General features: G+C 44.2%; 1 protein-coding gene across 3 annotated transcripts; it reads left to right on the top strand.

Moving 5' to 3' along the window:
- The first annotated feature begins 16,796 nt into the window (after positions 1-16,796).
- Positions 16,797-51,438, top strand: ppargc1a (peroxisome proliferator-activated receptor gamma, coactivator 1 alpha). 3 transcript variants are annotated; one of them, XM_061669510.1, is made up of 13 exons: positions 16,797-17,066; positions 18,792-18,971; positions 31,146-31,337; positions 33,846-33,971; positions 35,415-35,760; positions 37,413-37,458; positions 37,674-37,747; positions 39,898-41,026; positions 42,200-42,292; positions 42,813-42,933; positions 44,831-44,952; positions 45,906-46,057; positions 48,940-51,438. In XM_061669510.1, the coding sequence occupies exons 1-13, from the start codon at positions 17,019-17,021 to the stop codon at positions 49,041-49,043; spliced, it is 2,733 nt and encodes a 910-aa protein (XP_061525494.1). In that variant the 5' UTR covers positions 16,797-17,018; the 3' UTR covers positions 49,044-51,438. The 3 variants fall into 3 exon arrangements, with proteins under 3 accessions (XP_061525494.1, XP_061525493.1, XP_061525492.1); XM_061669509.1 differs by having other exon boundaries at positions 31,143-31,337; XM_061669508.1 differs by having other exon boundaries at positions 31,143-31,337; positions 35,415-36,588.
- Positions 51,439-72,089: the final 20,651 nt, after the last annotated feature.

The following is a 72,089-nucleotide window of genomic DNA, read 5'->3' as shown; positions in this document are numbered from 1 at the left end:
TCTCAGCTGAAACCATTTTAATTTAACCGTTGAAGCAAACAAAAAGACTATTCGATAAAAGACCGCAAGGTTGGTGTCGTCCAACTTCCTCTCGGGATGCAAACTCATTGTGACCAGATGAGACTGTTTGATCTGTCTGCTTGCGGGAATAGGTCTCGGACGGGATGCGGAATAACTGCTCGGTATACTTCCAAACCTCGCCAGCACTCGGACATGGCCGGCTGCGGGACATGAAGTTTGGCTTCCACTTGATCCCTTCAGCTTTAACTGTGAGCTAGAAAATAGGCATCCTATCAGCGACTTAAACTAAGATTCATGCAGGGATTATGTGATTAAAAGGCAAAGAGGACAGCATCAATTAACAAAATCCAACCCCCGCCAAAATATTTTTGCCAATATTTTTCAGAGCTGTCTGCAACTTAAGCTCCTTTTCCCTGTAAGAATCAAGCCAGTAGATGTGAAAGAACACATGACTTGTTCATGTTCGAGACCTGACATGTTTCTCGCGGATTATACTGGCAACAAAACATTGTGTCACCAAACATGACAAAGCTATTATCCTATCAGCTCAGAAATCCGTCTGATGGTTTGTCACCTCAAGATGACCCTTCTGTGGCGAGACGTCAGACACACCTTTGTGTGTAGTGCGTTGTCGTCTTGTTAGCCCCCCTCTCCCACGCTAGCGAAGGTTCATTGTATCCTGCACCATTGTTCCTCTGCCACATCAACGCCCAGATAAACCTTCGACTTGTCACTTCCAGTCGCCTGAGCTCCCCAACACACAAGTAACAGCTGTCAATAAAAGACTGCATGCAAACAAGTGGCTGCTCATAAACACAGGCAGGGCATCCTTATACCTTTGTCTATTAAGCCTAATTAATGAGCCAGGTATGGAGGGGCGATAACTGCTCAACAGCTATTATCAGGCCAGCGTGACACTCACTACAGAGCCGCTCGCAATACAAAAGCCTTGTCTGTAGTCAATAGCCGGTGGCGGAAAGGAAGAGGGATCAATTACAATAAAGGAGTTAAAATGGAATGGGATTCCTGTCGCACAGGAATTCAGCAAAACATTTTTGGGGTACAGTTCCCACGCAAAATCTAATATAAGTGACAGTGGTGTAAATCAGCCTCTATCTCGCCATAAGTTTTCTTCGTAAACAAATGCAGTGCAGCTCAGCCTCTGGCTAGCAGACATCATAGCAATATGCTTTTGACAGTGCGTCAAAATTTGTCTTTACCACCAGATCAGCAGTAAATTATAAATGACTATATATTTCCAAAATATCTTGCCCCAGATAACTTACCATGGAATGTTCCAGGAAAATGTCCAGAAAAATACCAGAAACATGTCCGCCCCTTTGCAACCCTCGTCTTGATGCGCTGTTTATTAAAAAAAAGGAAATCCAAGGTTTGCGTCAAGTGTGCGTCCAGTCTTTTGTTTTTAATTGACCTCACACCAAGCTTCCGCGTGAACACTGCCATGTTTATGTATTTTTCAAATCACAGTAAAGACTGCAAATGCTGTAAATGAGCTTGACGATCTCAATAGATGAAGCTGTCGGCTCTGTGGAAGCTTTTGATCCAGGTGCCTGGTCAAGACATAATGGACCTTCCATCATGCTTGTGCTATGAGTCCACCAAAGTCTTGATTGAAAAAAAACTGATACGTACTATATATTCTTCTTAAAGGGAACAGCTCGATCAGTGATTCCTAACCACTGTGCCCTCAGCAGATCATCGGGGGTGTCAGAGGAAATTATCTAATTTCACCTAATTGGGTTAAGGTATGACAAATAATGTATCTTTGTTCATCTATCTTTGCCAGCAACCTATAGTGACAGGCAGAACAAATAAATGCTCTTCCACAAGGTGGCAGAGGTTATTATTATGTCCACCTTTTGCCATTCATGCAACAAAAATGATAGCTTTGTGTTTAACTAAACAGGCCCAGATTTCACACTGAACAAGTAAATTTGTGACTAAATTGACGAGATGATGAGAGTGCCTTGGCTTGATAAAGGTTGGGAAACACTGATGACTGGATGACATTTTCTGGTTACGGGTGGTTGGGTAGGGTTTGCATTTCCCTTGTCAAAAGGTATAAAGATTAGTATAATAACTACTCCTCGCTCTACTGCTTTTTGGCACCTCCATGCAAAAATGAGAATGGAATACGAAGATTCCAGTCCCTCATCTTTACTAGCAGTTTATTGGAGCGACACGGTAAAAACACAAAAGGTCCACTCCTTCAAATCATACCCTGAACTACACCGCCTGGACAACGAAGTTTGTATTTACAAGCTCACCCCACTCCCACACTGTCGGCGTGTGATCGGTGACTTCAGGCAAAGCCACTTTCCCGGGGCTTCATATCTATGAGCCCTGATGTGTGTGAGCTGGCATGCGAGGCGAGCACCGGAGGGAACGCACCGCAAAGTGCGCTCGACGCCGCTATCTCGTGTGGAAGGCGGGAGTAAATAAGTTTCCATCCTTGCCAAGACTCCTCGCCAAGGCCTCGCCTGGTTCACTGTTTTGACCGGTTTAAGAGTTGGCTGACTCAGTGCTGTCCCCCTCCCTCGCCGCCATTTGTAAATGTCAATTCCCACTACGTCCTAGTGCTACAGAGATGCTGCCCTTCAGCATGACTGAGTTCTCTCAGGAAAGACACAGGCAAATTCACCAGTATCAATATAAACATGGCCGTGTTATAACAATGTCGTTTCAGTCAAGAACAGGCTATAACTTAATCTTGGCAGAGATGGTGTTGGGGCCTGGGTAAAGGTAATTTGCAGGCCAGAATGGCGGCTTTTGTAGCGGACTTGAAACGAAGCTACTTGATATGGAACGAAAAGTTTGGTTTCCCAGCTATCTTAACTTCCCCACGCAAAGGGCCGCCATTGTAATACTTTATTTTGAGAATGTCATTTTCCTGCCTTGCCAGTAATTAACCCCGCTCACAATACAGTATTGGAAGCACCACAGACACAATTCCGGCACTGGGGTTTGTTTAAAAGACTCGGCCATGTGATAGGATGTGTGTAACAAGGGAACGGAGAAGGGAAAACTTTATCTTCGCACAAAGTCTTTTCTTATGCATTCTCCGCCGGGTTTTATTCAAAACTGCTGTTTCTTCACTTCTGCTGAATTGGGTTTTGTTCCCGGCTAATTCCAGCCCGTCTCAGTTGGCGGGCTCGTGGGAACTGCCGTGATCGCTTACAATCACTTCAGTCAAACACCTGGGAGATAATTGACTGGGCCTCGGTCAAACTTGTTTTTTTTTCTCTCTGCCTTGTGCTCTCGCTTTCTCTTTCCCTCTCTCACTCTCCTTCCACTCTGTCTTTCACCGGGTTTTCACAATGCAGACAAAGAGCGAAGGTACAAAAATAGAAGATCAGAATCGCCAAATCCATTCCTAGACAAGGCAGTGTATAGATGGCCCCAGAGCCAAATTGCCTTGCTCGAGTCTGGGCCAACTCAGAGTGGAAAATAGCTGTGAAACGCTGGGTTTGAGCTTGGCAGTCCCTAAGGAGATGTAGCCCACAACAGAGAAAAACAAGTGCTTGGTCTTTTTTTTTCTTCTTCTTCGTATATACCTCGACAAAATGCTTCCAGACCTCATTTCCGAGGAAAAGCCTGAAGTCTAATTGTAGGAAGAAGAATTGTTTCCTGCACCTGGCCAAGCTGGAGGAACATTTAAGCTTGCTCGACACCTGTGCGTCCAATAGAAGAGTTTATAGTGCCAACATATTGCATGCTAACAGCTAGCTAACTTACTTAGATTATGTATGGATTTTGGTTTGATTGTGATATGTATTATTTTATCTGTGCTCTGTTGTGAAATCTATTTTGTTTAGTTTGTTTTTTCAAGTCATTTAAAATTCAAGCTACATGTGAAAAACTGACTCATTCCGTGATCTGGGGTCACCGTGGCAACGCCATAGATGCTCTTTCTCTTCATTGCAAGCTAGTGTCTGCCTCACACAATGATTATTTTCAGCTCCGTTGCTACGGGATGGCGACGACGCCAGCTATTCTGTCCACGCCGCCGTCAAAGTCCGACAAGGGGTCTGCATGTGATGTGGCCACGTTGTAACCTACTCGGGTTGCAGTTGAAAGCATGCTTGAGTGGCTCTCATCGCTTTTCCTTGACCTCCCCAACCCGACTATAAGAAGACCTCACCGCACGTATGGGGAACATTCAGTAACATGTTAACCTTTGAGCCGTCATGCAAGGGTAGAAATAAGTTAACGACTGATAAAAGAATACAATAAAGCCGTTAAACACTAATAATAGCAAGTGAGCGGTTAACAGTCTAGCGCTAGCAGCCACTCAGTGTGCGACCTCCCAGCCTCTTTTCAGGCATTTTGTTAACAACTCAATGAGTCGTGCCAGAAATGTTCCAGGACTGATGTCACACAAGACAATGTAGGCCAGACAATCAAACAGCACTTCTACAAACAGATCATTGTGGTGTTTGCTTAGTTTATTCGACGAGAAGAGGTGAGAGTTGTAGCAGGACAAATAGGGGCTGCTTCACCATGACGACGCGCCTGGCCGGAGGATCTGAATGTTCCTCGCCGTGCTGGAGCAACCTCCCTACTAACACGCTAGCTCCGTATGATTTAATTTATTTTTGTATTTTTTTTATTTTTAATACTTCTTTCCCAAACCCAATTCTTTCCTTTCCCAATCCTTGAAGGGGTGGCAGTTTGGGACTATCATTTCAAGCCCATTGTAGCCTGGCATCACTCAGTTTAGCCCAGCCGGATGGGAATATTCCGTGTTACCACTTGGAATATCTATCCGACGCAGTCCAGTGAAAAAATGCACATTCACGGACATGCCCAGTGCCAAAAACGTCATACTGAACACGCCGCACGAGTAGTTTGGGTATTTTTCTACACAAGATCTCACCTGTTGTCAACACACACACACACACACACACACATACGCGTATGCACTCACTCAGCACTTATCGAAGCACAACAGGTTTTAGAGTGCAATCCTGATTTGCATTTGCATGTAAGAGAACACAGTCGATAACCCCAAACAGTCATTCCAAATTTATGCCAGGATCCTATTCGCTTTAATCTCTCCTGCTGTTGTTGCATGTGTATTTACGCTCTGTTTGAGTGTGTGTGTGTGTGTGTGTGTGTGTGTGTGTGTGTGTGTGAGAGAGAGAGAGAGAGAGAGAGAGTGTGGAGATTATTTTCCTCACTGTTTTCATTTGGAATTAAAGTCCGAAGTTGACACAGGGGTGGAAAAGAGAGACACCTTTCGCCCTTTTCCATCTCCATTCAAAGTCACTGCCAACAGTGGCGATCAGTTCTGCTGTCTTTGCGTTTCCGCTCCACAAAGCAATAGCGACTGTACTATTCTTTAATGGAAGATTAGCTTCAAATGCAAGCTTAAAAGATTATGCGCTTTCATATACGTCTTTGGCAGTCCAATTCTCTCCCTCGCGAAGGAAGTGCACCATTTTTTTTACAAACAAAAATTTAATTTTGTGGTTGCAGGTATCAGCTTCACTTCATTTGTACACCCTTTGCACCAAAGATCAAAATTCATGAATTATTTAGCTGTTGCATCTGAATTTTCCAATTTATGAAGACAATTTGTGGTAAAATTCTTTGACTAATAAAGCTTGGTTGGATGTTTTTGGTATGGAAGAATTTCCAAAATAATAGATTAACATTACATAAAAGTTATTATGAATAAATAGGTGAGCTAAACGGTTTCTAGGGATATTGGATGGGTCACTCCAGCTTTGCTTCAACCAAAAATGGCTGACTACTACGTGCACCTATTTTCTAATCCTCTAGAGGGTGCTCAGGAGCATGCTAATCTTGGTATCTTCTTCCATTTTCACTTCCTGGTGGTGTCTTTATCTTTAAGTAATCTCACGCAAAATGTGATACAGCCTCAGCACGCGATGCAGCCAATATGTCCGCCAACCGCCTGTATATGTAATTTATTACACCTCAATTGTCATTCGGGAATATTAATTTCTCCTGCCGCCGCCGTCGCCATCGTGCCACCCAACTTGCCGGCATTATGAATTATTCTGACTATTTGTAATGGTGTCCCGTGTAGGTATCGCCATTACGGGCGAGGAACTTAATTTCCCTATTGTTAATTAATTGCGCTGATCTTGGCGGGAGTAATAAAAACGCTATTAGGTGAAATACCTCTATCATTAAGCTAACTTTGTTAATATGGCCATCAGTGGGGCTCCATAAACAAAAGCCTCACACAGGGGTAATTAAAAATGCACGTCATTAATTATGCAGGATAGAAGATTATCCAACGTATCAGAGCCTTGTTGACAAATCTCTTCCCAAAAGTTTCCTCTCTGGGACTGTATGTGCTTTTATTTTTCCATTATGAACTTTCCATTTACACATGTGTAAATCATCGTCGGAGGTTTTGCAACCAGTAGTTCAATGAACGTTCTCCTTGTGCTGTGCCGAATACATGAAAGACGGGAGTGATGCAAGCCTCTATAAAAAGCCGTTTGGCCAGGACGCCATAAAGCAATTGTCAGGTTAAATATGTGTCGTGTCATCTTGAATAAACACATATTTTAACCACAGATAAAAACAGGTAATAATAGGGACCTTTTAGAATTCCATGGAAGATTCCAGGTACTTTTCCAACCATGTTCCATGGATGTGAAGCGGCTCATATTTAATCCATTAAGATTTTCTTGCTTAACTCTCAAACTGGGCTCCCAACCCCGAAGCATAGCACCCTCTTTTTTTCTTTTGAAACCTCAACCCAAAAACTGGACACCAACCCTGACAAAACACTCCTTGATCGAGCCTAACCCTAAAACCGTCCCCCTAACCCTAACAGACATCCTTTTGACTTCCCTAGCTCTTAAACCATAACCGCCTAACCTTAACCCCTCCAGTTTTACTGTCAGCACTCCAACATCGATCGATGATCGATAGCTGCCCCATTCCCAATTTCAATCAGTAGGTAGTGAAGGCTAGAAATTGATGTGACTGCAAAAACAACTGAGTATCGCAACGAAGCCCTAACTGTCATTCCTTCGGAATTCAAAACACCATGGCGCACCTTTTAATGACCTCGACAGTGTTCGGATTAATACGACAACGCGCCGATACCGAATGTCGCGGGGGATTCTCCGAGGTGACTGTGAAATAATGAGGCGGAGCATCATTTCGAAAGCTTGCCTCCAACAACGACGACGACGAAGACTGGGGGGAATACTGTACAAGGTGCAAGGGCAAGAGAAGCAAATGCTCCCTTTGGTTATACAGTATTCATCCCGACATCTCCCACAAGAGCCACGAAACGAGCCTCCGACTTATCCCGAAGCTTTACAAGGAGAGATAAGGCCTGTTCAGACCTATTGTTGCAGCCGCAAATGACCCGCAGCACGAAAGGGCATCTTGGCCATCTCCCATTGTGTGCAGGCAGCCACGGTGTATCGTGAGCTGCATGAACCCATCCTGTGTGCATGTGTGAAGCGAAAAAAATGGGTTGCCTCTTAATTAAGCAGTCACTTTGTAGGTCTAAATGAAATCTAATTGAGTAAGTTGCTGAATGGAAGTACCTGTAAGTAAATTAGCATGTAAATACGCAAACAAGTTGGTGGATGAGCGTTTTAAGTGCGTTAGCATGTAAATAAACACGTGAGGCAGTTTGACTGAAGACATTAAGGAAGCGAGCATGTCAGCGAAAGGAAGTTATCTCCCAGGACATGGCGTTCTGGTTCTGGCTTCCCGAATCGCGCGTGTCATATTTCCTCATGTAGATGACATGCTAATTACTCCTTAATTACACGCGTCATCTGGACCAAAGTGACCAATGCCAGCGCTGATTAATCCACTTTATTGTGGCGGTGGCAGCATTCCCCGTGGACACGGGATGCCGCAAAACCTGCAGCTGGAAAAAAAATTTTTTTTTGCTGGAAAGAGATTGTGACAACAGAAATCGCTTATTTTTCCCATCCGACAGCTTTGAGGCATGAAGCTCGTCTGGGAAAAGCAGCGTTTGTTTTCCGAAAAACATAAGACAGTTGCCCTCTCTCAGCACAATCTACAATGTGCTTACGCCAGCCAGCGCATTTACGGAAGGCTGCCAAGCCGTCCGAAGATCATGCATTTTACACAAATGTCCAAACTAATCATGCCACGGCGTCTTTGAAGCCGCCTCTGGTTACAACTCACCGTCTATCGCTAAAGAGGGAGCAGTCGGAATTTTGTTTCCCAAAGCGTGGTGCTCATTGTGGAGCGGCGAGGTCATGCTTATTGTTGCATTTCTTCGGCAATATCTGGTGGACTCTTCTTTGACGGCAACAGTTTTGCGGTCTCAATTCTCCTTTGATGTGCGTAGCTCGTAGTCTCCCTTGATAACCGTGCTCTGCCGTTGATTTCAACGGTTTTAGTTTGTCCGTGGTCAGAAATCTCCTTTGAGAGCAACCACAGTCGGCAGAAAGTGTGGTTATGGAACAGGTCTTTTTGGACCCTTTACAATGAAAACCGAAAAAGAGTACAATCCTTCAGTGTGCTCTAATTCCAAGTTCGCAAACCTTAAAAACATCATTACCAGGGGGATGTTTACGTTAAATATCTTTGGTAATTGCGAGAGCAAATTGTCCTTGCCTTTGTTTTTTTATGGTTTTTTTTTCTTTTTTTGGGGGGTTGGTCCAAAATTTGGCAAAGGTAAAGCCAGCTGGGAGTGCTTGTAAACATGTTCCACGCTCTCTCAAGCATGGTAAAATCTTGGAGCAAGATCATAATATGCGTGGCGGAAAGCATTTGATTACCCCCGAGATTGAGACCGGTGTGGTGGTTTATCGCTCCAGATAGGACATCTGTGGCCGCCTCCATCTTTTTCCAGTTGGTCCATATCTGCCTCGAATTCATCCTCCCGTCTTTGCGGCTCACTACCTCTTGCTTTTGTTCCCACCTGTCACATTCTTCCTTCTATCCATCCGCTAACCTTTTGTTACTTAACGTCTATTGACGATCGTCTATCATTGCTCATTCTCGAAGGTGTAAAAACGCAACATCTAAGGCTGGGGGGGGGGGGGAACAAAAAACGTGAGGAAACAATCCGTTTTATTGTGCTGTAAGGATTTCTTTTTTTTCAGCCTTGTTTGTTATACAGGTGGCTCACAATAATGAGGCCGGACTCACGGGTGTGAGTTTTTGGGAACATTTCTACCTGCCATTCCAGTTTGCCTCCCACCGATGCTTTTTGAACACGGCGTTCCACAGGGCGCACGCTGCACTCCGGCTGACCTAATTCCTCCCTGGCGCTCTTTCAAAGTGCTGAGCATCGCGAGCGCTGCTCTGTCAAGGTATCCAGCCCCGCCTCTCGCCATTAATTCTGGAAATCAAGCAACATCTGTTGTGCTTTGGGGCTCCTTGTGACTCACTGGAGACTTTTTATTTTCTTTCCTTTTGCAAAAAAAAAAAAAAAAAAAAGATGCGTTTGCCTGAAGCGAGTGATGAGATCTCAATGAATTTTTCACATGCCAGAATACATTTTGCTGGAATCGTCATCGCTCGCTCGAGCTATAGCCACTCAGTGTAAAAGATTGAGCTGGCAGTTTTTTGTTTTTTTTAGCAGCACCAGACATGTGTCTCAGAATTTGTCTCGTTTTAAGCACAAGTCTTGTTTATCTGCACAGCCACTCGCTCCATAAATTTTAATATTCCTTCGGAGTGCTATATCCAAGCAAAGTGCCGCACAATTCCCAGCCCCGCAGCGCCAGTTTAACGCAGTCTTTCCCGCCACTCTCTGCATGCATCATGCATGACTTTATGACTTTAAACAAGTTCAATAACATCCCAACAACATAGTAGTTGAGGTGACTATGATATTATTCGTCCACGGTGGTTGGCAGAGTGAAGTATGGAGGGAAGGCCTGTCCTCTGTTGCCCCCCACTCCCTCCAGGGCTCCCTGTGTGGGACAGATGCTATTTTCAGTTCCGTGGCTAACTGGCCCATTTGCCTCAATAATGTGGGCCGCAGTCTCCACAGGGAAAGTAGCCACCACCACCATCCTGAGAGGGGCTAAATGACACAGCAGAGTTCATTGATTCAAAGGATTTCTGTGCTGTGCTGTTAGAAAAGCCCCCCCGCCCCCCTTTTTTTTTTTTTTTTTTTTTTTATTTTTTTTTTTAAACACTGCGCAAAATGTGTGTAACCTATCACTTCCGATGTTGGACATACATATGCTTATTAATTAACAAAAGAAACATAGTCTGCTGTAGTATCCTGAGTCAACCACCATAGTCTCCTAAATCAGTACTCTCCTTTGACGATCAGAGTTTGTAATCTCCCCTGGAGGCTAGAGTCTGTAGTCTCCTAAAACCACTTTAGTCAGTGCTCTCCTTTGAATACCGTAGTTTCCAAAGACGACCGTAGTCTGCAGTATCCTGAGACAGCCGTAGTTGGTACTCTCCTTTGACGGCGGTAGTATTGAGTCTCCCCAGACGAGTGTAGTGTGGTACGAGTCAGGTCTTTTGGGATCCTTTACGATGAAAAGCTACTTATGCTGCCTTAAAGAACAGTTCCAAAATCATTGTGATGCTTGAATTACACCACCTGTTATATTACAGTTTGGGGACATGCTTATTTATAACATTGGTGGAGCAGCCAACTCATATTGTCAAGTAATTGTAAATATTCTTTCTTGTACTGTAGCTCTAACCCAACGGCCACCACACAGTTGACATCTGTGGAGCTCTTCGAGGCGAGAAATGCTAAGAAGAACCTCTCGCGCTGCCAGTCGGGCCATGTTGAATATTCAAACAAAGATAATTATCTGTGGATTAGCTCCATTTTGGCTGGGACCACTTCCACTTGTCAGTGGACTCCTGGGAGCGATTGTTTAATCATTAAGACCTTTCGCTCTCTGTGAACTGCCAGCAGCGCAATTTGGTACGAGTCGGGTCAAAAAGATATTTTATGTCCTGACTTGTGAGCCATTTAGCGATGAAGCGTTGGCCATAGTGAAGCCAATGAAAATCTGCGCCTTTAAAGGCTCCCTTTGAAGTGTATTTGTCAATGTGCGCCTGCGCCACGTGCAATATTTGACGCCTCGAGGGAGCGTCCGTCACATGTGCTCGCCTTCAGATGGGTGTGAACAACTTTTCACACTCCATCCTATGGACGCGGCTGCACTCCCAATATACACGTGTCCAGAAGAGTGGCTAAATGCACGGGCGGTGTGAACGCCGGTGCCACGGCCATTTTTGGAAGTTTGATTTGACAATTATATCAATGTTCATGGTAAGGACAAAAGGTATTTGTATTTTCTGAAAAATCAAACGGGAAATGTTTTCTTGTTATTTGGGATTAAAATAATGTTTCTTGTTTTTTAAGAAAAGCTTTGCAGGTACATTATCCACTTATCTGTCCTTTTCCTTTCAGAATCATCCCCATCAGCATCTAGCGAAAACAGTGCTTGCATGAATGTAATCAAAAGGCCACTCACGAGCGGGCAAACATCACAGTCGAACTATATTTAGTTTTGCCTTAATGGGCATGCAGAGTAGAGCAGATCAGCCCTTTGACAGCGACTCACCAAAAGCAAGAGGCTGTACCATCAAGTTCCCTTTTAGGTGTACATATGGCGCCGTTCTAGGGCCCGGGATGTTCTTTTGAAACGTTTGTTTTCATTATCAAAGGAGGACAAGTTGAGTCCCCGCTGCTTTCTCCTATAACGGCCCGTGTGGTATCGGTCCATCTGGGCTCAGTGAGGTCACTGCACACGCCACCTGCTCCGATCGGTCGGCGGCATGGCTCTTAGGTGGCATCTCTGCCCGGCGCGCAAGGGGGAGGCAAATGTAGAGATTTAGTGTTTCACAAGCACGCAAACGCAATGGTTAATCTGGTATGCTGACATTCTGTAACTTTTTTTTTAATGCGCTCTTGTTTTGTGGCTCTTATTAAAAAGCTACAGAATGTAAAAGTTGTTTGTCATTGGTTATGTATGTATTGGCAGGAATTAACTGGACAGGTTAGCCCATGACTAGCAACCTAAATGTAGCTTTTTGTAGCATAGTTTTGATCACAGAGGAATACAATGCATTTTGAATATACAGTCAAGTTCAATTCTTTTTGTTGACATGATTTGTCAGGGAAAATGTCATAAATAGCCAGTGGAATAAATAAAAAATGTTCCAGCCTGATCAAAAAAACATTAGCACCAATGCTAGTGTCCTGGCTCGTCCGCCATTACCTCTGCCCACTAAAGTAAGCGATTGCCAGATGTCCTGAGCAGCCCATGGAAAACAAAAACATAAATATTTCAATATAGTCAAAAACAATAGCAGCGATGCTAATGCTAACACAAGTGGTGTCCTGGCTGGTCCACCAGTACTTTAGCCCCCTAAGGTTGGTGATCTTCGGTCACCATGGCAACAACATATACACTTTTCTCAAGCCACCATCCCAAATGCTGTTATTTGAAGCTCAAATTACCACATAATGCTTCTTTAATAGGCTTATTAAAGAGGAAATAGGGGATAGCTTGACACAACTGGTTGCATTAGCTCAAGAAAAGCACATTTTTGTGTAAAAAGCCTCTGTTGAACATATCCACAAGGCTCCTGTTTTTATTTAAGCCCACTCTTGTTGCCTATACACATTGTGTTGACACTATATACACACTTGATACTGCCACCTGTCCTTTTACTGCCTCCGAATGGACTAAAGAAACTCTGAATTACTAAGCACGCCCATTTCAAGTGAGTCTGCGAGCAATCCGATCTGTCCAGAAATCCAAAACTCGCCAATTCCTTAAAGGAAACTTCAGACAAAGATTTCCGCCGTTTGCTAGTGGAGCAGTGCCAGAACTGGCATTTCATGGCGTTCCTTAGCTAGCACGATTATGATAAAGCCGTTTTATTTTTTGGTTTACGCCAGTGTGTTTTTATGTAAAAACTACAAGGCATGTTCTCTATACGTCGGTCACTGAAAAAAATCCGACTGTACAGAATGTTTTGTTTATTGGTTCGCAAGCGGGATTATGCTAAAACTATGAAGGAAATTTGAGTAACGCATACAGTATGGGTGAATGAACCCATTACATTTTGGACATGTTTTTTTTCGTTTAACAAATTATTTTGTTAAACATTCCATCAGTGTCTGACATGGGCTAATAAAGAAACTGTTACATTTTGGACCAAAACCAAAATGTTTTCTTCTCTGTTTTCATTGGCTAGCAGGAGCAAAAGCTATTAAACCAATTTCCACAACATTTTCTGTAGATGTGCTGATGGATAAAGCGTTACATTTTGGACATAAATGTAGCTACGTTTTAAGCTACGCTTCTCCCTCCTCACTCAGGTCGCGGCCGTGCTGGAGCCTATCCCAGCTATCATCAGGCAGGAGGCGGGGTACACCCTGAACTGGTTGCCAGCCAATCGCAGGGCACAAACAAACAAACAACCATTCGCACTCACACTCATACCTACGGGCAATTTAGAGTCTCCAATTAATGCATGTTTTTGGGATGTGGGAGGAAACCGGAGTGCCCAGAGAAATCCCACGCAGGCACGGGGAGAACATGAAAACTCCACACAGGCGGGGCCAGGGATTGAACCCGGGTCCTCAGAACTGTGAGGCTGACGCTCTAACCAGTCGCCCACCGTGCCGCCGGACACAAACCAATTTTTTTAAATTTTATTTTTCTTAACTATTGGATTACGCCATAAAATCTTAACCAATTTCTGAAATGTTCTGCAGTGGATTTAGCTCACAGGATTTCTCAAAATCTATTCAACCATTTTCTGTATTGCACATGGGTGAATGAGGAAACAATAACACTTTGGACGTGATAAGGAATGTTTTTCTTATTTGTTAGCTAGCAGGATTACACCAACGTATCAAGCCAATTTCTGCGACATTTGATGTAGGTTTAGCTAAGAGGATTGCGCAAAAACAGTTCTGTTAATTTCCACGACCGTGAATTATTTTTTGTTACGATGCGGAATGTTTATTTTGTGTTTTTGTGAGCCATAAAAACTATTAAGCCAATTTCTGAATTTTCTATATTTATTTCCATTGTTTTGTTAGTGAGCCGAATTACGCAAAAACTACAAAGACAATATTTCGTGATCCGTTCCGTAAGTGTCGGAAAATCTTTTATCTATTTGTTATTAAATGTTCAAATGCAGCGCTATGGGGGGGCACAAGCCAGTGCAAACTGTAGGCCGGTCCCAAGTCCGGATAAATTCAGAGGGTTGCGTCTGGAAGGGCATCCTGGCATAAAACTTTTCCAAACAAATATGAGCGTTCATCCAAAACATTCCATACCGCATCGGTCGTGGCCCGGGTTAACAACATCCGCCACCGGCGCCGTCAACCTGCAGGGTGTCTGTGGAAATTCAGCTACTGTGGGTCGAAGTTGAAGAAGAAGAAGAGGTGGAAAGCGGGTTCTTTGGCAGAAAGAGAAGAGGAAAGCACAGATCCTAGAACTGAATGTGGGGACTCTGAATGCTGGGACTATGACGGGAAAATCTCGGGAGTTGCTTGACATGATGATTAGGAGAAAGGTTGATATATTGTGTGTCCAGGAGACCAGCTGGAAAGGCAGTAAGGCTAAAAGTTTAGGGGCAGGGTTTAAATTACTTTCCCATGGTGTAGATGGGAAGAGAAATTGAGTCATGGTTATTTTAAAAGAAGAGTTGGCTAAGAATGTCTTGGAGGTGAAAAGAGTATCAGATCAAGTGATGAGGCTGAAACTTGAAATTGAGGGTGTTATGTATAATGTGATTAGTGGCTATGTCCCACAGGTAGGATGTGACCTAGAGGTGAAAGAGAAATTCTGGAAGGAGCTAGACGAAGTAGTTCCGAGTATCCCAGACAGAGAGAGAGTCGTGATTGGTGCAGATTGTAATGGACATATTGGTGAAGGAAATAAGGGTGATGAAGAAGTGATGGGTAAGTACGGCATCCAGGAAAGGAACTTGGAGGGACAGATGGTGGTAGACTTTGCAACAAGGATGCAAATGGCTGTAGTGAACACTTTTTTCCAGTAGAGGCACGAACATAGGGTGACCTACAAGAGCGGCGGTAGAAGCACGCAGGTGGATTGCATCTTGTGTAGACTATGTAATCTGAAGGAGGTTACCAACTGTAATTTGTAGTGGTAGGGGAGAGTGTGGTTAGACAGCATAGGATGGTGGTGTGTAAGATGACTCTGGTGGTGGGGAGGAAGATTAGGAAGACAAAGGCAGAGCAGAGAGCCATGTGGTGGAAGCTGAGACGGGACGAGTGTTGTGCAGCTTTTCGGGAAGAGGTGAGACAGGCTCTCGGTGGACAGGAGGAGCTTCCAGAAGACTGGACCACTGCAGCCAAGGTGATCAGAGAGGCAGGCAGGAGAGTATTTGGTGTATCTTCTGGCAGGAAAGGAGAGAAGGAGACTTGCGGGTGGAACCTCACAGTACAGGAAATTGTACAAGGAAAAAGGTTATCTAAGAAGAAGTGGGACACTGAGAGGACCGAGGAGAGGCGAAAGAAATACATTGAGATGCAACGTAGGGCAAAGGTTGAGGTGGCAAAGGCCAAACACAGGATGGTTTCATGCCAAGAAAGAGTACCACAGATACATTATTTGCCTTGAAGATGTTGATGGAAAAGTACAGAGAAGGTCAGAAGGAGCTACATTGTGTCTGCGGATCTAGAGAAAGCCTATGACAGAGTACCCAGAGAGAACTGTGCTACTGCGTGCGGAAGTCTGGAGTGGTCAGAGAAGTATGTTAGAATAATACAGGACATGTACGAGGGCACCAAAACAGCGGTGAGGTGTGCTGTAGGTGTGACAGACGAATTTAAGGTGGAGGTGGGACTGCATCAGGGATCAGCCCTGAGCCCCCTTCCTGATGGATAGGCTGACAGATGAGGTGAGACTGGAATCCCCGTGGACCATGATGTTTGCAGATGACATTGTGATCTGCAGTGAAAGCAGGGAGCAGGTGGCGGAACAGTTAGAAAGATGGAGGCATGCACTGGAAAGCAGAGGAATGAAGATTAGACAAAGTAAAACAGAATATGTGTGCATGAATGGGAGGGGTGGTGGGGGAAGAGTGAGGCTACAGGGAGAAGAGAGAGCGAGGGTGGAGGACTTTAAATACTTGGGGTCAACCGTCCAGAGCAATGGTGAGCGTGGCCAGGAAGTGAAGTGAAGAAATTGTGAGTATATTGGTAGAAGGATGATGAGGATGGAGCTGCCAGGCAAGAGGAAGACCAAAGACAAGGTTGATGGATGTCAGGAGGGAAGACATGAGGGCAGTTGGTGTTCGAGAGGAGGATGCAGGAGACAGGCTTACGTGGAAAAGGATGACGCGCTGTGGCGACCCCTAAAGGGACAAGCCCAAAGGAAAAGAAGAAGTTATGAAATGTTCATTTGGTAGTTTCGCCTTAATTTCTGCTTGGGCTGGCCTCTGCGGAGACTTTTTTTTGCTCTCTGCAGTTAATGCTCGAATCGACTTGTTGTTATACAGCCTTATGCGTTTGGATCTATTTGTGGACTCGAGCCAGTAGGAATGGTTGGAAATGTTGCAAGTGAAGCAGGAGAAAAGAAGCAGGATGATTGTTTGTATGGCTCTGGGTAGATAGTTATATATATTTTTTGCAGTGCACGGACACAGGCTTTTTATTTTACTAAATTTTATTTATTTATTTTTTTATTTTTTTTTACTACGTGTGCAGGCAGACCACGCCTCCGCCGCGCGCGTCACTGGTGAGTAGCGTGGACGCGGAGTCACTCCCCTGCCTACTTTTAATAGCTTTGTCATGTGATGGAAAGCAGTTGTAAGACAGGTGCCCTCGGTTCATTCTCGGCGAGGGGCAGCAGTTGCCTGTGTGCCAGCGAGTGGGAAGCGTGCGTGGATTTCTTTTTTTACTTGATTTCTTCTCCCCCCCCTTTTTTTGTGTTGCATTTCAGCCCCTTTCCCGACGCTTTTTTTTTAAACAATTATTTTGGGGGGTTTATTTTTTTACGGAGCCGTCATTCGGTGGCTGGATGGCGTGGGACAGGTGTAACCAGGACTCGGTGTGGAGAGAATTAGAGGTGAGCCCATGCAAAAAACAAAAAACAAAAAAAAAATGATTCGTTGTTTCCTTGTGGAGTGCTGCTATGTTATTTCCTGGACCGACGGAGCTTTTAGTGGCTGCTGAGTCCTCTCTTCCCGATGCGTAACGCGTAATCTGGACCCAGTCGAGGATGCAACAACGCGGGACTATATGGCAACTGTTAAACAAGCGGAATGTTTTTTTTTTTTTTTCTCCCCCTTTTCCATCTCGGTTCCTGGTGTAGTTTTCGCACAAAAAGGGGACCCCTTTCACTCTTTCTAGCGGATGTATCGCTGCCGTGGTGCGTTCCGGTACCGGAGAGGCTTTCTCGGCGTCAAAATTTGTGTGTGTGTGTGTGTTTTGGAAAAAAAAAAAAAAAAAAAAATTCCCAGGCTTTACGCACGGAGTCCCTTGCTGATCAGCGTCCGTGCGTGTTATTTTGCAAGGGAGCAAAGTTTGCGCACGCGAAAATGGGTGGGGGTGGCATTCGATCTTAAATCGGCCAAATGAGCACATCAGTGCACAATTCTATTTTTGTTTCCTTGCACCTGCCGGCACTTTCACGATCTCCACCGTGCTGCGCAGTGAGGCTCTGCGGATTGTTTCCCTTGGTTGTGGCGAGTTCGCCGCAGTGCTTCCGTGATTCTGCCCCCCCCCCCCACCCAAAACAAAATGCGCACAAGCAATAAATATTTGCACCGGGAGCTCCTTTGCAATGCCCCTCCGCTCAGCTCCGATATGCGCGTAAATCACCGATTGCCTGTCTGTGTATAGGCGCTCGTTCGGCCACTTTGCACCCGGGAAGTCCATCAGATAATTGGGCAGCCTGTAAACGGCGAGCCTCTGGTTTGCAGTCTTTGGCTGCCGTGCCTTGTCAGACTGGATCACCTCACAGGCACAAGCACCCCCGCCCCTCCCCACCCTCCTTTGCGTGTGCAACACAACCCAGCTGTCTCGTCACAAGTCTTGAAGTCATTGTGTGTTCGGGTTGGGGTGAACAGATGAACTGCGACACCGGTGTCTAGGCGGTGCTCCTCGCTTTTCCTCCTCGGCACAAGTAACGCGTCTCCTCGCTTTATTTTATGTATTGATTTATTTAAATTTTCACCCTCAGCCGAACTTCACGTCCCTCCGGCTCAGGAGAGGCCGAAACACCTCCACCTTACCCGACTTGGGCGGCCCGAAGTTTGCGCCACTATTTCGCTGTAAATGTGTCTACTAAAGTTAACAACAACAAATGTCGCAATGGCATATGTGGGTTGCCCATCCTTAGCAGAGGTGCATCATAGGAGCCCTCCTGCAGTTCCATTCACATTGACCCTGCAAAAAAAAAAAAAAAAAAAAATCAGCTGAGGCATGCAAATTAGCCCAACCCCTTCCCATCTTGCTCTTTGGCTCTCTCTCTCTCGCTCGCTGGCTTTCTGTTTGTTTTCACAACACCCAGAGCCTCGTTCGACCCCATCGCTGCCCCCCAAACCCCCCCCCCCCCCCACCCCCACTCCCCGGGCCTCCGTCCTGTTACAGTTGAGCGGTGGGGGTCCAGGCAGCTGCTCCGTAAAGTCCCACGACAAGTCGTCCACATTACATAAAATGTCAGCGGGCGTGAGCGCCAATCTCAGTTTGCGGGCCGGGGGATCCTACGACAACCCACGCGACGCGTCTGCTCTGTACATGTGGCATTGATCGTCCTTATTGGTGCCCCGCCCCCCTGCCCCCCTTACAGTGTGCTGCCTTGGTTGGCGAAGACCAGCCCCTCTGCCCAGACCTTCCCGAACTCGACCTCTCCGAGCTAGACGTCAGCGACCTCGACGCCGACGGCTTCCTGGGCGGCCTCAAGTGGTACAGCGACCAATCGGAGATCATCTCCGCGCAGTATGGCAACGAGGTGTCCAATCTTTTCGAGGTAGGCAGCATCTTTTTCTTTTTGTGAGAATGATGTCGGGTGCTGAAAAACCAGCGCTGGCACGGGAGATAACGTGAAGCTTGATAAGCCCAGCCGAGGACCTTTGTCCCCTTATTTGGGGCCTGACAGTGGTGGGGCCTCCTTATCAAAAGTGTTTATTTCAGCTTGGACTTACTAATGCGGCTCACATCTGAAAGCAAACTCTGGACACGTCATAAAGAGAGGTTTCTCAAAAGGCTTGTAAAACTTTAATCTTTCCCCCCTATCGCTCTTCCGGTGTTCCATTTTTCTGTTGTCGCCCAGTGAGGCTTCCAACGAGGTCGATGATCCGGTCCGGGCTATAAAGCCGTCCGTCTTCACAGTCTTCATTAGGAGCCCTTATCAGTGCCGGAGATAGACAGGCGCCGGCCGGGATTGGCCGCCCAGAGGGCGGGAAAATGGCGTCGCATGCTCACGTTTTCAGCTGCCGCGCGTGCGCTCGGTGGTCCGGCGGGCAACACTTGATAACAGGAGAAATTCTTTCCATGTTCAACTTCGCCGACGAGCGCCAAGAACTGTGTCAGTGCCTTCGTGTGTGCCTCACCTCTACACACAGACACACACACACACACACACTCACACAAATGGAGTCTAAGTGGTGGCTGGCGTGACTGTCTGCCCCCAAGCAGAGCGATATGGCTTGCAGAGGATGGTTAAAAATACCAACAAGTGTTACTTTAAACAACAATGGAAGTCCAGCTACGCTTAATAGCTTTTAAAACTGCTGTCACGTTGCGAGTCAAACTGACCCAGTTTAAGATTAGGATACATACAATAAAAATAGCAGATATTTCTTTGTCAAGTGTCATTAACATACACCACAATGGGGTATGGGGTGTCAAACTCAAGGCCGGGGGGGCCAAATACGGGTCGCCACATCATTTTATGTGGCCCGCGAAAGCAAATCATGTGCTTCTACTTAATGTTTCTTGTTAAAATCTGTTCCCAAACTGCAAATTGTCCTCGCTTTTAATAATGTTGAGAGAATGCAAGCATTTTTTTAAAATGACCAAACCACTTTTTACAATAAATTGAACAATACTTGAACACATTTTTGTTTGACTTTGTATTTCAAAATTAGTTCTCCATTAATTTTGTTTTGTATAATGTATCTAATTATATGATGAGGCAATTACAAATTTATATGGTTTCACAGTCATAAGTGAAACTATAACTGCAGTGTGGGCTTCGACAAAACTCAGTTTGACACCCCGGAGACAAAATCATTCAGAAGTCCATTTAAAAACAATAATTACCACATTTAACGTCTTGGCGGTATTTCTCATTTATTTAATGTTATCATAATTGAAAAAGTACCTCATGATTTCCTTCAAAAATTTAAGGACATTTCATAATGACCCCAACTTTTCAATGTATACCCCAAGTGGTTAGATATGGAGTTTAAAAAAATAAAATACAACAATTATTGGGACACTTTTGGATGATAAAACATATCTCAGGTCAAACTGACCCAGGAACATTATTGCTCCTCCTTAGAAACGAGCATACCAGGAAGGTGAAACATTTTTGTGGCTCTAAAGAAAACTAGTCCTAGTCCTATATTCTATATCAGAATCATCTTTTTTGCCCAGTATGTTAAAACATTTGTCTCCGGTAGTTGGAGATATTACTGGGGGGTAAGGGTTAGGGTTAACCTAAACCCTTAACCTAACCCTCTAATAGTGAGGGTTAGGTTAGGGGGTTATGTTAACCCTACCCCTCTCGTAGTTGGAGATACTAATATCAATTTTGTCTTGAGATATAAAAATAGACATAAAAATAGTCCCTTAATGTATCTTCAGTGCGGCACGGTCCTCGACTGGTTAGAGCGTCTGCCTCAGTTCTGAGGACCGGGGTTCAATCCCCGGCCCCACCTATATGGAGTTTGCATGTTCTCCCCGTGCCTGCGTGGGTTTTCTCCGGGCACTCCGGTTTCCTCCCACATCCCAAAAACATGCTAGGTTAATTGACAACTCTAAATTGCCCATAGGTGTGACTGTGAGTGCGAATGGTTGTTTGTTTCTATGTCCCCTGCGATTGGCTGGCAACCAGTTCAGGGTGTACCCCGCCTCCTGCCCTATGATAGCTGGGATAGGCTCCAGCGCGCCCGCGACCCTAGTGAGGAGAAGCGGCTCAGAAAATGGATGGAAGGATGCATGTGCAGTGTCCAGTGGTTTGTCAAGACCTTTACTAGCATCTAACTTTTAAGTGTTGTACCTATGCCTTTTGGGTTCCGACGTATCCAGCTCCCATGGAGTCCAAATGCGTGCCGTGATGGTACAGAAATGGGCTTTTACACTGTATCCCCCTTTTATGGTGAAACATCTGGCCTGCGCACGTGTCCCTGCGATTTGGGCGCACGTGCTCGGCATGAATATTGTACACTCGTGCCGATGTTTTGGAGCCCTTGCCGCGCACGCCGGCAGCTATTGTGTCACGCTGAGTGCCTGCTCTGCAAATCTAAGCTGTGAAGAAGCATGGGTAAGGGGTGCGAGGGGGTATAGTTTGTAACCCCTGCTGCCCCTCCCATCTTCGGAAACTTTGAAGTCACCATATGAAGTGGCCAGTTCTTCATGTTGCAGGACCCGGCTAATCCCTTTTAATCTGACAGGGGAAAGTTTGCCTCTTGGCAAGGATTAGAGTGTCGGAGGAGTGCTCGAAGGGCGGGGGGGCTGCTGATGTATTTCCTAATTAGCCTGCTGGAGCATCATCATAATAAAATCCTGATTGTCATCTTGGAACCACTTTCAGGTTGGGGCCGTCGCTTTTGAAGGCGTTCCAATAGACTTTTTCACCATGACGTCACACATCCTTCCGGGTGCTAGTAAACAAACAATTACGTCATCTCACCAAGGCAGAGCCATTGACAATACGGCGGAAATGGGTTGAATGAGGATTTTGGCCTTCTCTACTCCCGTTGTTTGAAAGTGTGAAGTGTCAGGAGAACAGAAGATGATGCGCAAGGGAAATTGCTTTCAAGGGAGACAGACTGCAGTCTTGAAAGTTTATTCAATATAGACGTGGTTGAATTTCAGACGTGGTTAACGTGATTATTGAGGGACTGGCAAATGAACTGACTTTTCTGTTGCTCGGAATTATGGCATAGACGAGCTCTTTTGATGCTAAAATGGATAGCGTGCTGTAACAGGCTAGCCGTGATGTTTTGCTAATGCCTTGCATGAACCTGATGATGGTTTGGTTCCCAGTTCGTACCTTTAGAAAGTGGCTTCTACGTCTTGCGATTTTCTCTCTACAACTATTTAAGACATCCACTTGGTTTATCCTCCTCACCCACAGGTCCTGCTCGTGTAATCTTCGAAAATCAAAACCAAAAAAACTAAACTTAACCTTTTGGGGAATGTCTGGCGATGCAACCTCTAACACAAGTTTTTGTCATCGTTTCAGTTCAGGTCAGCGGTAGTCGCTGACGTTCTACCATCCAGAAGTACCCTGAAAAGGTTTATTTCAGATTGCAGAAATATTCTGGTGTCGGACTGGCCAAGAGTTGATGACTCATTTGAGACCGGCGCGTTTGCGTGGCCGCGGAACTAGTTAACTACATGCCCTGAGTGTGTTTGAACTGTATACGGGGCAGCAACGTGGGATCACGAGGTGTCCCCTGGCTGGCCTTTTGCTCCATTCCCCACTGTTCCTGATGCGAAATGTGCAATATGATAAGCCACGCCCCCCTCGTTCCCCCATCTACACACCCAACCATGACTTTCTCCGCTTGTGTTCGACACCTCTTCGAACCGGGCTGACTGGGAACGTCTGCGCTCTATTTCGGGGCGCAGTTGTTAAGGGGGCGCTAGCTCCAATACTTTCCTGATGTACTGCCAAAGATAACAGCATGGATGTGTTGACCTCATGTCTTTTGAACTGGCCAGAGCCCTGCTAGGATTACATGGGTGGCAGTCAATGCGGGGGAGGGGAGAGGGTGGCCGGCCAGTATCTGGATAGTTCTCGGATACCACTTAATCAATGAATGGATTGAGGATTATTAGTTATGTCTGGGTCCAGTGCCCCAAGCGATCGCCACAAAAGCATTGCTGAATGAGTATGTTTTGGAAGACCATAAGACACACCACAGCTGAGCTGTCCATGGGGGTTGTCAACGTGGGGAAATTCTGACAGCAGTGTGCACTACATGGTATGGATTTATATTCCATACAGAGTAGTGATTCTATTACACCTGAAAGTCCTGTTACATTAATTTCTCAGGAGCAGCAATAATGTTCTTGGGTCAATCTGACCCAGCGTATGTTTGATTATGTAAGTTCTGGAAATGGCAAAAAGTCTCTCTGATTCTTTCCACTCCTGTTTTCATTGGCCTACGGGGCAGCTCTGATTGAACCCTACGAACTGTGACAGAAACAAGTAACTAATGAACATGAACACGAGAATCCGAGCAATTCTGTTGATCTATACTTCTGTTACAGCAAAAATATTTCACATGCAATTTTTCGAGTGAGTCGCACAGGATTTTTGTTGCTTGGTGGTCGGTGCCCCCGCCTCTTCGTGTCATCGTCAAGTGTCCCGGCATATTTGTCCACACTGGGCCAGAACGACATGAGGACAGATGGGTAGAGAAGGAGAAGGTTTGGGCTGGTGCCAACCTGAATCAAAGCCCAAGGATTGCAAGTAAAAGGTTGTGGGCTTTGCAGCTAGTAAAATCAAATGCCAAGGCTTTAGAGCCTTACGAAGATAGTGTGCATGGACATTCTGCAAGCATGCGATCACGCGTCGCCGAGCTCTGTCGCTCATGCGGTCTGACGGCCTTTGCGTAGCTCCATTGGGCCCAAATCTCCGTCCAAGCCTTCTGTTATGTTGGAGGTCCAATTGACCCATTTTCAAGACAAAAGAATTCCATACAAATATAATAATCAAAAGTCATTTTCAAGGTATGCAAATCTTTTGCTTGGTTTAATATGTTTCAGATTTTTTTGTTTGTTTCTGCCCCTTTTGGGTATTTAAACATGACCCGTTCAAACTGACACCTTTTAAAGTGAATGGAATACAATATTGAAAAAAATAGTCCTGCTTGGCTTAATAAATGTAATCAATCAATGTTTATTCAGATCATTTTTGCCACTTTTGGAACTTGCCCTTGTCAAACTGACTCTGCAACATAATTGCAGCTCCTGAGGTTTCAGGTGAACAAGGATTGGATTGATCAGGTTTGAAAAATCAGCAATAGAGTAGCTCACACACTTGTTAGCAGAAACACACACATACGGCGCAGACTCTTATTGTTCCTGCTTGTACCCTGCTGAGCCCTTTGATTTTGCAAATTTATGCTGACATTTGAGAATACACCGCCCACACCGGTTCAGCGCTCCAGCAAAAGGGGTGTACGAATTACCATAGTCACCAGAATGCACCGCCCCTTCCTCATCTCGGCTGTTATCACGTCGGGGCTCGAAGCGATCGGCCGAGCAGACGCACGCTCGGGCGTCATTCCGCCGCCGCAAAACTCCCCGCCTCCTTTGGCTCCCGAGGCGGAGGATTTGTTTCTTCTGGAAAGACGAAGCGGTAGACAGGGGGAAGGCGGTGGGATCCCAAACAATAAGTCCCTTCCGGGAATGTTTGGGGAAAAAGAGCAAGGGAAGGGAGTATCCTTTTGGTCTTGCACTATCTCTCCTCCACACCCATCCCTCAGTCCCAATGGGAAGATGCTGCTCCCGCTGCTGCTGATTGCAGCACAGTTTGGTGAGCCTGCCCAGCTGATCCCTGTCACTGCCACCGGTGTCTACAGGTGTGTAATTGAAACGTAGCACGCGCGCATCTGATAGTGGTCTTTTGGAGCCGGCGTGCATCAGGCCCTGACGGCTATTTTTAGCCAATGGGGTAATCTCGGCTAAGAGCCTTTCAGGGCTGTTTCACGTTAACCTGGCCAAAACACTAAGCCAATAATCCAACCCTCCCCCAGTCTCTCACTCACACACACATACACACACAGCAACATGTTGCCATGATGCCACGCGATAACACGCCGTGTGTTATTTAACACTGGTCTGGATACATGGAATGCTTTCCTACTCCCGAGATTCTCCCATTACATTTGGGAATGATAACGCCTGTGACACATAAACATGCAATATTTGCTTTGATTCAATCAAGGTGGGAAATCGCCCATCAGGATGTTTATTGACTTACCTTGTGTCCAACCATTGTCATGTTGTTGACGTAGACTAAGCTACCATTACGAACTGAAACGAGCCAGATATGTAAACCGTTGGCTGGTTTGTTGCATTTGTTGCTTTGCATGGGAGCGTTTAAAGTAAGTATTATGGAAAAGGCAGAGCCAGACTTGGCTGCAGGCTGCGTTGTACAAGGCGGATCCGGAAGGGATTGAAAATCATCCGGTGGTCAACGACAATCGATCGCTGTGCATTTGGCTCACATTTGAAACATAACCATTGAAAAGGGCAAGTCTACACCTGGACACAAGTTTTGGAACCTCCCAAGTGTGATATATTAGACTTTCTGTTTAAAATGTAGGGAAAAAAATAGGATAAAACATCGTCTGATTCTTGTGAAGTAGCTTTTTTTGCTGCAGCAGCAGGTCAAGTTGGCCAACGCAACAAACCTACTGGGGGAGGGTTAATGTGTGGTTGGATGAGTTTGGCGTGGAAGAGCCCCATCAAACACAACCCAGAATGATAGCGTCCATATGTTTGGCATTGATGTTCGACAAAGATGAACCTTGTACCAGCTTTGTTCTCCTTACTTAAAGACGACGCCAAAGCCTTGTGAAGTCCTCTCTCTTTGACGAGCCCATATGGCACATGAAAGTACGTGACAATCGTGGGGCGGGGAGCTAGTGCGGGCGGGCGGGGGTGGGGGTGGGGCTGTTGGAGACAGCGGAGATAGCGCGCTTGCAAAGTCACGACCGGGATAAGAGACTCCGCCTCTACCTGCTTCCAGGCGCTCACACACACACACACACACACACACACACACACACAGAAGTCAAGGTAAAAGATAATGCGTTTATTTGGTAATCAGCAAATAGCTTTTAGCCAGTGGGTAAGTGGCGGCGCCTGTGAGGCCTTGATAAGATCGTGTGCTTTCAGGTGTTTCCCTGTCACACCGCCATTCAGCACAAATTGAATACGGTGACCTTCTTTCGCCGCCGCGTCAAATTGACTGCATTTCCTCCCAAAAGATTCTGCCATTTCAATTACCATACATCTGCGATCTTGCCAACACGCACGCACACACATGCAGCACCTGGCTTCCTGTGCGTACCACGATGCGGATTGTGACAACGATGTGCACAATTTTGTTTGATACAGCACATTGGCGTCCTTCCGAGGACGCCGTAACTGCGACAAAACACTATCGATGGGCTTGGCGAGGCCCTGAAGGTCTCATACACACACACACACACACACACACACACACAGCGTGCAGCTGTGTAAGCGTGAAGGTGGTGTCCTCTGTTAAAAACAGCGAACCCCCGCATATATTCGCGATTCGGCACTCGCAAATTTGCTGAGACGCACTTAAAAAACAAACAAAAAAAAAGGTTTAACACCATCTGGTCACAATCTTGGTGCCGAGGAGCTATGTTGAACTGAGAGGAGGGGCAACATTTCGTCAGGCCATAGTTTTGTCAAATAAAAAAAAACTTAAATTAAAAAAAAAAATGTGGCAATTCGGAACATCACGTGACCAAACCTGGACAACGGGAATAGCTGACTGCCTATGAGTGCTATGCTAATGAGCAGGGATACATTTCGATTATGCGACTGTTTGAAGCCAAACTTGCTGCAATGTTCTCTTTATGGATGGTGTCTTCGGACAAAAGTTAAATGCACGTACATAATTTATTTTAGGGCTGTCAATATCGAATCTTTTTCGAACAGATTATTCCATAGATATTTCATCAAGTACTTGAGTAATTGCCACCCCCCACTCCAAAAAACAAAATTGACCCCCGCAATATTTTATTTTTTATTATTCTTATTATTTTGTTTTTTTTTACTACTAACATGCATTTTATTCTCATTTGGACTTCTGGACTTCTATCCTGAAACCGCATATGTTGGTACTGATTGTGTGGCATAAACACAAAAGTAGAAACAACAAAATCAGCCTTCGCTAAACGGGGGAGCATTCGCGATTAGCATTAGCGCGCTAGTGCTCATCATATATCACGTTATAGGTACATTACACATCTAATAGTGTCTTAAAAATCACTTACAGACGCTCCTCTGTGGTTTCTGGCAATGCTTTCCCAACGGCACAACAGTGCGTCCGTCTGCAACAAATGTCCGAGCATGGACATTAGCCAAATGGTTCCGGCAGGCGCAAATTGGTTCCGTGCGGTGCAAATATGCTTTTATTAATACTTTTAATTGCCTCGAGCCAGACATTTTTGCGTCAACCAATTTTTGTGGTCGACATTGACATTTGACAAAAAGACATTGCAGACGTTAGGGTTAGCCCTTTCGCCGAATGTGAAAGTAAATTGCGCATATACCGAATTACAGACCTTATTGTGTGGGCATCACATAATGGGGCTCATTCATTTTCAGCAGACGTTACGATAGCATATTTGCAGTAAAGTAACAGACTCTAGTCTAGTGCTCATCGCCGGGTCCTGTTCCTTGTGATGTACAAAAAAAGATCTAGGTGAGCGATACAGGTTTTAGCGGAACAAGGTGAGACTGCACACAACAGGAAGAAGAAAGAACATTCCTGCTCACATCCCAAGGGTAGGCGTCGCAATTGAATCTGGTCGCATGCATATCCTGTACATGTACAGTATATACAGTTTAATAATATATATATATATATATATATATATTGTCTCTTCTCACTTTCTCTTTTCCCTTCTTTTGCCCTATCAGCTCATCTGATAGTGTTCTAACAGTGTCGAATGGTTCCCGGGAGAGATATCTTTCTCCACACACACACACACACACACACACACACACACACACACACACACACACGCACACACGCACATCTTCATTGACGGGTCAAACCATTTCCTCTCTGATGTATTACTCGCACGGCCTCCTAAAGCGGAGACAGACATCTGGCATATAAATAGCCAGCGCACTCCTGCAATGCCGCCTAATGTCAATTCATCCGCATAGTTCGTATGCTTTAACAAGGAGACGCCGAGTGGTGAATTCCGAGCAGGACTAATGGATTATTACAAAGTCACGGTAGCGCCACCACCACATAAAATGATTGGATTGGGAGTAGCTTCTGATGATAACAAGAGCCAGTTGGCTGCTATTTATTAAAGCTAATTGCAGTGCCGGGACAGATTGAAGGTTTAACATTTAGTTTTATGGTTTGGAAGTCTGTCAGGCGCACAACGGAGGGAACTCTTACGTACGGTCGCATGGCTCCACACAGGCCGTAATCGCCTTCTCTCTATTTCGGTGAGTTCATGCTAAATAAGCAGAGGTCTTTGGCGGGACGCTCCGAGCCGTCTCTCGCTGTGCCCTTACCCTTTCCTGCCACCTTCCACCATCATGACCATATGTGCGTCCAGCCCCTGACTCACCTTGATTTAGTCCTCCTAGAGTTTTGCCAGAGTGTCATGATTTGTTTATCTTAGCCCAAAGTTGAAAGCCGACACGATTCATCTGAAATCTGATCAAACGTGACCACCCAGGAAAGATTTAGATGAAGCAACGCAATTAAGATGTCACGGTGCAAAGCAAGACGAATGAAACTTTAACTGCAGATGACCCATTTCATCGCAGATGTTTCGTCTTCCCACATTCGGTGGAACTTAATCTTGTGCTCGTTCCCTTTTGATCTATTGTCTCCTTTCCCCCAAAAAACTGTTTTGATATGTTTGGATTATTTATTTTTTTGTTAGCCTTTGCAACGCTCAAGAAGCAATTAGCAGATTTAATTTGACTATTTGGCCCAGAGTTCGAAGTGTTTGTTTAAAGCAGCTCCTTTCACTTTTCCACCTTCTGTTATCAGCCTGGTGAATAGTATCTCTTGGAACACAATGCCTTGGTCTGGAACTCAATAAAATAGTTAATGGCAAGGACAATCTCAAAGAGAGCCCTACCTGATAACAAAAGGACCTCACCTAATAATGAACAAGCGGCTTTCTTTGCACTGACGTGGGGCAGAGGAGGCGGGAGGGGAAGCTCTGCCAAGCACTTGCCAGCATGTTTTATGGCTAATTGAAGCATTTGCAATAAAACGGCCACAGAATGACACCCTGTAGAATTGCAGCGGGGTTAATATATTGTGATCCCACAATTAGCCCGCGATTGTTAAGATCTCTTTAATTCGGCGAGGTCCATTAAGCGGGATGGGCGAAAAAGTGTTTCCACCGAGACGTTTATTTATTTATTTTTTCCCTTTCTTTGTTCCTTCTGCCCCCGATCCTCTCCGCAGCTCAGTCCGAGCACTTTTAGGAAGCTACCTTGATTCTCTTAAAATTACATTTTTGGGAGGTTGCCACTGGTGTGGTACCACCCTGCATTCTTGACTTTGACACATTGGGATCATACCAGTACCCTTATGGCCCTTAGTGAAATATCAGCCAACCGTTACAGAGAAAACCAGCGATCCGGTCAATCCCTGGACTCCTTCATGCAAACATTGGTCGGTCAATATACAAAGAGAGCCAGTAATTGGTCGGTTATTGGACTCGTCGTTCCCAAAATGGTCAGTCAACATGTGAATACTGTTTCTCACTGTGTGGACAAGGGATTGGATCATTCTTAAGCCCACTGGAATTCTTAAACAAGAGTGTTCTGGCTTCCGGAATATTTTCTGTACATCGCTTGGCTTCTTGTAGGAGGACGTCAGAGCTAAACGGATGGCTCATTAAAGATGACAGGCGTTTATAATCCTACTTTTGATCTCTCACATGAGTTTGGGCTAAGGTATGACCCCCACCCCCCCCGCCCCCCCACCCCTCCCCTCAACATACTTCGTCGCCAGGTAATAACGTTTGAAGCTGGGGGGAAAAAAAGGGTTGCACACCGTTCCAATGTGGTGGATTTAAAGCTCCTTACAAGTAATTAAACAGCATGACACCTCATACAGAGCAATTTCCTGCGAGGCGTTTTGCTTGCCAGTGTGGCATGCCCCCAGTCTACATAGTGTTATCTCGTTGAAATATGTCCCCTTCATCATTTTCTAATAATGACAGAGTGCTCATGTTGTTAGGGAAACGATCGAATCACTGAGCATCCGATTAACATTTTCCTCACTGTTAGCGAGCTAACCGAACATCTAAGACATCTGTGTCATCTGTAAATGAAAATTGTAGCGGGGGCGTGGGACATGAAAATAACCAGTGGCGGCCGGTGACATTTTGTCAAGGGAAGCAAAATAACACTTATTTATCCACGTCCAAAAAACACCCAGTGAATAGTTGTTTGCAAGCAAGCAGCACTTTGATTTTGTCGGAACAACGTTTGCTTGTCATCCTGTTAACAAGTACGACTTATTTTTTCAAAAAGCAAACAAGTTTCGTTGGTCATAGTGAATCATGGTTATTTAATATATATTTTAGTATGGAATAAGTCATTACAGGAGATAATACAAATTTTTTATTTTTATTTTTTTAAAAGAAAGCTTATTTTCTTGACGGAAACTTGAAACCTGTCATTAGCATCCACTGTCCTGTCAATTTTTTCTAAATATAGCATGTTTATTTTTGCATAAGTGGACAGTAATTCTCCACATCTGGGGATTGGTGGCAAACATATTTTTTGAGATTGAACTCGCAGTCATTGTTTGCCCACAAACCCCTCCATCGCCACCCCAAACATTTGCGTCTCCCCCTCGATACTTGCTACTTGTCAGCCTTGGTGTAATGGCTTTCTCTGAGACGATTTTATTTTGGTCCAGTAAAGCTGCGTGTTTAAAATATGAGTGACAGGCTTGACTCACTTTGCAAGGGGGAGAGAATTTTGTTTGCCAGAATAGAGCCAGCTCCTGGAGAAAAAAAACCAAACAGTATTAACAATAAAAGTGTGCATGCAACCACCCACCACTCTTACTTTCCTGGGAGGAAAAGATTTACAACTTCCAGACTAAAATGTCCTATTTTTCCCCTTCTCTCTGTGTTTCTGTCTGTCTTCTGGTTTTTTTTTTTTTTTTGCTTTATTATTTCATTTCCCGCCTAAGAAGATAGATGAAGAAAATGAGGCCAACTTGCTGGCAGTGCTTACAGAGACCTTGGATAGCATCCCAGTGGATGAGGACGGTCTGCCTTCGTTTGAGGCTCTGGCAGATGGGGACGTGACCAATGCCAGTGACCAGAGCTGTCCGTCCTCCCCCGACGGCTCGCCTCGCACCCCAGAGCCCGAGGAGCCTTCCCTGGTAAAGCCTTCTCCATTTGTCTTGTCTTGTCTTCTGTCATTTTAAAAGCATTCGTATGGAACCACTGTACCAAGTGCTGGCTCTGGATCACAAATGTGACTCCTCGGCTTGATGTCAGTCAGTCGCTACTGGGTTGTGGATGTGCACAACAACTGACTGTTTCCTGTCCTCTGTTAGTGCTTTCATCTGACATTACTACTAAAACCCCAATTCCAATGAAGTTGGAACATTGTGTTAAACATAAATAAAAGCAGAATACAATGATTTTCAAATCATGTTAAACCTATATTTGATTGAATACACTACAAAGACAAGATATTTAATGTTCAGACTGATTTTAGCAAATAATCATTAATTTATAGTTTTATGGCTGCAACACGTTCCAAAAAAAAGCTGGGACAGGTGGCAAAAAAGACTGAAAAGGTTGAGGAATGCTCATCAAGCACCTCTTTGGAACATCCCACAGGTGAACAGGCTAATTGGGAACAGGTGGGTGCCATGATTGGGTAGAAAAGGAGCTTCCCTGAATTGCTCAGTCATTCACAAGCAAAGATTGTTCACCTCTTTGTGAACAAGTGCGTGAGAAAATAGTCAAACAGTTTCAGAACAATGTTCCTCAACGTACAATTGCAAGGAATTTAGGGATTTCATCATCGACGGTCCATAATCTCATCAGAAGGTTCAGAGAATCTGGAGACATCACTGCATGTAAGCGGCAAGGCCGAAAACCAACATTGAATGCCCGTGACCTTCGATCCCTCACTGCATCAAAAACCAACATCAATGTGTAAAAAATATCACCACATGGTCTCAGGAACACTTCAGAAAACCAATGTCAGTAAATGCAGTACGGCGCTACATCTATAAGTGCAACTTGAAACTCTACTATGCAAAGAAAAAGCCATTTATCAACACCCAGAAACGTCGCCTGCTTCTCTGGGCCCGAGCTTATCAAAGATGGACTGATGCAAAGTGGAAAAGTGTTCTGTGGTCCGACGAGTCCACATTTCAAATTGTTTTTGGAAATTGTGGTCGTCGTGTCCTCCGGGCCAAAGAGGAAACGAACCATCCGGACTGTTATGTAGATGTATTCTACTGCTTTTTTTACATCATGGCCAGGGGACTACAGATGAAAACTAGCCTTCTGGCTATTTCTGGCTTTTTTAACCATATGTACTTAATGTGTTTTATGAAATTGCATTGTCCCCTTTCAAAAATAAACTGATAAACGTTATGGATGCAAAGTTCAAAAGCCAGCATCTGTGATGGTATGGGGCTGTGTTAGTGCCAATGGCATGGGTAACTTCACACATCTGCGAAGGCACCATTAATGCTGAAAGGTACATAAAGGTTTTGGAGAAATATATGCTGCCATCCAAGCAACGTCTTTTTAATGGACGCCCCTGCTTATTTCAGCAAAATAATGCCAAACCATATTCTGCACGTGTTACAACAGCGTGGCTGTTGTAACACGTGCAACAGCGTGGCTTCGTAGTGAAAGAGTGCGGGTATTAGACTGGCCTGCCTGCAGTCCAGACCTGTCTCCCATTGAAAATGTGTGGCGCATTATGCAGCGTAAAATGCGACAACGGAGACCCCCGGACTGTTGAACAGCTGGAGCTGTACATCAAGCAAGAATGGGAAAGAGTGTCCTCAGTTCCCAAACATTTATTGAATGTTGTTCAAAGAAAAGGTCATGTAACACAGTGGTAAACATGACCCTGTCCCAGCTTTTTGCGAACGTGTTGCAACCATAAAATTCTAAGTTCATGATTATTTGCTAAAAACAATAAAGTTTGTCAGTTTGAACATTAAATATCTTGTCTTTGTAGTGTATTCAATTAAACATAGGTTGAACATGATTTGCAAATCATTGTATTCTGTTTTTATTTATGTTTAACACAACATCCCAACTTCATTGGAATTGGGGTTGTAGTATTTAGAGATGGCCTCTTGTCCCAAACAAAGGAGGTAACTCCAATCTGCATGGCTCGTAAATTCTAATTGTATTCAAATACGAGCACCACGGTGGGGCCAACTATGGCCTGAAATGGAGTGGGCATTGAATGAAAGGCATGGCAAAGGGAAATTTATCTCCTCTATTCCCGGTAGGTCTCGGCTAATCCGTGCTCCCCCACACCACTGCCGCCGCGCTCCTTGTGCCAAAGTTGTCTCTTTTGGCAGCAGGGCAGCCCTCTTAGCATTGTGCGATTATTTTTACACACAAGCTATGAGCAATTCTCTTGGCTTTTAGGTCTAAAATGTTGAATTTATACTTCATTTAACTTTCCTCATGAGCTTTACAGTGTGTTTGTTCAGTCCCCTTGGAGTGGACAAACCTGTCACGTACTTTTTTTTCACCGCTTTTAGCAGCCCCCATCTGCTCAGACGGGTTAAAAATCAGCGGCAATTGAAAGAAAATGGCCATTTGCATAATCCGTGCTAACTTTGCCCTCCTTCCCTACCGTCTCCACCACCCCCCTCCTCCTCTGCACCGCTCGGGTCCAGCTGAAGAAGCTCCTTCTGGCGCCCGCAAACTCCCAGCTCAGCTATAATCAATACACAGGTGGCAAGGCACAGAACCATGCAGCCAGCAGCAACCACCGCATCCGACCACCACCTGCCGTCGTCAAGGTACGCGCCCTCATTTTTATGTTAGTCAATCTTCCTCGCTCTGCTCTCGTGCTCGCAATTTTCTTGTTTTGGTCCCCGCCTTTAGATGTTGTTAGACTACCGCTCTGCTATCCCAGGGGTGTAGGGGGCTTCTCGTGATGAAAACAGGCTGATTGCTGTTGGGCTTTGCAAGCGCTGCTCCGGCACCACACTCTCATTAGCACCGCCACTTATCCGCCTTGATATGGGGACCCGTCAGAAGAATAACACTGATGGGGCTCCAAATATTGGGTAATGTTCGACGACGAATGAGTTCACGATGAAGTTACGCGATACGGGCTTGTCATTTTGTGTCCAAACATATATTACAAGACATTTTCTCTTACTTTGAAATGATCAGACACATATTCGCGACGCGCCATGTTTGCACAGTGTCTGATTCCATTTTCATGCGCTGCCTTTTGAGTCGTGCGTTTGCGGAGCGCGGCGAACGAGAAGTCCCGAAGGACCCCGGCATGCAAACAGAGCGCTCAGAGGGCTGCGCAATTAAGATGATGACTTCACACCCGCCGTCGCTTTCTAGTCACTTCAGCAGCCGCTGTGCTCCAGCTACCAGAGTTGTTCTTTCGAGCCTTGTGTCTACCGATAAGTCCGGCGGCACCTTCACTTGTGAATGCCCTAACTTACTTGTTATTTCTTTAGTTATGAGCCATCGCTTGGTCGATTTATTATTATTATTTTATTTGTTTTGCTCTCTTTTGCCAGCCAAAATTTGAGATACAGGCAAGCTTCAGATAAACTCCTGCTTCAGTGAAGGGAAAAAAAATGGCACAATTAAGATTCTAAGAACAAATGTTGTTTCAGTTCAAACTCTTGGCATCCACGCGAAACGCTCAGTTATGCTTTCTCTACACAGCATAAACTCTGAACATCACATATTCAAGTTGTTGGTGTTTCTTAGCTGTAAATTAGCTCTCAGCTAATTTGGCTTTCAAGAAAGTCAAAAGTGCGAGTGATTGGGCTTTTTTGGAACCCCTGGAAAGTGTCGCGGTTGCAGCAGCGTGCGGTGAGCTCTCGCTTATTTTTTTTCCAATTTTTTTTTTCTTCTTCTAAACGCTCTGCTTTGTAGTATAGGGAGACATAGTTCCATTCCTACTGATGTGGAAATGCAGCACGCCAATCGGTTCTTGCTGGTGCATGTAACAGAGCATCGCAGTACAGCGAATAACGTTTTTGGAACAAAACCCTCGCCAAAGAAAGACTGCGCAGAGATTATGTCCGGGCGGCTCGTCCGGCGGGAGTGTGGCGGCTTGGCGACGGACTCTGAGTGCTCACTGTGTTTTCTTATGGGGATGTAGTGGAATAAAGTCATTTCAATTCATGTCAATGGATAAATTTGATTGATTGATATATGGTTAAATTGAGTTCCAGTTTTGGGAAAATGTCGTGCCCCCTTTTGAACAGATGGAGAGTCCCTGGAATGGCAAAGCAAGAGGGGTCTCCAGCCAACAGAACCGCCCTCTGAGGCGGCCTTGCACAGAGCTGCTGAAGTACTTAACAGCCACCGATGACATCCTGCTCCACACTAAAGCCAACGACGCCAAAGGCAGCTGGAGCGGCGCCCCCGGCAGGGACAAGAGCAGCCTGGGTCTCGGCGCCTCCTCCTCTTCCTCCTCGCCGTCCTCATCATCCACGTCCTCCTTCTCCTCCCTGTCCTCCACTTGTTCTTCGTCCACCACCGCTTCCAAGAAGAAATCGGCCGTGCCGCCGCAGCCGCCGCAACCGCCGCCACAGCAGCATCACCAGCGAGGTGAGAGCCGGGCTGCAGGCGATTGTAGTGGGGCTGGGAAGTGGCAGCGTTGCGCTAAGGATGACGGGGTTGAGGAGTCGGAGGGGGCCTCTATCTCTGTCGGCCACAGAACCTACAGCTGCGGCCACACTCGCCCTAAAGCCAGCGAAGAAGGAAGGCCGCCAGGTGATGTGGGCCACCTGGCCGCCGCTAGGTTCATTAGGTATATGCATTCTTATTCCCTCCCTCCCCGAGAGGTGAGTCACAGCTGTGAGCATTGCCGAGAGGCTGTAGGCGCCACTCGAAATAAGAGTAGTGGGGCCAACCGCACCCAACGTAGGCACATCACAGTGACTATTAAGAAAAGGGACGCAAAGCCGGGGCACCCCTTACTTAGCCAGCTGCTCACCACCAAACAGAGACCTGCTCGCTACCGAGACCACCTTCTCATTCCCTTAACCGGCACTCACGGCAAATTAGTGGGGAAGAGCTCGGAGCGTATCAAACCCAAGGAGGAAGAGTGCGCCAATTGTAGACAGCAGAGTCGATCGACAAAGGCCCACATGCGAGACATGGGCTTTGGACTAGAGCTGGGGTGGTCAAGCCAGGGAGGCTATGGGGAGGATGTTGACCATGATATTAATAATAATGATGACGCTGCTCCTGATGGTGTCTTTGATGATGACCATGTCACGGGCAGCCCCGCCGCGGCGCCCTCACAGGGCCCGCCGAGCCCACTCTTCCCAGATACTAGCATTGCAGAGCCCACCCCTGCCTGCTTCATACACGGGCACGGGCAGCCCCACAGGCAGGCACTCAGCGAGCACCCAGACGACCACCTGTTGTTAGGTAATCATGACTGCATCCCCCCCCCACTGGCCTTATCTCTGCTCCCTCTCCTCCCTCCCCTGCTCTAACCACTTCCAAGTTTGACGTCACGACTAACCGCTATTCTAATTCGAAGCTAACACTCATTCCGAGCGCATCAACACGACTGACACCATTGTACCTCCGATTTCTATTGAGTGAAACCAAAACACAGGGTGTGGGAAAAGGGGTGAGCCTTGTCTTGCTACTGTATGTCTTGCATTTATACAGTTGGCCGGTTGAGCTGAGTGTGCTGAGTATTTTAGCCTCAAAACCCGGGTGCTGCTCTTTAGCCACTAAAGCCACGTTCCCTTAGCCGGAGCACAAGTCGGCCAAAGCCTCGGGCAACTGCACAAGCTTCCTTGACTCTCCTTTCTTCCTTTCTTTATTTCCCCCTCCTCTGCTGTTGGTGCATGCGATGATGACTTGTCCGTGGAGGGCCTCACCCACCGTCATTGTCTTGTCTGTGGCATCGTCTCTGTCTGTCTTTTTATTCCATTCCAACGTGTCTGTATGAAGACACCTGTGACCCACGCGCCATCACCTCATCCTGCCTCACACAGTCAACAGTCTATCCTAAGAGAGTAAATTGATAAAAACATATTTTTTTTTTAAAAATGGGGTCATCAAAATAAAAAAATAGAACTAAAAACACTAGTACAGTCTTCTAACAAGGGATGGGTGTTTTTGTAGTGCACTTAATGAGCCAATTTGATATTAATTGTCGCAGAATGTGGACCTGTTCTCTTCTGCCAACAGTGTTCGAACTAGATCAATAATTACCCATGCTCCTTTGTGTTCTGCAGCCAAACCAACCACCTTGCCACTTCCTTTGACCCCAGAGTCTCCAAAGTAAGTGTGAGAAGTTTTCCACATTTTCCTAGGCAAACAATTCCAATAAAAAACAAGACACAGAAAGAGATCAGAAAGAGACAGCAAAAGAGCACAGTATGGACTACAAGTCGAATCTGAGGCATTTTTGTGACTCATTTCCATGTCTTAGATCACTTTTTTCAAGCCTTGGCATCACCGACGAGTAAAACCTCTTCCTTTTTTTTGTCTTCCAGTGACCACAAGGGATCACCGTTTGAGAGCAAAACCATTGAATGCACATTAAGTGTGGAGATTGCTGGAACCCCAGGTAAGCGGACAGTTCCTCAACCTCTTTTCTTCCAGTGTTCAAGGTTCGAGGAGCATTCACGTGTCCCGAGTATTGATTAGGCTGTGGGTTTATGAGGAAAGACCTCCATCCTCCATTGCTTAAGATACTGTTACGATTCCTTTTCCAAATCTTGATACTGTCCGACTGGCCGCTTAGTTAGCTGACACATTGTAGCTAAATTATTGGTTTTGTTGGTCTAAGGAGTTATACCTCTCCATCTGTTTGCGCGTGACTGGCGACCGCATTTGCCCAAGGTCAGCACTGCTGTCCTTTTGCCTCGTCCAGTCGGTTAAGTTGCACCGGCCGCCCCTTTAAGTATTCATTTACCAGCTGTGGAAATGGCTCACTGTGTGTGTGTGCACCTTGTACTGTCCGTGTCTTGAGGACAGGGATGCTAAAACTGAACTCTAAACCTTCAACTCTTAATGTGGTTAATATTTCTTATGGTTTTACTGCATGCGTCTATTGACCCCTGAACCAGCTTCCCTATCTAGCCCAGATTTTTGGATTGAATATGAGCTGGGAAGTCATTAGCCCAGTAAAGCTCCAGGTTACTGAGCCCCCCACTTGTTCCGACTTAGGGATTAGCAGGTGCTGAATGAGACCGATGGATATAGATTCCAGTAAGCCAAGGTGGAAGCTTTTTGGTCTTTTGCGAACTAAGAGTGCAATTCTACTACAATGAGATTACGGTGGCGTAACTGATAACTCAGGCGGAAGGGGGTTCCACCTTTGAGGCAAGTCAGCACTTGAATCCTACTTGATAACTAACAGGTAGAATCTTGTGCCAACTTTTGTAGCTACTGTTGGCTGTGTGTTTTCCTGACTTCCCAATTGGAATTGGAATTGCATCACTTGCGGCAGGACCGCCTTGTGAAATTTTCTTTTGTGATTTGGTAACGATAAAAACCTTGTATTCTTTTCCCTCCAGTGGTGACATGATTAGTGTTTGTGTCTGTGCCGCATCCATCACTCAAAAGTTTGACTGAGGGAAACATATGATCTAATTCTGATTTATTTTACACGCCGCTGCTAATGGCTTCTAGTTTATGACCCTACATGCTCACTGTTTTGGACAGATGCCGCTTCATTGTGTCTATTCTTCGGCATAATTTATACATATCTGTTTCAGATACGAGAGAAGGAAGAAAAAGTGGCAATGGGCTGTTAAAAGCTTGCATGCTGCATGATAATCCGCTACGCATTCCAAATGCAACCACCTCCCATATTTACGTGTCCATGTCCTGTGCTCCCTTTTGCAAACTGCCTTTTTCCTGCCTCCTCTCATGCTGGATTTGATGCTAATAGCTGTCATTTGGTGCAATTCAGATGCGAGGGAGGAATGATGTGCAAGAAAGGTAAAGAAGAGTGGCAGAGCGTAGGTGTGTCAGGAGTGCCTGACTCTGGTATGCGAGGAAAATATGGAGGATGAGGTGGCAGACGGGAGTGAGGCAGAGGAAGAAGGCGAGAGGAGAGGAGGAAATGGGGGCATGAGAGTAATGGCGACGGCCGCTTGTGTGAGTGCATTAACAATGCTATAAAGTGGGCTCATCTCAGGACTTCCCATATAACTGCCATCTGTCTGGTTGTAAATCTGACCAGGAGTGGAGGAATAGACGGGAGGCCATGAGCAGTAGGGACATGCCATCCGAGAGGAATGATAATCAATTTGCCCCTTGTGCTTCCATTATACGTCCTCAATGTATAACAAGAACACCTTAGCGTCGGGGTTTTCTGCAAGGAAGGGTCACGGCGCTGGGCTTTCTTCTTAGTGACCATTTGTTTGGTCATTAGGTGTGTCCTCGGCAGTGGTGTTGTTGTTGTTTTTCCCTACCAAAAAGGATCGTTCCAAGGTCACTGAGGAAGGGGCGGGGGATGGCAAGCCAACCGTATTACAGCACCACCATATTAAGTTACATCAAGCATTGCATTAATCTGTCAAGATTGTAATAAAATAGAGATCAGGATTAATCATAGTGAAAGTGCATATTTTAATCAAGCGCATATCTTTGTCCACATCCATAAACTGACTTTTAGTTGAATGAAGGGAGGAAATGCAGTATATTTGAGCCTGCGTTTATTTTGTAGACTTCCATTCGCCAACTTAATGTCTCCCCCTCCCTCTGTAGGTCTGACACCACCTACCACGCCCCCACACAAAGCCAGTCAAGAGAATCCTTTCAAAGCATCGCTCAAAACCAAGTTGTCTTCATGTTCCTCCTCGGCCTTGGCGTGCAAAAGAGCAAGGCTGGTCGACTTGGGCCCCGGCCCCAACAGGAAGGGTCCTGAACAGACTGAGCTGTATGCCCAGCTGAGCAAAGCGTCCACTGTCCTCCCGTGCCCCATCACTCAACAAACGAAAGGGAGCAGTCTTGAGGAGCATTGCAGTGCTAGCAACCATAAACGGGTTCCTCCCCGTGGCTTCAGTGACCATGACTATTGTCAGGCGTCAGCGGGCACAAAGAAGAACAGCAATACGGCCGCCGGTGCCATGGCTTCAGTGGGGGAAGGTGCCACTGCTGCTTCTGTGCTTGCAGCAGGCGCAGTGGGGGACCAGCATGTCGGATGTAAGGACTCAGCCATGCCTCCATCCTCTTCACCTTCATCATCATCTTGTCCTCTAGCTAAGCGGCAGAGTTTTGCCTCTGCGATTGGAGAAGACGCTTGCGTCCGGGGATTAGGGAAGGAGTCCCTTACCCAGAACTCCCAGGTCCTTTCGCAACAGGACAGCTCATATGTCCTCACCCGGAAGCTCCTGTGCGACCAGGAAATCCGAGCTGAACTCAACAAGCACTTTGGCTACCCCTTAAAAGCTTTGTACAGTCAAAGTGAGTCAGGCAGCAAATCGAACAGGGTTGGCCCCCCTCCATCTCTTGAGGAAGAAGAGGTTGACTCCCAAAGGTTGCCTGGCTCCAGCTACCCTCATTCGGGGCTCCTGTCACTCCGCGATGAGCTTGAATTGGGTGAGGGCCGTGAGAGTCGTTTCCTCTACCCGTGGGAGGGCACCCCTCTGGACCTACTCTTTGACTGCCCCCCATGCTCTCCCTCCTGTTCCCCACCGTTGAGCTGCTCCCCTTCACGAGGCTCCGTCTCGCCGCCGTCTTCCCTCCTCCTGTCGCCCAGCAGGCCTTTCTGCTGGAGCGGCGGCGGGTCACGCTCCCGCTCCCGCTCCCGTTCTCACTCTGGCTCACACAGCTCTTCCTCAGGCTACCGGAGGCGCTCTCTCTCCAGCTCGCCTGATAGACGGCCCTCTTCCTGGTAAGTAACCCAAATGAACTTCCTCTGCCAGAACCTTGGCTGATCCCCACCCAATGCAGTTAAACAGGGCTTGGAAAGCGGCAGGGGGTCCAGTTTAGTAGCCTGATCAGTCTGTGTCAGACTGGACCAACCCTGGAGACTTCTTGAGCTCTTGTTGTTCCCAGCTTTCTCTATCTACATACTATATTTAGGTGAAAGGAGGTTGACTAAACTATCTGATCAGTTGGTGTTTACATTATTCAATTGAGTGTTCTCCCTAAAATGACACCTAATCAACAAAAGGGAATATCCTGATATGAAAGCTCCCAGGAGAGGCGCGTAGTCTGAACACTTTTCATCTCTCGAAAGAGTTTTGAGTGTCTTCCTAATATTAACACCCATCTCTGTTCCCTCTGATGCGGCTGCTTGCGTTTGATGCGAGCGTTATTGTTTTAAGCAGCAGCTGTTGTTTTTATGGCACGCTCAATCCCTCCTCTTTTACATCGCGCGGAGATGAAAGCCAAATCCAGGCTGTGGGAATGTCGTCTCAAATCCTCTTCAAAGGCGACTCCTGTCATCAGAGCGCGTGTGAGAACTTCATTTCCCATGGTTCTCTTTGATCAGCACGTCGAAGCTTTCTGTGGGGTTTCTTCGCGAGGCAAACTGAGTCTGTTGTGAGTAAATGACGTTAGTCGGCGGTAGTGCTTCTCAGTGCTGGACTCCAATGCAGTATGTTTACCTGATTACCAAAAGGTCAGTTTACTCCACGGAGCCAGCAGAGTCACTTCATTTCTGTTGCATCGTTTTGTTTTCGCTCGGCGCTAACGTACTCACGCATTTATCCAATAATAGTCTCAAGGCAATTCAATTACAGTCTGACAAGCTTCCCGAAAATACTAGGCCACGGCAGAACAGAGAGAACAGAACACTTGATGTGTTTTCTTCACATCTCTCCAGTTTGAGAATCTCCATCCTTCCAAACCAACATTCCAGGCTTCTCTTCTTCCATAATTCACAGTCGTTCCTCAGCTTCAGTAATGAAGCATCTGAAGCTTGAGGAGTGCAGGGCAATTTGCTCTTTAGTTACGCCAACCAGATTCCCTTATTTCGCCAACAAACTGAATAAGTTTTTTTGAGCAGTTTTTTGCATGCAAAAATCTTGTTGTTTCATAGATCTCTTTACCACCCCTACAGGTGTCGCCACAACAATGAATTGAGCACTTTCCGTTCCAGGAGTCATAAGAGCCCGCAGCCGCAGACGCGATCTCCTCTCAGTCGCAGGCCAAGGTGAGGCGTTTAATTTAGTTACGCTGTGTCCGTTAGGAGCATGTCTGTCAACAATACTGAAGGTGCATTACAATTATCGAAATTCACTGAAAGCACCACAAAAGAATTTGATACGAACGGATGCTCGTGGTGGTGTTATAATGCTGAATCAACTTTGCGCCTGTGAAAAGGCAACGATTTGGGAACCTGGGGTTCAAGTAGAGTGACACCATCACTGCGCTCCCAGCTGATTTTGGCACCCATGTGCCTAATGACACCCGACAAGGCTGAGAGTTACTCATCAGCGCAGTGTGGGTGATGTTGCACTTCCTAGGCAGAAATAATGGCATGTGAAGTTTTGCTGACAGATGCAGCTACCCTGGTCCCTTTGACTTTAGAAACTAGACTTAACTAAGTTTTTTTTTTTTTTTTTTTTTCATGGAAATATGGTTGCCAGAGATGTTGCTAGAGAGGCACCGAACCATCAAGTCCTTTCATTTGGATTCCCTTTGAGGATCAGAAACTACATGTTCCTCCTCAGGTATGACAGCTACGAGGAGTATCAGCATGAGAGGCTGAAGAGGGAAGAGTACCTTCGGGACAACGAGAAGCGGGAGTTCGAAAGGGCCGAGCAGAGGGACAGACAACGACAGAAAGCAATTGTGAGTCTATTTCCATCCCATCCCCTCGTTCACCATTATGGCAGCTAATGTCTATAAAGACATTGATGCATGGTCTATGAAGACATTTTGGTCTTTCTTTAGGACACATGCAAAGTCAAATGCCAGAGGACTTTTGTCGAGTTTGTGTATTTTTGGATGTCTTTTAAATTAGTGAAGGACAAAGCACAAAAGGATCTCTGTCAAGGAAGTTGGGGCTTGGTCAATTGCCAGTGAAGCGAAGAAAATCCACGTTTTGGCCCTGTCGAGTCCGAACGAACCTGGCATTTCAGGAGACAATGGCGGCATCAGCACCAAATCACTACGTCTCTTGTCTCCTTCAGACAGGGTGAAGCCAGCAAAGCAACGCGTCGACCGCCCGTCGATAAAGAACACATTAAACGACGCGCTAATGCAAACTTGGCCGGCGCGGAGACAAACAATTACCTCTCACACTGTCAAACAAGTTTTAAGAAGGCAGAGATGTGAGAGCATCTCTGTCCGTCTGGCTGCTTCTCTCCCACACAGGCAGCCCTCGGGGGTGCCGTCAAGAAAATTCTGCCTATTTATCAGTTGTCAGCAACTAAACTCCTAATTCAGCATTTACTTGTCCGTCACGGACAGAACCCAAGCATGAAAGAGAGGCTACAAAGTATAAATCTGTAGTTAATTTGGATTTCTCCTGGGGCGTCGGTGAAGTTTCAGTGTGACACCTGATTTACATACTGTATGTCACAAGTACCCTTAAGACGCCACTCACCATCTCAACAGGCCTCCGTCGGATCGCTACAGTGAAGTAAATGAAGGAATAAATAAATAATGTGCCTTGTACGCCGTGTCCTGAGGTGTGTGCGGTGTAAAAATGATTAGCGGATGCAATTAAACTCTTCAAAAGATATAATTGCAGCCTGGTGCAGTTAGCGGCTTCATTATTCCGCTTTGACCCTCACGTCCTCTGAGGTTCAAGAAAATCTGGGTGTTTCTGCCTTGTGGGTCAATATGTTAGGGGTGTAACCATGTGTATTTTCGTATAAAAAATGTTTTCCTTCGCGCAGTATCACGCTCAAGCCACATGCTACTATCTAAACAAGTCCACTGCAGATCAGCTTGCGGATGACATGGCAGCACATCAAACCCAAAATAATAACAAAATAATCATTTTTACCAACTCACCCATTTATTTCATCCAATTCATTATTTCTTTTATTGCATTTTGCACATGTCAACATTTTAATTTGCTCACGATCCTCATTTGTTTCCTTATCTCTTTGTTTGAGATCATGCCAAAGAGTAGTATTCCAATTTCGGTATGCACTAAAATGACAGCAAAGTATTGTCTATTCTATTCTGCAAACTGTTCAAAACGGTTTCTGTTGCATTTGTTGGAATTCCCCCTCTCCCCCCCCCCCCCCCAAAAAAAAAAAGACAAACTGTTGATGTTGCACTGTCTTAAACAGAAAAGATTCCTTAGATTCCTCAACCATTAAACTGTCAGTTTGAGAACTCAATCAAACAGATGCTTACTGATATGAGGCTGAGTCACCCAAAGCTTTATTTTTAGACTTGGATGAAGAAGAAGCACTCGCTGAGTGAAGACATTGCATCATTTGATAACAATCAGTCTCCCCCGTTGGTTGATGTGTTGCACCGAGAGGAAGAGGAATTGTAGTGCCACGGCAGACCGGAGGCGCTTTCCCCATACAGCTCTACCAGATAAGCGAAGGCGAAGCAAACCAATCACAGAGGAACATACTGGATAAGACATTTGCGGTGGGCAATCAGGGCTAGTCCATTAGGGATGGTGAAGGAAGACCAGAGAAAAGGGGTGGGGGTGAAACAGACAGACTAGCGCCCCTTTTAATCACCTGCCTCTTGCTCTGTCTTTCTTGTTAACGAGCAGGAAGAGAGACGGGCGGTGTACGTGGGGCGAGTGAGGTCCGACTGCACCCGGACCGAGTTGAAGCGGCGCTTTGAAGTCTTTGGCGAGATTGAAGAATGTGCGGTGAACTTGAGGGACGACGGGTAAGCCCTCCACTTTTGCGTGCGTCCAAAAGTCAACAGATGTGCCAGTTTTACCCGTCGAACGTGACTTCATGTTCTCGACAAAAGACAGTCATGTTCCAGACTCAAGTACTTCGGTCTAAGGAACTGTTTCTACTGCTGTCACGATCAAATCTTTTTAGAATCGATTATCCTATAGATATTACGGCGAGTACTTGAGTAATCACCGCCCTCACACCCCCTCCCCACCCCGCCAAAAAGTTTTTTTTTTTTTTTTTTTTTACTACTAACATGCATTTTATTCTTATTTATGAGGGCTGGACTTCTATCCTTAAAACTGCGTATGTTGGTACATGGTGTATGGTAGAAAACCTAAATCAGCCTTTGCTAGCATTTGCGATTCGCATTAGCGCCCTCGTGATTACCATTTTAGGTTTAAAATAATAAGTAAATAAAAATGCTAACTACCATTCAGCTCACTCATACGTCATGTTATATGTACATTACACCTCTAACAGTGTCTTAAAAATCACTTGTACACACTCCTCTGTCGTTTTTGGCAAAGTTTATCAGTGGCCCATTACCGCGTCTGTTTGCAATAAATGTCCATGTGAAACTTTGGTTCCAGCCGCGCAAACGTGGTTCCGGATGAAACCTTTCGACGCAGAAAGTAGACTTATGAGTTATTCAAATTATTATTTTATTTTATTTTATTTTTTCTATCCAAACATGTCCTGTCCCAACCTTTCCTCAACGGGGTGTCGCACTGCCTTCCCAGTCCGCATATCAATAAAATCCAACTCCTATGTTAGTTATTGTTGTCTTATACGGTTGTTATGCGGATGCTATCTTTGGAGCCACTTTCATTGATTCTCTTTTGCATATAAATAGGGTGTCTAAGACAAGGCCGTTGAATTACCGTTGCCCTCAGCGTGCCGCTCTGACTCATTCCTTTTGTATCCTTGACCACGCAGGGACAATTTTGGCTTCATCACATACCGCTACACGTGCGACGCCCTCGCCGCCCTCGACAACGGACACACCTTGCGGCGGTCGAACGAGCCGCGCTTCGAGCTGTGCTTCGGCGGACAAAAGCAATTCTGCAAATCACATTACACAGACTTGGGTAAGTGTGCAGCGTTGTTGTTGTTGTTGTTGTTACCCACCCCCCCACCCCCACCCAGACCCCACCACAACACACACACTTACCCCAATCCCAAACCCCTGGGGGCAGCCTTGTATGTGCACATGGCTGCGAGGACTGTCAGGAAAAAGAGGAGATGGGAGGCGTGGAAAAGGTTTAATACGGCAAAACAAAAAGGAGATGCAGATAAAAGGAGACTCAGCTCTGTGCTGGCAACAATTCCTGCATCGCCCTCAACGTGTCCGCTGGGCATTGACTGCTCAACAGGGTCAGTTCGAGTTCAGAGGTCTGTTTGTGAACAGCTAGCTGCAGGAAGGAACTGATGTTGGATGCTCGTTGGCCTGAAAACACAGGGAATGGGACAGCAACCATGGAGAACAATCACATGAAGTCAGTCAAAACAGTTTTTTTTTTTATTTTTTTTTTTTTTTTTTTTTTTTTTTTTTTATTCTCGCCTTTGTGAAATTTCAAGCAAGTGTTTTTCTGCCAGGCATTTGCGAAGTGTGAATTTTAGCTAGGTGTTTGTGAAATTTCAAGCCAATGGATTTTATGTTCTCCCAATTGGGTAAAATGGATTCATAGACCGTGCTACTCATCACAGTTTTAATGTGAAAATGTTCCGATTTTGTACATGACTTGAGCTCTCCACGTGGGTGTGCCAACCTTTATTGTGCATTTATAATATTCAGAGGATGCCAATAGGATACCTTGTCTCGTTCCGTTGTGAGGTTCTCAGGGTGGATCAATCACAAACAGGGGAGGTTATCCTAATAAGTGTTGTCTCCAAGCCTATTTGTGTCATTTTTGTGTCTGTGTGTTTTCACAGAACACTGTCCATTAGTTAAAAGTAGAGCACCAGGGTTATTTTTCATCCCTGAAGGTGCACAGCATGACACAAACGCAGCCGTCGGCCATCGCATTAGCGTAGCTCACGCCTGGTATCTCCTCTCGCTGCCGTGGTCAGCCCCATTTCTCAGCGTGTGCTGCTGGGTCCCTTTGGGGGCCCCCATTTGTTGGAGCTGTCTGTTGCCAGAGATAAGCTAGAGCCTACATATTATCTGTTCCATCGGGAAAAATAGGACATATGAGAGAGTGGAGGCGTCAGTATAAAAATAGACACTTTTTTTCCAGCACATCCAATCCAAACATCAGGATTTTTGTGGGGTTTTGTTGGTCTTGCCCACACCGTCCAAGGCATTTGGGGAGAAAACACATTGCAAACACCCAAATCGAGCCAAGATGAAATATCTTAAATGGAGGCAAAATATGCTTGTTGTTTGTCTGCCAAGATATTTTTTCTTACCCGGCAGTTTTTTTGTGTGTAAGACCATTTCATTCCCCCCCCCCCCTCCATGCCTAGGCCTGTCACAATAATTACTATATCGACTCGGTAAATAAAATGGACATGATAGTTTTTCCGGACTCGATAAATTGTCATTGTTGTGGTACGCAGCTCACTCAGTGAGCTGACAGCTGAGTCATTAACCGCTAGTTGAGCTCATGGAATGCCGGTGGACCGGTGTTGGCTCCGTCCAATACGCCACAGCCTCGCTCCATGTGCAGCGCGTAACACACAACAGACACGTAAGGGGAACTTAACTGTTTATTATGTTCGCTGGCCCGCGAGCTAAACGGCTAAACAGCTCGCTCCACCGCAGCGACGTTGTTTAAAACATCAGTGCCTCGCTCCGAGCAGTTGTGTGCGTTAGTCCCCAATTAACACACACACGGGAAAGTTAACTAGCATGTTCACTAGCCTGCAAGCTACCGAGCTAAACATCTTAATTATTCAAGTACCTGCCCACTTTGTTGTTGATACCCACCCACTCAACTCAGCTGAAGGGCAACACGGCTCTCAGCTGCCACCGAGCCATACAAATGCAGTCTATAAAGGATACACATGTTGCGTTTTACAACAATGCTTAACTATATTTACAATTTGTAATGCAGCAGTGGATGGAATGGCAAAGCTTCTGCAGTCATTGTCGCAAAAATGTGCACGAGCGATGAACGTGATATTCACGTGAATGGAAGCGGAGGACGAGAGTAACCTCAAATTATCGCCCTCTCTCTTTATTTTCACCCACATCCCTTTTCATCTTATGTTCCCTATCAGTGGGCCAGCGATCCAGCACTTGGTGAATATTGCTTCGCAATGATAGTAATACTCCACATAGAAGGATCCGGCGACGTCGCGATGAACACTTGCCCCCCCATCCCCCTCCTAAGCTACAAGATGATCTATCGCAAGGACCAATCAATACAAAGCCGTTGACCATATTTAAATGAAGTATTAACAGCAATCCAATCAGAGCAAAGCTTATTTACGTATCAAATATGAATGCGCCAGGCAGAAAAGACAAACTCGAATTGCTTAAAAAAGGGGACCCTTGGCAAAACCGTATAAAAGGATGTCAACGAATTTTTTAAATGATGGAATGCAACCTATAATAAGCTATTATAACTTATTATTATAACTAAGTACGATAAGCTCAAAATAAGAAATGCCGTCATTCTAGATGTAATATAATGACACTACTTTTAGGAAATTGTGTGTGGTGTTTTAGGCTAGCTTTGTTTATTTGTTTTAAGAAATATATATATATATTTTTTTTTTAAGCCTAGATTTTGCAAGTAATGCATATTGTAAAATGTGCAAGTTGAACAAGAAGTGGTGGACCTTGCTGCATGGATCCTTTATCCCGGCCACCTGTTGCTAGGTAGACTTGAAATGAAAAGGAAAAGTGTTTTGGGTTTTAATGGTTAACTTGGCGCTCCGACAGCAGCACACTCAGGGAATCGCCGGCGCATTTTCATCTTGTCCTGACTCTGTATTCATTGTAAATGGTCATTTTCCCTTCCAGACTCTCATTCGGACGACTTCGACCCCACATCCACCAAAAGCAAGTATGACTCCTTGGATTTCGACAGCTTGCTGAGGGAGGCCCAGCGCAGCCTGAGAAGGTAACCCGCTTGTGGCTCCATGCCTCTCCCCCCACCCCCGAGGAACTTCTGATACCTCACTCGCGTTTTTTTTGTTTTTTTTTTTCCCCCCCCCTGACGACGCGACACTGAGAAGTTTTACACTCGATATGTGGTAGAGTATTTAAGAAGAGTAAGTCTACAGACCTCTTATCTATGAGAATATATCCAAAATGAAGTTTACATGAACATAACTGCTGAAGAGCTGAGGAAGCGACTTCTGGGAAAGCCAGTGAACCCTCAGAACCTGCTGCGCGGCTTTGACTGCTGTAGAACCATAAAAGAAGGGAGGGGGGAAATAATAATAATGAAGAATGCAAAGCACTACAATACCCACAATTCTTTGGAGGGGATGAAAACAGCCAGCTTGTTCAGCCAGATTGATTTATTTTGCTGTTGATTTTGTTTTTTGTCGTCTTGTTTGGATCTGGTGTTACATTTCAAAAACAAGCGTTGAGGGAATTGTATCTCTTATTGTCTACATTTGAAAGAGAACTGTAGTTGTGTATTTACAAATAACTAAAAGGAATATTTTTTATTTTCATGTACATACGGGATAGAAAGTTATTTGTTACAGCTATGCACTGTAAAACGCAGCCTTTTTTTAAAATGCGGAGAAAACATTTTCTTAATTCCGAATGTCGATGGATGTCGATAGTAATTATGATACTGTAAAACATACTGTACGCCTACATGATGTTTAGGAGACATATAATGATTGTAAAAAAAAAAAAAAAAAAGGCAAAAAAAAAGAAAAAAAAACTGAAGTGGCCGATTGCTATTTTTTTTTAAGCATGTGAACAAACATTTTTTTTATTTTTTAAGTTATTCAGTCAGGTTTCTCAATCAGTGTTTTTCTCCAATGTGAAATGCATTTTTTTACAAATGTTTTTCATGATTATCAAAACAAAAGACCTAATTTTTTTAATTGATTATTTCTAAAGCAATCACAATATATTGTGTATATATTATATACGACGTATGTGTGTGTGTATGTACATATATACTTGTATATGTATCTGCAATATGGTTTGATTTTAGTGCTTTGTATGGTTGTCATTGATTCAACACATGGAGAGGATGATGCATAGGAATCTTTTCAGTCAGCGGAAAAATGCATATTTATGTATTTATTTTCATATTTGAATCAGCAATATTTATGGCCTCCATTTTACGTGAGTTTATTTAATTTTTTTTTTTTTTTTTAATTTCATTTAACGCTCAATCACGAGACAGGGTGTCCAATAATTTCGAAGGTAGGGAATAATACGACCTTCTATGCCTTTTTCCGAAACAATCAGTACCTTCATCTCGTTTCATTTCATCGAGTCCGCAGCACTTTCTTGCTTTGTTTTACTCCCAAGTAAAACAGAAAGCAATAAACGGGGTTTCTTTGCAGGAATTTCGCGCCGCTCTTAAAGACTTTGTTGCGTCTCCACTCTCACTCGATTATGTGAATGCCAAACAAAAAGTTTACAGTTTCCTTTCTTGAATTTAAAAAATAAAAAATAAAAAAAATAAAAAATAAAAAAAAATCTTTTGGAAGAAAAGACAAAAACATATACTACTGATATTATTCGCAGTAATAACAAAATGAGTAATAATAATATAAATAAAAAGGGGAGAAAATATATAAAAAGCAATAAATTATTTTTCAGAATTGTATTTTAACGCTGATTGTTGTGATATTTTTTGGTCTTGTTTTTTAATTTATTATTATTATTATTATTTTTTATATTTTTGACCCATTACCCAGTCGCTGTCGCTGTGACGTCAGCGCCCACGCGCTGGTCCCTTTAAGATATCTCTGTGGCGGTTAAATGCACGCGTTACCTTCGTGACATCCATGTGTGGCAAACTCCCGACTTTTTTTTGCGCGTGTACAACCGTGTTCGACGTGGACGTGTTCATCGTTTGGTCGTGCACGTGGCGGATAGCGAGAAGGTGCTGACAACACGGCGGAAACAAACAAAGGGAGAACACAAGAGAAGAAAAAGTGTTTCCATCCATTGTTTTCTTTACGTTGGCTGTCCTGTGTAGCGTTTGAGTAATGGTGTCCCGTTTAATAGATGTGTGGCTTTAATCATTGTAATAAAACTGCTTTGTAAATGGCCTAGAGTAGCAATATATTAGAGCAATTTTTAATATCGTGACCTACCGAGGACTTTGCCACTGCTTTGTCGGGTAATCATGTTTTCTTTGGAAGGACAATATGTGCGAGTGTGATTTTAGCCAGGTGTTTGTGTGTGGGAATAAAGTTGTGCGTGTGTGTGTCCTGTCCACGTTGCCTTACCAATGCCTTTGTGGTTCTACCTATTGTACGAATTTCTTGTGAATTTCATTTTTCATGTGCAATTTTCATCAGCCTCACCATGCCAATAAAGGGAAAAATGTGACTTTTTTTTTTTTTTTTTTTTTTTTTATATAAACATAGTCCTTACTATCTCTGCTGTGCATATGCTTTTTTTTTTTTTTTTTTTTTTTTTGGCCCGCACCCAGGCATCAAGGATTGAAACCTGACTGGAGAGGAATCCTCTCTGAAGTTTGAACCGTCCCTCTTTGGTATTCCGATCACCTGGGAGAGAACGCCGCCACAGTCTGTGTCCACAACTTGACTGAGCCTGCGAGTTAATTAAAACGTCCGAGCGAACCATTTAATTAAGAAGAGCGAGTCAGTTGATAATGGACATTTCTGCCTCGCGCAGGAGGCCGGAATCACTTTTGTGCTGCATTTCTAACATTTGAAATCCCACCACCCCCATTACACACACACACACACACACACACACACACACAGATTGGGTGTAAAAATAAATCAAAAGCAGTCAAAACGCGAACCAAACAAACAAATATATTGAAAAATGTCTTTTGGTTTGCCCCCTTTTTCCTCATTCTGCCCAGCAGAAAATATGGGGGAATGTGCATTAAAGTTGAAGGGCCATGAGGGTGTGATTGTGTTTATTTATTTATTTTTTATTTTTATTAAGGCTGCTGTTTAGCCTTGGAGGAAGAGAGGCGACTGGCTTTCATTTCAGCGGGAGGTCTCCACACTGCTTGCCCTTTCCATGTGATGAAACCGTTCCTGGAAGTCTATCATCTTTCAGTCCCCCCCCCCCCATATTTCGTTCCATCACAATCACATAAAAACGTGGGGGAAAAAATGTTGGTGCCCTTTCATCCAGAATGCTAACTTGATCGATTTTACGGACCCCGATTTAACGGACGTCAGATTAAACGGATCAAAAAAGTGTGTCCAATTGGGACTCAAAATCACCCCTTCCATCCACCAGCTTGCTAAATCTGGATAGTCATTTTGTACTGCACTGGGGTGTTTTGAGGCTATGAAAAAAGTACAAAACAATTTTGTACTGTTCTGGTGTTTTACGTCGCAAACAAAAGTGATTCAATTTCACGGACAATCGGATTTAACGGACGGCCCCTCCCCCCGATTAGTCCGTTAACTCGAGGTTCCACTGTTCAGATACAGAACTGTAAACAATTCCGTTGGATTCCAGAGTGGTCATCCACAAGCCTCCCTTTCGAGTTTACTTTGTGACCCGTGCATGAACTTTTTAATCTACTGTATTTTTAAGTTTAATTTTTTTCCCAGCTGATTATGTCTGGCCAAAAATGGAGGACGGTGGTGTCAAACCTTGTCAAGCGGTTGTCCAACGTTGAGCTCCAAACTCAACCCTTACTGAATAGGCAATCATCGGTCCACAGAAACGCAAGAAAATGATTATTCAACAATTATCGATGGCTTTTTTTTTTTTTTTTGGTAGTACATTGCGTAATTTTCAACCCAATTTTGAACCCTTTCATCTTCGTTCTGTTTTCTTCTTCCGAGTCTTTTTATACCACCTTATGGGAGAACGATAATGACAGTGCTATTAAAATTGCAATCTCCCCACGCGACATTCTAGTTTCAGCACTTTCTGCCATTAAAGAGTAATGAGGAACAGAAGGGCAGTCGTCTTCTTTCTCTTTCTAAACGATCAACTTTGGGGACCGGATGTATTCTTTCGCTGGATAATTAATGGCCACTGACAAATGGCGCTTGATTGAGGGACTCATCCTTGAATTTTCAATCACCATCTGCTGTGCGGCGCCAGCAAAAGGGGGGGAAAAAAAAAAAGTTAATTACCTCGAGTGTGCCCGAGACGCAGCGTATTAATTAGGAAAAACAACAACAACAGGATTGCGATGTTTTACTCTTGATGTTTGTAGGTTTTGTTGATGGATGAGCACATGGAATGAGATCGAGGAGGACGCTAACGCGGCACGCTCACCTCGCTCCTTTAATCGTTACGTGGGCCTCCGGGCCAATGGCGGCCCGTTTTGGGGAGGGACGTCAGCTGACTCCTGATTGGTGCGGCATTCGCACCGCATATCATCGCTAACTCTTTAGCAATCGATGACTTGCATCAATAACAATTGCAAAAACACCAACGTCCATGACTTCAGCACTTAATGGATTGGTTCAAAGTCCTGACGAATTAAATATGCCTGTTTCCGTCATACAAATGGGTCATTTCGAGTTTTATTAAGGAGCGGATAGGAGACTTGCACGCTGAATAAAAGCGTGTCGGGAGATCTAACTGATGAGCCTCATTACGCAAACATGTATACACGGGCCTCACTTGACAAATGCGCGTGTGCAGTTTTGAAAACCGAAAAAGAAAAAAAGTCTTTTAGAGGACCTATTGAAGAGCTCGAATGTGTAATGTGATTTTGACGTAACACTCCAAAATCTTAATAGCATCTAAAACAACCAAGAGAAATGTTGCCTTTACAAAGATAATGATTATAATTGCAGGAGACGTTGGGTCAAGATCTGTTTCCAACTTTGCTAGCATGTACCACCCACAAAAAAATGGCAAAAACTCAAATGTTTCTCAACTTTGTTTTGCATTTCTGTCGAGTATATGTTGACTAAATTTGGTAGCAATTGGACAAAATCTCCTGGACAACTTTGTCTACGGAGGACCCAAGCTAATGGCCAAATTGTCCCTGAAATGGCCGCTTCAATCCAAAGTAGCAGACTTTTCATGGCTTCTTGAGACATTTTTTTTTTTTTTTTTTTATATCTACTTATAATAGACATGCCTACCAAAATTCATGTTCCCAAGTAAAATTGGCTCCAAGGGCTGAATTCTTTTATCTCCGCTGATGAGTTTTGTGTTTCCTGGCAAGTCATCGAACTTTGCCAACGTGTTCCGCCGACATGGAACGATGAAAACGCAAATCCTTTGTAAATTAATGTCGCCTATCCGTCTAGTCTACATGGGTCAAAATTTAGCAGCACTTGGACAAACATGCACGCATACCTACCAAATTTCAAGTTAAAACTGGCCAGTTTTTGGCAGTCATTCCTGCAACCACTGCATGTACATAGGAAAAGAAAAGATTTTTTTGGGGTGTATTTTGAATACTTGAAAACCCTCTCAGTCGTAAAACCACTTGCAGGCGGGCTCTGACCTCCATCCGGAAACCACTTCCTTTGAAATTCTAAAGCCGGCCATCCCGCTCCGTTTCCTCACGTCATCTGCGAAACGTCCCGCATTTGTTGGATCGAGGCGGCGCCATAATGGCTCCGTTCAAGCATTCTTGATGACGGGATGGTTGGAAATGAGAGTGAACCTGAGAGCTCTCTCCATTTATTGCCCTCTTTTTATTTATTTATTTATTCCCAGTCTAAATCCAGTTGCAGGCTACTTCCTGACTCACTCCCGCTCTCTTCCCAGACCGCGCTTTGAACCCCCGGCTCATCACGCCACACTAGATGGGCCGCATTGGACAGTTATTGTTTGTTTGCACTATTTATGTCAATGTACAGTCTGTGGCAAATGGCACCATAATGTAATCAGTCATTCTCGCTGTCCCTCTCGGCCGTCCATCAGGCTAATGATGATCCTGCCGTAACTGTGAGAAGTAAGGCAGCCGTGATCTCATTCCTGTTGTCCGGAAAAAAAAGTCAACAAAAAGACAGAAATGGCCCTTCCAGGAAGCTCCACCTCCCTCCTCTCGTCAGACCATCCAATCCCTTAATAGTCATACAGTATCCAAATCCATCATCTTAATCCTGGTTTTGTTGGCGCAAACATGTCAAATCTTGTGTTGGAACTGTTGTTTTTTTTCCTGTCCGTCACAGTGCATTAAAATGCACGGACAGAGGAGCTCTAATTACCGGGCAAAAATAGCCGGTGCATGAATCCACGTTGGAGCTAATAACGCAATTAAAGTGCTGTTTGGAGCGCTTGGTAATCTTCTGTGACAAGGCTTACAATTCAATTAACCCCCAGTTTTAGCACTTTGTTTCAACTTCCTGTGAGGCTAATTTGCTTCCAAACTTACTTGAGTTGCTTTAAGGAGGCCCCGAGAGTTTGAGAGTTTGCTGCTCTTTGTGTCACGCGAGACGATTCGCTAGCCAAGAGCGCATTCAGTTGTGAAAAGCAAGTCTGAAAGACACTGGAACCTTTTGACCTCAGCTATAGGGAGAGCAGTTTGAGCATTTACAGTACAGTGGACCCCAGCTATTCGCGAGGGATAGGGAATGGGCTTGACAGTGAATAGCGAAAATCTGCGGGTAATTGACGGCCATTGTAATTGCATTGGGGGGGGAAAAAAACATTTATTTTTTAAACCCCACAAATTATTGATTAAGCGGGAATAAACCATCTCTAAGCGTTTTGGGGGTCAGTTAAAACCCCCAAAAAGAAAAAAAAAGAAGAAACAACAAAACAAATTGGAAGACAAAAATCGATGGGAAGGTGAATCCGTGGGTGCCGAATGGTGTGTATGCGGGTGTCCACTGTAGTCTATATTTTTGATATCCAGGTACTAGTGTGCTTGTTGTCCTCACTAATAAGAGAATTCAACACACTAGTAGAATGACTGTGTTTTACTAATGATGTTTTTTTTCGCTACTATTGCCACTTTTGGCCTACTGGTATGCAATTAAACCTTACTAGTACACTACTATGTTGCACTAGTTGGCCTGTCACGATAAAAAAATAATTTCAGACGATATATTTTCCCAAAAACTGTCACGATAAACAATAGTTGTTTTTCTTATGCCTCTGAATTTATGAAAACCAAGGCCTACCCTTGAGCTGCAAGACTGCGTGGTTGGTCCCCCGAAGACGAGTCCCTCACCTGTCGATCAAATTTAGGCTGCCGTTCAGTGTACTTAACTACTGGCGGAATAACTCGTTAGCTCACGAGTTAGCGAACATTATACTTTCCCGTGGTGTGTTAATTGGGTACCAACTCGGAGCGAAGTTTTAAACTACAACCCCAATTCCAATGAAGTTGGGACGTTGTTAAACAGAAATGAAAAACAGAATGCAGTGATTTGCAAATCATGTTCAACCTGTATTTAATTGAGTACACGACAAAGACAAGATATTTAATGTTCAAACTGATTAACTCTGTTGTTTTTAGCAAATCATCATTAACTTATCATTTTATGGCTGCAACACGTTCCAAAAAAGCTGGGACAGGTGGCAAAAAATGACTGAAAAGGTTAAGGAATGCTCATCAAACACCTGTTTGGAACATCCCACAGGTGAACGGGCTAAGTGGGAACAGGTGGGTGCCATGATTGGGTAGAAGAGGAGCTTCACTGAATTGCTCAGTCATTCAGAAGCAAAGATGGGTCCAGGTTCACCTCTTTGTGAACAGGTGCGTGAGAAAATAGTCGAACAGTTTAAGGACAATGTTCCTCAACGTACAATTGCAAGGAATTTATAGATTTCATGATCTATGGTCCATATCCTCATCATCAGAAGGTTCAGAGAATCTGGAGAAATCACTGCATGGAAGCGGCAAGGCCGAAAACCAACATTGAATGCTTGTGACCTTCGATCCCTCAGGCGGCGCTGCATCAAAAACCGACATCAATGTGTCAAGGATATCACCACATGGGCTCAGGAACACTTCAGAAAACCAATGTCAGTAAATACAGTTCGGCGCTACAGCCGTAAGTGCAACTTGAAACTCTACAATGCAAAGCAAAAGCCATTTATCAACAACACCCAGAAACGCCGCCGGCTTCTCTGGGCCCGAGCTCATCAAAGATGGACTGGTGCAAAGTGGAAAAGTGTTCTGTGGTCCGACGAGTCCACATTTCAAATTATTTTGGGAAATTGTGGACGTCGTGTCCTCCGGGCCAAAGAGGAAAATAAACCATCGGGACTGTTATGGAGGCAAAGTTCAAAAGCCAGCATCTGTGGTGGTATGGTGCTGTGTTAGTGCTAATGGCATGGGTAACTTATACATCTGTGAAGGCAGCATTAATGCTGATAGGTACATACAGGTTTTGGAGAAACATATGCTGCCATCCAAGCAATGTCTTTTTCATGGACGCCCCTCCTTATTTCGGCAAGGCAATCCAAAACCACATACTGCGTGTGTGACAACAGCGTGACTTCGTAGTAAAAGAGTGCGGGTACTAGACTGGCCTGCCTGCAGTCCAGACCTCCCATTGAAAATGTGTGCCGCATTATGAAGCGTCAAGTTTATCAGTTTGAAAATTAAATATTTTGTCTTTGTAGTGTATTCAATTAAATATGGGTTGAACAAGATTTGCAAATCGTTGTATTCTGTTTTGATTTATGTTTAACGCAATGTCCAAACTTCATTGGAATTGGGGTTGTACATCGCCGCGGTGGAGCGAGGTCTCTATGCCCTAACTCGTTAGCTCGCGGGCTAGCGCACATAATAAACATTTAACTTTCCCTTAAGTGTGTCTGTTGTGTGAATCTACAAGTTGCACATGGAGCAAGGCTGTGGCGTATTGGACGGAACCAACACCATCAAGAATGTACGGGTCACTAGCGGTTAGTGACGCTTGATTGAATTACTACTAAAAAAGTAACACCAAATAAAAGACATAAATTCATTTTAAAAAATTTAATCTTTTCAAATGTTCTGTGATGTCATTTCACAGTGTCTTCCATTTGGTCGCGGTGATTGGAGGAGGCCGAGGCCTGAGTCCTCAATCACAATGCAAACAAACACCATCTCAACTCCACTATGTTCCTTCTAGAAAATACTGTATCTTTAAATAGATGTATATTATAGTTGTTTGTGTGTTGTTCCAAATAATATGACCCCAAAAAGGAAGCACATGCTTCCCAAATGTGGTGACTGACTGTTGAATGTACACCCACTAGACATTTTATTAGGAACACCTTGCGAATCCCATTAATCTACTATCTTGGTCGTAGTTTGCTGACTAGAATCAAGTTAAACAAATGATAGATCTGTTTTTTAAATTTTTTTTAAGTCATTTAAATAAAATGTGTGTCAATTTAATTTTACTTTTTAACGACTTTTGGGGGCGCTCATAATACTTTTCCACGATTTGATCCATACGGTGACTCTTTTAGCGATTGAAGATTGGTTGTCGAAAATCCGTGGACAGAGAAGATCGAAGGAGCTGTTGCAAATTCAAAATGGACAGAACCTAACCTCCATCATCACGTTTGTGGAAAACATTTTCTGCAGGTATGTTAATTAAAAAAAAATATATATATTTTGTTGGCTTGTCTTTGAATCCCTTAGCGAGACGATAGCTAGCCTGCTTGCTAACGTCAGCGCGACAGCGCGCTATCCATTTCTGCTTAAAAAGACCATGCACCACGTCTATTTTTTTTTTCATCAACCTTGAAATATTGAAATATAAATTATAGCCAGCGTTGTCTCTCTCCCGAAAGCCATTGTTTCATTCACACGAGGGCGGTAGAGAAGAACGCTTAAGTCATCATTTAAGCAAGGTTGTGCGGCGTCATGGCGAAAAGGCGCCTGTTGCTTCTGCATCAGCAGTGTCAACCAAAACTCCACAATGCAGTTCTCGCTTTATGAAGGCTATGTTTACTGAAGCTGTCAAACATCAACATTTTTGACACAAATCATCCTTTTGTCATTTTTTTTTTTTTTTGTGTCCTCAGGTCAAGTATGTTTCCACGCTTAATGTGTGCATCCTGGCTAAGGGTCCTGTCACTGATATGACATCCAGGAATTAGGGGCACTTGTTCCTTCATCACTTGTCAAGAGGTAAACTTGTGTGTGTGTGTGTGTGGAAGTTTTTATCAAACCAATTGTGACAAGGGCAAGAAAGACTTTGATAACTGTCGTCTTATCTGCTGGCTGCCTGGGGGGCGCGAACATGTTAACAAGGGAGATGGCTCGAGTGTTCTCGCAGCGCGTCAAATTCTGCGGTCGCTTTTTTTTTTTTTGGTAATGGCACATCCCCGCCGAGGATGTGACAGGCAACCCACACATTTGCGGCTAATTGCAGCTTTGGATGCTTTGGAGTGGCTGGTTCGATTTGCCTCTCTGTGTCCGTAGCGCTCGTCATTAGATGGGTGACGGCGAGACGTGTGCGACTCACATATGCACACCGTCGAGTGGATGAAGCTTTTCATTTGGGACTAAATGTTATTGGAGAAGAACTGAATTGTACAGGTTAGCGGTCACATTAATGCTGACAAAAGATTTGGCAATAATATTTTTGGCATCACAAAAACCTGTCATTTGAACAGCCGTGTTTACATCGACTGTCTTTAGGGCTGTGGGGGGAAGAAAATCGGCTAAATCGACCACAAACATTGGTCGACGCAACAATTTGCACCTCGAGGCAATAAAAAAATATTAAGGAAAGCATATTTATGCCGCCAGGAACCGTGTTTGGCCACTGTCTGTTTACCGCACGGACATTTGTTGCAGACGGACGCAGTGTTGGGCTAGTGAAAAACAGAAACGACAGAGGAGCATCTATAAGTCATTTTTAAGACCCTATTAAATGTGTAATGTACATATAACGTTTTTTGAGTGAGCTGAATGGTAGTTAAGTGTTTTTTTTTTTTTTTTTTTTTTTTTACCTAAACTGTTAATCGCTAGCGCGGTAATGCTAACGCCTTAGCAAAGGCTAATTTTGTTGTCTCATAGTCTACCATACATATACCAACATATGTTATACATGTTAGTAGTAAAATATTTATATAATTTTTTTTTTTTTTTTTTTTTTTGCTTGGGGCGAGTACTTGATGGAATAGTCTATATTATAATCAATTCAACGAAAAATTAAAAAAAGATTCAACAGCTAACTGTCTTACTGAAAGCAGGGGTGTGACTAGGTTTTATGGATGGGGAGGCTTAGCCCCCAGGCGACGCGCATGCTGTGAGCAAATGTAGCGCGGGAGCACAAAATTTCACATACAGCTAAGAAGACTGAGAAACTGATTTTTAATAGCTTTGGACAAATAAAAAAAAAAAAACCACAGTGTCGGAAATTTACTTTTTGACTATTAAATAATTTTTTAAATGAATTATTTCTGTAATACAGTATTATAAATTATAACAATTCACAAACAGCTAAAAATTAATAACTGATCAATGTAGTGGCCAATGACATGACTGGCTCACAACGCCGTTTTTTTTCCAAATTTCAAATGTTGGGAATTATTTTTTTTCTATTTGTTTTTTTTACATTTTGGGGGGAGTGAACCACCCTCGGAAAACGCACGTTGCTGGTTTATCTACGCTTATTGAAGATTTTTTTTTTTAACTAACAGTTATTTTAATAATGGATACATCTGTCGATAATTTTTTTCGATTGATTGATGAATCAGATAAGATCCCTTTATTAAACAGAGGACATTTCAAAATGACAGAGCAGGAAAAAAACACAAACTTAAATAGACTGGTTCAGTGAGCTACTGGTTAGGTCTGTAACATGTCTGATAAGCAAAAATGTTGATCATCATTTTCCAAAGTAAAAGCCGACATAAACGTCTTATTTCATGGAGGACTACAGAAATCAGGCAATAGTTACTGTTTAGAGGCTGAAATTACACAGGTTTGAAGAATTTTAGGTCAAACAAGGTCTGACTTGTCGATTAATTTGATAATCAATTAATTGTTCGTTCATCGATTCATTGTTACATTTCTCATCTACTGTTTAGAATTCAGCTTTTCCAAGTCATCAGATTGGAGGGAAATGTGTGCATTTTCTATTCTCCTCATTAAAACACTTGAAAAAAAAAAAGACTTTCTGAAAACAAATTTTAAAAGATATTAGACATTTTGTCCCTAAAATAAGTTTGGAAAAAAAGATAAATGGTAATAATAATCTGCCAATAGAACTAGTATGAATTGACTTCAAATGCTTCTCAAAATAAGATATTGTATCTTAAAGCAAGTCTGTTTGTCTCTGAAAAGTTGGAAAAACTGCCTTAAAATAAGTACACTGAAATCAATCGGGAAGATTTTCTGTTTTTTGCATTGTGTACCCAGTGCCGACATACAGTGGGTACGGAAAGTTTTCTGACCCCATTAAAATGTTCACTCTTTGTTATACTGCAGCCATTTGTTACAATCATTTAAGTTCATTTTTTTTTTCCACATTAATGTGCACACAGCACCCCGTATTGACAGAAAAAAAAAAACGGAATTGTTGAAATTTTTGCTGATTTATTAAAAAAGAAAAAGTGAAATATCACACAGCCATAAGTATTCCGACCCTTTGCTGTGACACTCCTATATTAAACTCGGGTGCTGTCCATTTCTTCTGATCATACTTCAAATGGTTCTGCACCCTCATTGGAGTCCAGCTGTGTTTGATTATACTGATAGAACCTGATTAGGAAAGCCACACACCTGTCTATATAAGACCTTACAGCTCACAGTGCATGTCAGAGCAAATGAGAATCATGAGGTCAAAGGAACTGCCTGAAGAGCTCAGAGACAGAATTGTGACAAGGCACAGATCAGGCCAAGGCTACAAAAAAAAAAGAATTCTGCTGCACGTAAGGTTCCTAAGAGCACAGTGGCCTCTATAATCCTGAAATTGAAGACGTTTGGGACGACCAGAACACTTTCTTGAGCTGGCCGTCCGGCCAAACTGAGCAATTGGGGGAGAAGAGCCTTGGTGAGAGAGGTAAAGAAGAAGCCGAAGATCACTGTGGCTGAGCTCCAGAGATGCAAGTCGGGGGATGGGATAAAGTTCTCGAAAATCAACCATCACTGCAGCCCTCCACCAGTCGGGGATTTGTGGCAGAGTGGCCCAACAGAAGACTCTCCTCAGTGCAAGACACATGAAAGCCCGCATGGAGTGTGCTAAAAAAAACACCTGAAGGACTCCAAGATGGTGAGAAATAAGATTCTCTGGTCTGATGAGACCAAGATAGAAATTGGTGGCCTGAATTCTAATTGGGATGTGTGGAGAAAACCAGGCACTGCTCATCATCTGTCCAATACAGTCCCAACAGTGAAGCATGGTGGTGGCAGGATCATGCTGTGGGGGTCTTTTTTCAGCTGCAGGGACAGGACGACTGGTTGCAATCGAAGGAAAGATGAATGCGGCCAAATACAGGCATATCGTGGACAAAAACCTTCTCCAGGATGCTCAGAACCTCAGACTGGGCCGAAGGTTCACCTTCAAAAAAAGACACCGACCCTAAGCACACAGCTAAAATACCGAAGGAGTGGCTTCAGAACAACTCCGTGACTGTTTTTGAATGGCCCAGCCAGAGCCCTGACATAAACCCAATGGAGCATCTCTGGAAAGACCTGAAAATGGCTGCCCACCAATGTTCACCATCCAACCTGACAGAACTGGATCTGCAAGGAGGAATGGCAGATGATCCCCAAATCCAGATGTGAAAAATGTTGCATCTTTCCCAAAAAAGACTCATGGCTGTATTCGCTCAAAAGGGTGCTTCTACTAAATACTGAGCCAGGGGTCTGAATCATTCAGAAAAAATATTTCAGTTTTTCTTTTTCCGTTTTTTTCTGTCAATATGGGGTGCTGTGTGTGCATTAATGTGGACAGAAATGAACTTAAATGGTTTTCGAAAATGGCTGCAATATAACAAAGAGTGAAACATTTAAGGAGGTCTGAATACTTGCCCTCCCCACTGTATTATCAGATTGCCGACATGACACAATTCGGCAGTCATAAAAAAGATGGCGTGCGAGCTGAGCCCCTGAGAAAGCGCCAGGGCTCACCGTTTGTAAGTATTTTCGGAAGTGGCGTCTCTTCCTGGCCTACTTTGTGCTTTGTTGAAGCGCGCGGTGTTAAAATGGCGGCACGCTTCGTTTTTCAAAGGTGCGGATTCGAGAAGGCTGTCGACGGAAAAAAAAAAGCCCAGTCCCTTCACCCGGTGCGCATGACACCATATGGAAGGGAGGTTGCCTATGCTAATTTGTCGACTCATTGATGATGACTGAAGAAACCCAAACTATGGATTTTCCGATTTCTTAAGGATCTCTGGGTTAAAACCATAGGCCCGCCTCAAACTGATATGGCCGAACTGAACTGTCGCATAGTGTGCGCCGTTCGGCAACTAGTTTTCATTAATGGCTAATACTAATACTAAGCATAAGCTATGTATAATTTTGATGGTTATAGCCTTCGGCAAGAGGAAAAGCGTTGCATTACATGAGAAAAGGGGAAAAAATGGACTGTGACAAACTATCAAAATGATTTTTAATACAGCGGGATAGGGAACGGGCCCGACCGGGAATAGCTAAAATCTGGGCATAATTTCTTTTTTTTTTTTTGAAAACCCCAAAATTCTTGAAAAAATGTGGCTATAACAGTAATCAGTGTTTTCAGGGGTTGGTTCCCCTGAAAGAATAAGTGGGGGGGGGGGGGGAGATGTTCTTTATTTTCCTTTTTTTTTTTTTCTTAAAAAAAAGAGAAATCAGCAACGAGGTGAATCCGCAAGTATGCGGGGGGACGGGTGTACACAAATCGGGTAAGAGTTGGCTTTCTGAAAGGTATGTTTAATGCATCAGTGTAGTGAGTGAATGATTTGTGTTGCTCGAGATTAATACCACTTCTTTACGAGTGTGACACTGCCAACTATTGGTGTGGCATACGCACTGCAGCGCTGTCAATCAGTAATGTGGTGGTATCGTTTCATGCGTCCGTTCTTTGGAATGCCCGTCGTCGTCACGGCCTGTTTTAAAGCCGCATAATCCTCTCTCGACATCAGATTCCCACAATAGCTCGCTAACCCTCGTAATTGGGAACGCTTGAGACGCGATGATTTTCTCCTGTACATCCCTCCTTGTGAAGAATTCCATTGTCGTTCCCTGCGCTTTTTTATTATTCGCCGGGATTTCCAATTTGGCAGTGTCAATTTACCCATGCCTCTCTGCCTCCTTGACTGCCATAATCAACGCCAGCTCCGATTTTTTATTTTTTTTTGCCGCTTACGCAGACGTCAGTGTGTAGAGAGAGGGAGAGAAGTGGCCCAAAAATTGCTGGCATGCTGAGTCCCGTGCCAGACAAACAACATCCACGCGGCGATCTGACACTGCAATTTGCTTACACACAGAGAGGCAAATCCTCGCCTTCTTCCGATACGTTCGCATCGCCGGCCTACTTTGCAAATTAATCATGCGGCACAAAACAGTGGCTTATATTTTTGCAGGGGTTCTGCCAAAATATGTGGCAGTGTGTTTATGGAGAATATGAATGAAGGTGTCATACAGCTTTTTATGCCTCCTAATAAGCCTCCAAGGCTGGGGAACGTTATGACTCTACACTTTTACAGCCTCAGATGGTCTGCTCAGACGTGCGTGTGTGTTTCAGCTCGTGGCAGATGAGTGTTTATACTAATTTCTCAACTAAAGGCAGCTAATTCCAATTAAATCCCTGTACAAATTGCTTTATTTATCTTGATATACAGCTGTGTTCACAGTGACAGCAGTCGAACAGGACTTACCAGATCAGTCACTGGTTTTGGTAGAAATTATATCACTATGTGGAAAAGATAAAATAAATACATAATTAATTTAAGCAATAATTCAGGAACGCTATATTGGAAATAATTTTCACTTTGCACAGTAAAGTATTTGAGATCGAAAATGGACTGATCTCAGGGCACCACTGTAACTGGGGGAACAAATCTGTTTTGATATAATGTGCAATTCATTTAAAGAGAGACAATTTTAAGCATGTTGATATTTAGTCACATTTTGAAACACACTTGTCACAGTCTACCATGACAGACAGCCAATCTGTCAGCCAATCACGTTAATCACACACCACACTGATACAACCCACTATATAAGGCTTTGTTGATGATGCAATCAGTGTCAGAGTGTCCGACAGAAATCCATGCAATTCTATTCCACCGAATCCACTCCGCCCTCCGTCCATGACCGGGAGCTCCGCCCTATCAAGTTTCTGAGTTTTCGCCGTTCCTGCTCGCTGTGAATCGTAGATTAAGACGACAGTGAAATCTGACCTGCCATCTGTGGTTTACAGTACATTGTATCCCTTTGGCCATCTTCAAAGCCTGACCCTCTCGACTGTAAAGTGAACTGCCCTGTATCCTGGTTTTGAATTGACCTGTCACAGTTGATCTTAAATTGTTTATTCAAATCTTTTCGAACTTTCCGGTGTTTTGGTGTTTCGCAGTTGGGTCCTTCGCCACACCCGCCTCGTGTCAACACTATTTTGAACACAACTGTATATATACAAAACTTTAAAGAAGCTCCAACATCCGGGCAATACTGAAGGGACTGTGGGCAAGGAACTGGGATTCCTTCCAGTTGTGACAATGCAGTTTTCGACAACAGCAATGCTAATTAGCGAGGTGTGACGTTAAACAAATGGCCCATTAAAGCCGAAGCCTGTGATAGCCGTGCCCTCATTATATACAGTACGTAGCTGTATCGTAGATTCATGTGATTACTCCAAACACGATGACAGCTTGCAACGTAACATTTGAAGAGTACAATACTACCTTTTTTTTGTGTGTGTGTATTGTGTAGCGCATGCCTCCTACTCGATCTTCATTTTTTTTCTTGAAATCTAAATCCATTGCATAATTCCTTCAAGCCTTTCCCACGAGGGAAGGCATTGCTTATTGGTATATTGATGTGAGGCATTAATTGGTGCATTACAAATACTGTGTGCTGGTCTTAATATACTGTATATTGTATTTAAATGGAAATCCTTATCTAACCCTCTTTGTGCTACACTTCAAAGTTGCTGAATGCATTGGTTTTCAGGGTTTGTTATTCAAATTTGCAAATGCCTTTTGGCCCTTCATAAGCATATTAATAGTATTTTGTCACACAAATGGCTGGTGGTCATGGAGGCATAATCAAACTATGAATTGCACCGTAAAAAGCTTTAAAGCCAGGATGTGCTCATAATAATGCAGGGCAGTAAACTGTTCGCTTGGTTTTCAACTGTTTGCTGCTCGGAATGGAGGCTCTTTACGACTGGCTTTGTGACTTTCGTGTTGCCTTCTTTCCGCATGAGAATTGGATTCTCATGTAGTTCGGAAAAAAACAAAACGCATCGACCACCCTGCAGTTTGATGAGCTGTGGCAATGTGTCGTTCATTTACAAACTACATTATTTTTCGAACATGTACAAAAATGAACAAGTGCAGTATTTAGAAAAGTATAACAGTAACTTATCCAGCCATGCATTCTCAGCCATGTACCTGATCATTTACATTACAGGTGTCAGGTGAGTGAAGTGGGCCCCGCCTCTTAAAGTCACGCAATGTTCACACATTTGCAGAGAACTTCTTTCGAAATACCCTGTCAAGGGTTAATACTAATATCACACAAAAATAAAAAATAAAATGTTTATTTTCCCAGCTGCTAACTACTGAAATGCTCATTTCTGGGGTGGCACTGAGCTTCCAATCCTCATAGCTGATGAAACGTTTGCGTCATCTGCAGAAATATTTCACCACTTGATAATCCGTTAAAGGAGTTCTAATGTGCAGAATGCCAAACGAGGCCTGCACTTGATGGACCCCTCTTTGCCTCCTCCGTTCATTACATTCGCAGTCTCTCATAAATAAGCGTCACATTTTGTGGGCCGGCGCTTCCTGGAACACGACGGGCCGATAGAATCCATGCCTTTCTAAAAGCGCTTAAACGAGAGAGGATCAATGGCGAGAGATCATTCTCACGTGTGTACAAATAGAGTCATTGATGCTATTGAGTGCCCTCAGGATTGGATGCTAATGTTGTCGTGGTGATGGCTGCTATATCTGCTTCCGCCACTTCTCCTCCTCCCTTTTTTTTTTTTGTTGTTGTTGGTTTTTTGTTGTTGTTTTTTTTTTTTTTTTTTATACATCTCCTAATGCAAAGATGATGGAACATAACACCTCGGGCTTAGAGTAATGCCCGTGAAAGGCGGCGCTCGCCCCGCCGCCGTATATTTCACTTCGGCTTTCGGGACAAACTTTCCGAGCGGCTCTCTTGTCAAGTTGTTTGCGTTTGGCTTGCCGCTGAAACCGTTTGATTGCTATCTGTCTTTTGCCGCTGTAGATATGGAGCTTTGCGTATTGTTAGCCCAGTCAACCACCTGATTCACGGCGTTGCTCCGGTGACTTCAAATCCTTCCCGAAATGATTTTGAAATGCATTTTGGAATAGAAGTGCACTTTTTTTTTCTTTTTTTAAAAATAGATAAGCAGGGAAATTCTTCAATGCGTCCTTCATTTCTGTCTTAGTTTCAACAATGTATGTGGATGTAAATTTTTTTTTTTTTTTTTTTTTTTTTTTGTCCAATCAGATCTTAGTGTCTGTGTTACCATGTCAATCTAATCTGCCCATTGCCTTCACAATTAGTACTACTGGCCCTTGGAACGTAAACTAGATTAGCAACAGAACTGTTCTTTTAACCAATCCGATTTCAAATTCACCTCACATGGCTGGCCCACGATAATGTCAGCATTTTTCCATCCTCTGATTGGTCGGTCAGAGAAAGTTGAACTAGTAAACATGTCTCTACACACGGATACTTTTAATGATCAGCATTTCTGGCGCGTATGAAAATTGACGGCCATTATACTTGTATTTATTTATTTATTTACCCAAGAAATTCTTGAATATGCAGGAATAAACCGCCAATAAGCGTTTTCCGGGTTGGTTCCCCACAAAAAATGTCAAAACAAAAAGCAAAAATTTGGGGAAAAAAAATTCAAAAAGGAAAAAGTTCATCAAAATAGGTGAATCTGCGGAGGTGCACTGTGTCTTATTTACTTTTCAAATGTATTTGTCAAGTTATTCAATCAATATTGATTCAGAACTGCTCCAGATGATGTGGCACAGTTGCATGCTGTTATATTGCATTTTTGTGCAATAGTACTGATCCTGTTTTTTTTTTTTTTTTTTTTTTTTTTTAATATAAAGTCACATTGACCCCCACAGTCTTAACCCCTGACCCCTGGTGCTTCCTTTATCCACCTACTGTGCAATATTCAATGTGCTTGCTATCCATATGCTGTGCAATTTGTCCACTTTAGACCACAATTCTAGTCTTTATTGTCTTGCATTATTTAGTATTTTAGATTTTTGTATTTTACATACTGGAAGTATTGAAACACAAGTATTTTTCGGGGGGGGGGGGCAAAACACTACATTTTTCTCTGATTTTCACTTTCTGTAGGCGGAATGCTGTTGTCGTCTTATCCCGAACGGGTGGCGTGGGGGTTGGGAGGGGGTGGCGTGGGGGGGGGGGGGGGGGGGGGGGGGAATGCACATTACCCACGGATGGTTTGAGCGAGATTTAACGCGGGCTGCATCCCAGATTGTGTGCTCCCTGCTGGAGTGTGAGATGAGCAGATTTGAATTTACATGAAGATGAAGATGTACATTCGGAATAACGCATAAACGCTGATGCATAGAAAGACAGGTGGATAAAGTGGAGGCGGATATGTATTTACCTATGCATAACAAATGGTGGGCAATTTTTCATATATACTGGAGCACTTCGTTCTCCGCAGGGCGGTTCAAAGTGCCCTACGGATCACGGAATATAAAACAGAATGGGACTCACTAGACCGCAGACCTCCTCCAAGGCCAAAGTGGAGATTGTGTGGTCATTGGCACGAGTGGACTTTTCGTTCACTGAACTCAAACGGCTTAATATGAATCTGGACAAGAATTTCATCTATTCTTCCCCTCGCCCAAGTTCTCCACCTTAGCAAAGTCCTGCTATGACTAAGTAACCGGCTATAAACCTTTCAAGGAAATCACTCAAATCACTATTTCACTATTACACTTAGGGCTGGGGGAATTCTTTTTTTTTTTTTAATAATTTCTACCTCGAAGCGACTCCCAAAAATTCTAGAATAGAATATACGGGGATACCAATCAACCAAAAAAGAAAACAACAACAACAAAAATTACGTTGTTAACTCCTCGAAGGGGTAGTTTTCTGAAATGTTTTTTGTGAATTGAAAATGTTGGGCTTCGCTTACTTTGCGACAAAACAGTCACCTTTTTTTCCATAAAGTTTTGCATACATTGTAACAATGTGCACTTATTTTTCTTTATTTTGTGGTTAATGCTGTAAACATACATCCTGTATTTTTGTACTGTATTCAAAAACGGACTGAAATAACACACTGCAAATCTAAAGGTGATTTTCAACTTTTACCCAGTTTTGTACTGTCTTAAAATATGTCCAAAAACGTTAGAAAGCAATTTTTCCGGTCTTCGTTTGCTGCACGACGCAAAAAAAAAAAAAAAAAAAAAAAAAAATCGACCGAGCGACGGCTCATGAATAAACTTGCAAGTACCGCTGTATTCTGAATGTGGGTGTTATTTTTATGCTCAGCGCAACTTTCAGGATCAGGTAATGTGTGTCATGTATGGACGGAATTAGCTCGGAATTAACCCCACCATCCCTCGTGACCCGGCTCGGCCGTGGAGCCCCCGGTGAGCTCACCCTAACCCGCATCGTCGGGATCCTCACGGGAACGTTCCGGTTGCTAGGCAACAAAGCAGAGGAGTGGCCGGATTCGCTAAAGAGGGCGGTTTGGAAATGCACGGGAATGTATTCACGCCTGAAAAGTCGTTTTGATCATGTTTAGGGTTTCATCTTGTTTATGTTGTCATAACATTATTGCAAGCGTTCCTCTCGTGCATTTTATTGTAAAAGGGGCATCAAATAAAAATTGTTTTGGTACACCCCATCGCACCGTTTGCTTCCCCTATTAAATTCTCTCCAATTCACTCATGTAGGACAAGACTTCTAATTGCCATATTTAACGTGTTCATTATTTAATTATTCTTTTAATTAATTTGTCACGACTAAATGATTACCGTAATGCAAGGGCTCTCGGCGTAGACCCCCGCTCCCGCCGCCCCTCCCCCACGTGTCACTCGCTGCCGTTTCAGTGTTCGGATCGCAAAAAAGAAATGAGATATTCAGAAAATGCCAGCTATTCTCTGGCGTGGTGACAGTTTTGATTCATTTATTTATTAACTGGGAATGCAAATGGCAAAAAGACAGGGAAAGCCAAGACGCCCAAAATCTATCACGAATCAAACAGCAATCCAGCCCAAATGAATATCAGCTGGTTCAGTCCGAATTGATGGCCTACAAAAAGGTCTCATTGCCAACGTGTGAGTCATGACACATCTCATGAGGGCTAAGAGCAGAGAACTGTCTCAAGACCATCGCAAACTAATTGTTGCAAAACATAACGATGGCATTGGGGACAGGCGCATATCTAAGCTTCTGAACGTTCCAGTGAGCACGGTTGGGGCCGTAATACGGAAGTGGAAAGCCAATCATGCCGCCATAAATTTGCCTCGATCAGGTGCTCCTCGCAAAGATTTCTGACAGAGGAGTGAATCACAAGAGTTGTCCAAGAGCCAAGGACCCATCTGTGGTGAGCTTCAAAAAGACCTGGAATTAGCAGGTTCTGTTGTCACCAGGAAAACAGCGAGTAATGTACTCCGCCGCCATGGCCTGTGTATGCACGCTCACCACCAAGACCCTATTTCTGGGGGGAAAAAAAAAAAAGAAGCCTGTCAAAGCTCGTTTAAAGTTTGCTGGACAACATTTGGACAAGCCAGTTAAATACTGGGAGAATATAGTCAGGTTGGATGAGAGCAAAATTGAGCTGTTTGGATGCCATAATTTGCCCCCACGTTTGGAGGAGAAATGGCACTGCACATCACTCTAAAGACACCATACCAACAATGAAGTTCAGAGGTGGGAACATGATGGTGTGGGGCTGCTTTTCAGCAAATGGTACTGGTAAACTTCACATTATTAAAGGAAGGATGAATGGGCAAATGTACCGAGACAAAAAATCTGCTGCCATTTATGAGGAGGGTGAAAATCCAACACGGGTGGACATTTCACCAGGATAATGATCCAAAACATACTGCCAAGGAAACGCTCAATTGGCTTCAAAGAAAAAAAAGCCAATCACCTGACTTGAATCCAACCGAAACTCTATGGAAACAACTGAAACTCAAGGTCCATAAAAGAAGCCAACGGGACCTTCAAGATTTGAAGACTGCTTATGTGGAAAAACGGGCCAAAATCACACCAGAGCAATGCGCGCGACTAGTTTCTCCATACAGAAGGCGTCTTGAAGCTGTCACTGCAAACAAAGGCTTTTGTACAAAGTATTAAATAAATACCAGTTGGCGTCTTCAATACTTTTTCCCTCTGTCATTTCACATTATTACACACAACTTTCTGAGTTTATTTGTTCTACTTTCTTTGTACGTATGGATTACTTAGGTTTTTCCCAACATCTGGTGAAATGTTCAAGGTCAGGTCAATAGGACCTTTGGAAATATATTTGAGAAAAATGGTGACGTGTTAAATACTTATTTATTTATGTAGCCGAGTAAAATAGGCGGATTCATGGTTGCTATGGTGATGACGCAGCTGTCATTTAACATGCCTGCGTGCCATCCAAAGGATTCTGCTGCTGTTATGGAAGTAATTGAGACTTAAAGTAGCAGTGAGGATCTGCTAGAAATGTTGTACCCACACAAGACTGTGTGCGCTGCGTGTGTAGCAAGACGCTCACGTCGCTAACTGGCCTGATGGAGCGCCATCACATGTAATCCGGGATTAATTACCGGAATTCACCGCAGTGCCGCTGTCTTTCTGATGGCGGCATCTGCCGGTTCGCAGGCTCATCTGGATGACACTGGATTTGAATGGCGGTCGGGGTTCTGGGGGCGGAGTTGCAGGTACAGTGAACCCCTCTATGTAGCGGTTCATC

This window comes from Phycodurus eques, chromosome 23, assembly GCF_024500275.1.
Source record: "Phycodurus eques isolate BA_2022a chromosome 23, UOR_Pequ_1.1, whole genome shotgun sequence".
NCBI classification, from domain to species: domain Eukaryota; kingdom Metazoa; phylum Chordata; class Actinopteri; order Syngnathiformes; family Syngnathidae; genus Phycodurus; species Phycodurus eques.
This window is presented reverse-complemented; position numbering and strand designations above follow the sequence as displayed.

Bases quoted from the DNA above. Each gene is read 5' to 3' on its own strand.
- ppargc1a (XM_061669508.1), top strand. From the start codon at position 17,019: ATGGCGTGGGACAGGTGTAACCAGGACTCGGTGTGGAGAGAATTAGAG. The intron at 42,934-44,830 runs GTGAGTCTATTT...GTTAACGAGCAG, and splicing joins GACAACGACAGAAAGCAATT to GAAGAGAGACGGGCGGTGTA. The intron at 46,058-48,939 runs GTAAGTGTGCAG...TTTCCCTTCCAG, and splicing joins ATCACATTACACAGACTTGG to ACTCTCATTCGGACGACTTC.